Here is a 72,089-nt window from a genome sequence, read left to right as displayed (position 1 = left end):
GTGTAAGAGTAGGAATAGCTTGGTGCAAGCCTAGGAGTTAGGTGACATCATGAGTGTGTGTGTGTCAGGCATACTGTAAGTGGACTGGAGCCCTGTGACTCGGGTTTGCTTCTAGCTTAGCACAGTTAAGCTAGGAGGTGTGTCTAAACCTGCCTGCACTCTTTACATTGCCTAAGCGGGTGTGCTTTCCACGCACCGGGTATTAAAGGAAGAAAAAAAAGTTAAACCAGGAAATAGCAGCACTGTGCACACTTGAGCACTCTGTTTGCATGGTGCACCCCTGGGCTTAACCAGGAAGGCAATGGGAAGGGAAAACAGCAGTAGGAAAACACACACCTGACTATTTCTACATTTCTACACAGGATTGGGGGCACACCTGACTGTTATTACATTACTACATAGGATGGGGGGGGGCACACCTGACACTTGTACACTTTTGCTATGACTGTACACCCGGCATACCTCCGGGCTTAAACAGGAAGGCAATGGGAAGGGAAAACAGCAGTAGAAAGGTAATCAGGGAGAACTAGCATAGCTGGCAGGTGAAATGTATCAGAATCAGCCCGTTACACAGGCAGCAGACCAGCCCAGAACACTACTATAAACTATGCAAACACCTTCCCCTCTGGTTTTTCCTCACACTCTACACCACTGGTGTAATACAAGCAGGGAACTTTTAACAAACAAACTTACAAAATGAGAGGGGTTGCAGCAGGCAACATACAACAACATGTGCAAGAGGCTGAGGGTGGTGAGGATGTGAATGCAGCTGATCAACCCACAGTGAGGAGACGGAGAAGAGTGTACAGAGCCAGGGTAACCTACCAGAGGCTACATGAGCTGGAGCACTATAGGGTGGACAGGGACCTCCTACAGCAAATTGTTGAGCTGTACCGGTCACGCCTGACACACCAAACTGACCGAGGGGAACCCATCCCAGTGGATACCAAGGTATGTGTAGGCCTAGGAATACTAGCCACAGGTACCTCCCAAAGCTAAACTGGGGATATCATGGGGATCTCACAGGCATCAGCATCCAGAGTATTCCACCAGTTCCTAGATGCCATGTCAGCACATGCCAGTGAGCACGTATATTTCCTCAACACCCGTGAGGTGTTAGCCAGCAATATGCATCTTTTCCACCAAATAGCAGAATACCCTGAGGTAGTGGGTGCTATAGACTGCATGCACATGCACATCAAAGCACCACTCTGTGATCAGGGTAGGGCATACATCAACCACAGGGGCATCCCCTCCATCAACTGCCAGGTTGTATGTGATGCCCAGGGCATTATAATGAATGTGCATGCTGGCTGCTCTGGAAGGTATCACTATTCCCACATATGGCATCTGACGCAGCTGTACCAGAGATTTGCCAATGGGGACATCCCCTATGGTCACCAAGTGGGGGATGCTGATTACACACTGGAGCCGTGGCTGATAACACCCATTAGAAATGCACACACACCTGAACAAGAATACTATAATGAGGCACATGCACAAACCAGACTTATAATAGAGCATGTGTTTGGGTTGCTCAAGTCATGGTTCCGGTGTCTGGAAACATCCACTGGAGCCTTGCAGTACTCACCAGCTACATGTACCCAAATTTTTATGGTATGTGCCATGCTACACAATATGATCCTGCAGAAATAGCTACAGCAGGAACAGCACGGGGCAGGGCCACACAGCCTCTCACCAATGCCAAGGCCTGCTCAGGCACAGAGTGACTCAGAGGAGGAACAACCTGAGCCTGCCCCAGTAGGCAGATGGAGGCATGCCCACTATTCCAAGGCCATGGCAAAGAGACAATGCATAGCAAATACACTGACATAGTAGGGACCCAGGGAATGACACCTCTCTGTGACTCACACATACAGTAAAAGGGATGCCAAACATGAAACTACCTGTGTTCAACCATGTATTGGGAGTGTACTATCTGCATCTGACACAGGCAGTCCTCCTGCACCATCCACAATCCTGGCACAACCTACCAATTGCCAAATGGAGTAGAATGTGTTGTTACCTGTATCTATGGTATGGATGTGAGCATGCAAGGGAATTGGGTGGCTGAATGTTATGGCAGCAGAAAATAGACACCCATAGTGGCATCATGACATCTGTAATGCATACTGGAGTCACCATAGTAGCCAGTACTACATAGGGTGACAAAACCCACTGCAGGAAATGTGCTGGGTGACATGTGTGTCCATATGACTCACACATGCCAGTCAGGGAGGTTCACATACCCAACAACAGTCTCAGCAAGCAGGGCAGGTGTAGACAAACAAAAAAAAAGGCTGTGCTATGGCATCTGAATGATGGCTATGGGTAACCTACCCCAAGGCCTATATAAACAGGTCAGGCAGTGGAATGTTAGTTCTGAAGGGTAGGAAGTCAGATACTAATATGTAGGGCAACCAAAGCTAAGATCTGTAGTACACTGGTATGCTTCTAGTCAGCATGAGAGGTAAGAATACAAAATGAAATGGAGTACCTGACATACCAGTGCAGTCATAGCAAATAAGTGCAAGTGTCAGGTGTGCCCCATCATCCTATATAGTATTGTAATAACAGTCAGGTGTGCCCCCCCCAGTCCTGTGTAGAAATGTAGAAATAGTCAGGTGTGCCCCCCCATCCTACGTAGTAATGTAATAACAGTCAGGTGTGCCCCCCCAATCCTGCGTAGAAATGTAGAAATAGTCAGGTGTGGCCCTCCCATCCTACATAGTACTGTAATAACAGTCAGGTGTGCCCCCCAATCCTGTGTAGAAATGTAGAAATAGTCAGGTGTGCCTCTCCCATCCTATGCAGAAATGTAGTAACAGTCAATGCCAAATGATTGACAGATACCTTGCAAAAACATCATGCTACCTGTAGGTGTACAACACAAAGATCAGCACTGCAGTACAAACTACCTGAACTCGATCCACACATTCAATACAGATGGGCATACTGGACATGCTCCCACACTTAAACACATGGCAACTGTGTGTGTTTGTGTGTCTGTGCAGATAGCAATGCTTTTTAGGGTAGTCACACTCCCTACAATTCAAATGCTCTACTTTGGTAAGGCTGCTAATGTCATCCACCTAGAAATACATCTCTGGGAATGTTGTAGCCCAGTAATCTCTGTAGCATGTGCCATAACTGTATACTGCTTTAGTGTGATAAAATAGTTAGGTAGGAGTTATAATCCCAGACTTGGCAAGGGTCTGTTTGTGTGTCTGTCTGTGTAGAGAGCAATGCTTTTTTGGGTAGTCACACTCCCTACAATTCAAATGCTCTACTTTGGCAAGGCTGCTGATGTCATCTACCTAGAAATACACCTCTGGGAAGGCTGTAGCCCAGTAATCTCCATAGCATGTCCTATAACTGCGTACTGCTGTAGTGTGATAAATTTGTTAGGTAGGAGTTCTAATCCCAGATGTGGCATGTGTGTTTCTGAGTGACTCTGTTTGTGTAGAGAGCAATGCGTTTTAGGGTAGTCACACTCCATACAATTCAAATGCTCTACTTTGGTAAGGTTGCTGATGTTATCCACCTAGAAATACTCCTCTGGGAAGGATGTAGTCCAGTAATCTCCATAGCATGTGCCATTACTGCATACTGCTGTAGTGTGATATAGAACTCTAGTAGGGTTCTATTCCCACTCATGGCAGTTCTGGATATTTTGTGTGTATTTTAATGTCTGCGTAGGGAGCAATGCATTTTAACCTAGCCACACTCACTACAATTCGAATGTCCTACTTTGTCAATCCTACTGATGTCATTCATTGCGAAATACACCTTTAGGGAAGGAGTTCTCCAGTAATCCCCCTGGTTCGTTCTATAACATGTTCATGCTGAAGTGTGATATAGACCTCTGTTAGGGGTTCTATACCCACACATGTCGGTTGTGAATGTTTTGTGTATCAATGTCTGTGTAGGGAGCAATGCATTTTAGCCTAGCCACACTCACTACAATTCAAATGCCCGACTTTGGCAATCCTGCTGATGTCATCCAATGTGATATACAAATTTGGGGAAGGAATACTCCAGTAATGGCTGTGGTGCGTACTATAACTGCGTAGTGCTGTAGTGTAATAAACTAGTTAGGTAGGAGTTCTAATCCCAGACATGACAGGTGTGTGTGTGTGTGTGTGTGTGTGTGTGTGTGTGTGTGTGTGTGTGTGTGTGTGTGTGTGTGTGTGTGTGTGTTTGTAACTCATATCCTGTGTGGAGCTGGTTGTGTGTGTGTAACAACTGGGCCAAATATGGAGCAGGTTTTGCAAATTTCTTATATGGTGGCCCTAGTATATATCACAATTTCCATCATACAAGGATAACAGATGTGAAATAGCCAAGAGACTGGGGTGCAAATCCATACCCATACATGTGACATCGAGGCCAGGCAAACAAAGTTAGAAACCATAGTATTTCCCAGAGAAAACTCTCAACCCATGTCTCATACACACACACACACACACACACACACACACACACACACACACACACACACACACACACACACACACACACACACACATACACACACACACACACACATGGTTGCCTAGGCAACAGCAATTATGTTGGTAGTACACTGCATATTGCCCACTGATAGTAATTATGGAGTGATTGCACAGTATAGGCTTCACTTACCTGTGTGCAAATCAACTTAGCTATTATATTGCAGCAATGTTGATACCTGCTAAGCATGGCCTAGCCCTGGTAACTAGTTCACACCACCGAGTCTGATAATATAGCAGGGTAATGGCATCTGTAATAAGTGTATGTAATGCCATGTACAATTCATGCACCTATGTGCTGTCATTACAGTAGCAAGGGGTGTGAGTGTCATGCGTGGGACACAGACAAATATGAGACGTGTGCAGCACTGTTATCCATGTAAATGTGTTACATACAGGTGTAGTAGCCCAGGGTGCATGCTGTCACACTGGCATGTAGTGTATCATGGCAGTACTACTGTTGACAGTGCTAACCCAGGCAAGTGCAGAGTGCTTAATATAGTACTGACAACAGGCACACCTGCGAGCATGGCTGGACACTGAGGTCTCCCGTTGTATCCCTGGTGTGTGAGCTGTGTCACAGTATATACCCCTTACTGCTCTGTCAACACACTCATGCTACTGCATAGCTACCTCCCAAGCTGATGACTGTCAGTCCCTGTTCAGATGTGCAGATTGCAGGTATCCAGCTTGGATATGTACAGGCAACCTAAGCTTGATTGATGTCCTACAACGCGTGTGGCATGTGTATGAGATGCATATCCCTGTAGTACCAATCTTCGGGTATACTATGGGTTGTGTCGCAGTCACGGCCAATGTGTGATGGTGGGTATGGCAGAGTGTTATCATGGGTTGCAAGGAGTACAGTATACAGTGGGGGATGAGGGTGCTGTGTACACTGTTATTACACCAAGGTACACCAGGTATATGTCCCATGTACCATGTTATGGTTACCACTGTCACCATCAATCATACAGGTAATTGTTATCACAATCCAAGCCAATTATACATGTGATGTGTGCAGCCTACTTGTAGCACATTGGAGACATGGTCATGTTAGTTAGCAGCGATAGACCCTGGTATCTCAGATGTGTGTCTGGCTATGTGTATGTAAATGTGTATATGATGGTATGTCACACTATGTATCATCCAAATATACCCATTACATCCCCCATTAGCATACTATACTTGTCGGGGATGTTCTGCATGTACCATGTAACCTTGGACACACCTCACCCTTAACGCTATGTGGTGTGTACAATATAAGCCACACACATCAGTATCATGACATAGCTAGGTAGGGGTCTAGTCCCAGTGTTGCCAAGTAACAGTGTGTGTGTATGTGGATGGGTCTACATCAGGTTGCAGGGTATACATGCCTCAGAGGGCCACCTGTCCATGTGGCACAGGCGATAACTGGTTTAGTAACCTGTATAATGTGTTCGACTATACCCCAGATATTTCACAACCATGGTGACAGCACAGTGACATACCCAATTGTGGAATATGACTGCAGACCATCCTTGTGCTGACACATATACACCTACAACACAAATGGATAACATTATATGGACTGCAATCAACCAGTGTTACTAACAGCTATAATGCATCATTGCTGGATGGCTATACTACCCGCCAAATAAGCCTTACACTCTACTCCCTACAACATGGTATACTACAGTACTGTGGTACACTGTGGTACAGTCACCATGTGCATCAGAACCATATCAACCTGTCCCTGCATTGATGGTATGGATGACAGGGATGTGGCGCAGGTATCATCATATGCACAGGGCTTCCTAGTGCTGACACAAGTACACCTACATTAAAAATGAATAACATTATAGAGACCACAACCAACCAGTGTTTCTAACAGCTATAAGGCATCATTGCTGGATGGCTACACTACCTGCCAAATATGCCTCATACTCTACTCCCTACAACATGTTACACTGCAGTACTGTGGTACACTGTTGTATAGTCAATGTGTGCATCAGAACCATATCAGCCTGTCCCTGCATTGATGGTATAGATGAAAGGGATAGGGCACAGGTATCAGCCTATGCACAGGGCATCCTAGTGCTGACACATATACACCTACAACAGAAATGGATAACATTATAGAGACCACAACCAACCAGTGTTACTAACAGCTATAAGGCATCATTGCTGGATGGCTACACTACCTGAAAAATATGCCTCACACTCTACTCCCTGCAACATGCTATACTGCAGTACTATGGTGCACTGTTGTACAATCACCATGTGCATCAGAACCATATCAGCCTGTCCTGCATTGATGATATGGACAACAGGGATAGGGCACAGGTATCATCACATGCACATGGTGTGATGTTGGTTTGCCAGAGGCTGAGGGTGGGCCATATATTTGACACCATGTGTGTGGGTGAGGGGTGTACTGCGGAGAGCTGGGTGAGGTGATGTGGTGAGTGTAGGTATGGGGTTGCACTAGGTGTATTTGCATAGTGTGTGGGTATGCATGCACACAGTTCTGCCATGTGGCTGCCCTACACAGGTGTTTATGGACAACTGCAGACCATACCTGGCAGGGTGTGCAGTTCACTGGTTCCAGCCATGGACACATGGAATGTGCCTGCCAGGGGTTCTGCGGGCATGTCCAGGCACAGGCCTCATTTGCTACTCTCACCTGTTGATGACATTTGTCCGCTGGTACTAGGTCCCTCCTGGGACTGGCCAGGATCATGTGAATGTTGCCTGCTGTGCTGTGGTGTGGGCAGCACACCCCCCACACTGCCAGGGCTGCAACTGCCACTACGGGAGCCCCTTGGTGTCCTAGCATGTCCATGTTGACTGCCAGCTGTTGGTGTTGGTTGCCCACGTCCACTTGGGTGTCGCAGCATCCCCACCGCACGTTGAAGCATGGACACACCACGGCTGAAGAGGGTAATCATCTCATCATGCTGTCTATCCGTGTGCTTGGTATAAGCACGGATGGCACCCAACAGTTCACGGAGGTTGTTGCTTACAGATGCAAGAGCAGCCCACTGCAGCCTTAGGCCCTATCTGGTGTAATGTTCAATACATGCCTGCACCACCATTACAGCCTGAAACATGCACCTACTGATACCAGCTATGTCACCTATGCAAGGGGCATGATGTCCAACGGCCCTACCACAAGCACCTTGGGACATCCGCCTATGTGGTGCCCTGCTGGCTATCCAGCTATGCCTGCTGTGACCAGACACAGTAGAAATGGTTACCACAATTCCCTGTGCACTGCCACTAAATGCCAGCTGTTCATCCGCTATGGCCACTGGTGATGCGGTATGTGTAGGCACTGAAACTGTGTGCAGGGTTGGGGTGGCTAAAAGGGGGATGTCAAATGTTGGTGCAGTGTCGGTCCCTGACAACTCCACCTGTGCCTCAACAGTGCTATCATCATCTTCGGTGTCTGTATGGACACCAACATCAGATTGCATGCAGGAGGGACCCTGACCCACCTCGCCACCTGTGGGGGAAAACAATAAATGCACTTTAAAACCTGTACAGCATTGCCTATCAGTACACACACACACAAACACACACACACACACACACACACACACACACACACACACACACACACACACACACACACACACACACACACCTCCATGATACCTACCTGTCCATGGCTTTACAGACAGTCCCACATGTATGTCCATGTGTTACCCCATCCTGCATCACACTTATTAGCATACATACATTGATACCACTCATTAACATCACAGTCCTCTAGATACCCACACAAGCAGCCACAAAACAAGGCCTGTTGCTACTTTACCTGCCTGACCTGCGTGTAGTGGATTTAAACGGCCTCACTGCTGTCATTCGGTATGCACCCCCTGTATGCCCGGAAATTATGTGCATGGCCCCTATATGTGTGTGTGGTCTACTATGTTGTATCCATAATATCTTGCACTGGTGTGTCATGTGTATGTAATGCTCAGTACATGCCAGATATGCTGCTCCTTCAGCCTATCATGTGACAACAGTAATATTTGGATATACTCCCTGGTGTTGACTAGTACTTACCCAATGCATCTGTAGAGCTGCATACATGGGCTGTAGGTGACCTCTCTGCTGACTGCGATATTAAGGGTGTATCTGATGTCTACCTTCCCTTTGCATGCCTGTACCATGCTACAGACCATATTATACTATTTGCTATCCTGTGATTACACACATGACAGGTATTCCTGGTGTGTAATGTGGCAGTCCATGTCCATGTACTGCATGATCCCAAAGGGAGTTACAGCTGTATGAACACCACACCATCACACATGTCATACATGGCCACACATACATGCATACACACATCCTACATGCATCAACCGCCCTCCACTTCACCAGAGTGACCCTGCAGGCAAACTAACTAACCACCAGGATGCACACATACAGGTGAGGTTGCCCAATGATAGTACACACAGTCCTCCTATTAGCCTGGGAGCACTGGTGCAAAACCAAAACCCCCTCAACTAGACAGAAATTCCTAGAACTACACAATAGAGTCAAAAATCTAATAAAACAGGACAAATTCCAATACTACCAGTCTGCTCTAGACTCCTTCCAACACAGCCCCAAACAATTCTGGTCCTCCATAAACTCCATCCTCCACCCAGGTAAAGTCAGTACCCCTCCTCCTAACATCCCTCACTCCTCCGAAAATATTGCTACCTCATTCAACACACTTCACACAAACCATACTATCACTAGCTAAACAACACAACCCCCCTCCCCTCCAAACCACACCTTCAACTAGTAATCTCCCCACTGCCTTCTCTTTTTCTACTGTACCCACCTCCAACATAAAAAAACTCTTAGGCCCACCAAATTAGCAGCAGACAACCTCCCAAGTGAATACCTACAAATCACAGCTGATGCTCTGGCCTACCCAGTATCCATCTTGATTAACCGATATCTGTCAGAAAGTTAGGTTCCCACACTATGGAAAGTATCACATATAATTCCCCTCCACAAAGGTGGCCCCTCCACAGAACTAACCAATTACCACCCCATAGCTATTCTCTCTCCACTCTCAAAAATACTAGAGAGATGCATTCACTCTCAGGTCTCAGACTACCTCCTTACTAGCAACCTCCTTTCAAATACTCAGCATGGTTTCTGACCAAATCATAGCACAACCACTGCCTTACTCTCCTTTACTAACACTATCCTTCAGCATAAAAACAATGGCTATCTCTCCTCTGCTACTTTCCTAGACCTATCTAAAGCATTTGACATGGTCCCACACAAATAACTAATCTCTGTCCTCAATAACCTATCCTTCTCTCAATCATTCGCCAACTGGTTTCAGAGCTACCTGTCTGACCGCCAACAATCTGTTGTAAGGCAGAATTACATATCTCCCCAACTACCTGTCTCTATAGGGGTTCCCCAAGAATCCATCCTTGGACCCCTACTCTTCCCTATTTTCACTAATAATCTAGCCTCTGCCACCAAACTTGGCACACTCATACAATACTCAGATGACTCAACCATCATCTGCTCAGTCCAGTCCCTTCCCAAACTGAAAAAAAGTCACACAGGAAACCTTTTCCTTTGTTTAAACTCGGTTATTCGATGCCCAATTAATACTCAACCCAAACAAAACTAAACTACTCATCTTCCAACCCACCAAACATACTCAAAACAACTCTCACTTTAACATCATTGCAAAAGACAACACTACTATATACCCAACAGAACACACCAAATTGCTAGGAGTGGAAATAGACAATAAACTAAAATTTGACATTCACATATCCATGACCATAAAAAAGTCCACAAAAACTAGGAGCATTATACAGAGATAAGCAACTTTTCACCAAAGCAGCAAAGATTTCAGTAGCACATTCCCACCTTATCTCCACCCTACTTTATGCCTCTCCAATATATACCAACCTAAGGCAATGTGATCTAAACAAGCTAGAGACCTGCTGCAACAAAATTACCAAATTTGCCACAGGGGCATCCTACCGTAGTCACCACTGTCTCTCACTTGCTGAACTGGGCTGGCTTGAACTCCCTCACCTCCTTCAATGGTATCAACTCACACTCGCCCACAAGCTAGTAAACCATCCACTAAATGTCCCATCCCTCCAGCATCTACTCCAACCCTATCGCACCACCAGACCACTAAGATCCAGCAACAAAAATCACTTGTAGATCACTAAAGCCAATAACTCTGGTGGTGAAGCACTATTCTCTTGCGCCATAGCCAAATTATGGAACTCCCTCCCACCCACAATTACCTCCATACCATCATGCACCCACTTCAAATAAAAACATGCTGGCTATGCCCTTGCAACTACCACTCTAATATCACCCACCCCATCCAACCACTACCTTTTTTTCCACCCCACTAACTACCTTGATTATAGCAAGCTCGGATGCTCATAAGTCTACTATTTATTATACAGCACAAACTTCTTATTGTCACAGTTGTTAATGTCTGTTATGTACTTCACAGATAAAGATTCTAGTTGTCTAATGATGTACTATGTTCTTCATTTGTAACTATGTTTGTAATTAATTGCTATGTTAATCAAATTGTTAATCGCTATGAAAATCATCCAGTCGGACACTCCCATTCAACAAATGTAAATAAATAAATAAATAAAATAATTACCCATCTGCCAACATGCAGAACATATAGTACAGAACAGCATGCAGTTCAGCTATAGTCAATCCATGCTAGCAACAGTATACATGTGTGATGCATGTGCTGTGTCACTAGGTGATGTCCCTTCCCCTAGATACCACTGCACCCGTGTACACAGTATTTTTGTGCACCTGTTCAGCACCCTGACATGTACTGTGCACCACAACTCACAGGTGTACAACCCATTGTGGAATGTGTAGTACTGTGTCAGTTATGTCAGCTTTACTTCTCACAGCCCCTATGTTTTTCAGCAACACATACCTGGGATGATATGTGGGCAGTTGTCATTGTTGAATGCCTGATGCCTGATTTACAGCTGTCAACATCAACAGACCATGTATGGCCACTGCAATACTCTTACACTGACAACCATCAGAGCATACTGTGGCTATGGGGGGGTACACACCTTTATTGATTTTATACACACATCCTTGATCTGCCATGGGACCACATCACCGCATATCTTAGCAGTACATCAGCCCAATATGCGACATATGCCCTGTACTTTCACATGCAGTATCTACAGATTGTATTAGATGTGCGGCTGCTGATTGCAATGCATACAAACCATGTAGGCATATGTGTGCACACCCTTATCATAATGGTTTATCACACCTCTTGTTGTGTGTACTACAGCAGTCACTGCTCCTGGCAGGGGTATACCAGCATGGGCCATCTGCATTTGCCAGTGTATGTTCAGTCTGCCCTACACATGTCCCCCTATTCTGCATGATTGCAAGGTCTACTCATGTGCACATCCAATGGTGTTCACACACTGCCATCACTATTGCTGTGTGGGTAGGTTATGGCTGCCACAGGTCCTGAACCTGACTATGTACAGATAGAGCCATTCTTGCCATCCTTAGGATCCCTGCTGCAGTGCACTGGTGTGTCATGCTGAGATCCCCCCTCCTTCAGCTTTTATGCAGATGCATGACATGTAAGCCCTACACATGTGTGTCACTTTGCAGTGTCCAATACACTGAACACCACATGTTGCAGCCTAGACCCAGCTGATAATGTGAACTACTGTAATGTCTTGTGCCATAATGTATCTTTGCAGCAGTTGCCATTGTCCTACAGGTATATACATTGGTGTTGTTCTGTATATGGGTGTTGTTCCAAGCATGTCACTACTGTAGGCTATGTCTCCCACCATTATTTTACTCTCTGTGGACACATTCCGCAATGACAGGATGCTAGTTATCATGCAGGTGTCTGACATACCCTTCCAATACCCCATCATGACCATCCCTGTGAGACCATGCATTTCACAGTAACAATACATGCACATGTACAGCATGCATTCGGGGTAGGTGTGTTAGATGTGTGCATGGAATATACCATCACCATTACATGCCCGGTGTGTTGGCAAGCATCTACATGAAACATACTCACCAGCTACAGGCTGCTGCCTTGGTGATATTGCAGAGGGACCTACATATGTGGGTGAGAGATGCAATGTCAGTAGCCACACCTGTGGCAGTGTTACAGGGTGGGTGCATTATTACCATACATCAATGGTACATTCCCATGTACTACCACATCTGGACATCTGTTTATCACTACAATGCAGCAACACAATATATCAATGACATATCAGATATGCATAATCTATATGTACCAATGCAGATGTATACACAACAGTGTTCTACTGATGTGCCCTGTGTCCTTAACTGCACGCTCCTCAGTCAGTGTGGATGATGCCCACCTCCACGAATGAGTCCAGTGGTTGTTGGCTGTCGGACGGGCAGGTGCCACGAGGCTGGCCAGGAGCTCCTCCACACGTGTTAGGGGGATGGATGGCATGGAACCCTCCTGTGGTGAGGTGATTCCCCCAGACAGCAACAGCATGCCGACGGGCATTGTGAAGCAGGTCAGTACAATGATGCTGGACCTGCTCATAATTGCAGTTGTGCAGTCTGATGTCATTGACCCTGTGGACTAGGTCATTCCACAGGGCGGTCCGCTCCTGCTGCTCATGTGTGACCCTGCCAAACAGCACTGGATAGTGCTGGATCATGTGTGGTAACAACACTTCATTCTCCACATGGGAATAGTTGGGAAACTGTGCATGTGCCATCTTGGCTGAAAGACATAAAGATGGAAACAGGGCTGAGTAACTCATATGGCAAGGTTACTACAGTCCGTAATACACATCTCTGTCACCTCCCCACCATATCAGCTTCAATAAACTGTACACACAACTTATTAGGTATGGCTACAGCTTACCTACCAGTTGGAGAGATATTGCACTGTACCACACTTTCTGCTATGTGATTGTAGCCATGTCCCCTGTGTGGACACTATCATTGCCGGCCTGTTAGAGACTATTCACCTGCATGCCATTGTCAGGGCCACTATGGTTCCATATATGCCAGTGGTATGGCTGCTCTGAGATTGCTGCACATCTGACATTCTGTGTTATTGGGGATATGTATGCATGCTGTTGGACATGTACCAGGATTGTGTAGACTATTACTACCAACATATGTTCTATAACAGTAACACAGTAACATGTATATGTTCTATTGGCCAGCAGATCCACCTCTCCAAACCCATCTGCCCATGATACCTGGCCACATCACGTGTCTCCCAACCTGGGGCCTCCTCATGTACTGTTCCAGCAATACCATCAGGTGGAACCACCTAGGAGATGTTGCCCCCCCCCAGGGCACACACAGACATGTTCCTGTCCCTTGAGCTCATATCTAGGGTCTGTTCCATAACGGGCCACGCAGACTCATGAGGGATGGGCTACACCAGTCTGAGGCACCCAGTACACATTCACAGGGCCAACATGCTCCTCCTGCTCAGCCTCCAGACCATGCACCTTCAGGACGTGGACTACTGTTGTGAGTAGCAGTGGGTGGGAGGCTTGTTCCCATTGTGCCCATATTGGGGCCCATGGGGCATCCACATCACAGACCACACACACACCATCCGTGGTGTTTATCCACCACATGTGTCACATACCACCCCTGTAGACTGTCCTCTATATCTGCCAATCCTGACCACCTCCACATGTGTACCTGCCATACCTCCCCATATTCCTATTGCATACTTCACAGATGGGGTCCCAACAAGGGACTAACATGTGACATACCCATCCATGGTGCACACACTGCCAGCTGTAGATATTTGTGTGTATTGCTATGTGTGCTGGTGCCTCACACATAGCACGCATCACTGTGGTAGTAATATAGGGGACATGTCTTTACATACATATATGTTTGTGTGTGTGTTTGTATATATGTAGATATGTGCATATGGGTATAAATCTATATATGTATGTAGATATATGTGATGTTGTATATATGTGCACATATATATGTCTACATATGGGTATATGTATATTTCTGGACATACATACTGATATACATATATATCTTTATATATTATATATGTGACATATGTACACATATGCATACCTATATGTGGGGTACATTCAGACATCAGCTCCACAATCTCACAACACCTTCCTGCACAGCTGCACTGTTCTGCCTTGCTACAACACAGACAGGTGCCACATATAAACATGGCCTGATATTAGGGAGGTACATGTAGAACCCAATTGCAGGTAACCCTATTGCACACCTATGGCATTTTGGCATGCTACATTATGGATTGACCTGAGTATCCTGCCAGTGGTGGTCCATAGTTCCCACATGCCCATCCATCATAATGGCATTACTTCCACCACCAGTTATTGGCCACGTAATATACATACTTACCATTACACAACACACACTATGATGGCTTACATCTTGTCTGTCAGTGCTGACCTGCACAATTGATGGCTATAGCCAACTACACACAGGGACAGACACAATTTTCCATAGCAGTTGTTTAGTTCAACATTATCACAACAACACCTGCTGGCACATATAAATCATTCCACATCATCTATCCCATTATGATGGACCAGGTACTACTTCACATACCTGTTGTGAGAATGGTGTCTTGTTGACTGTGACGTCATTTACTTTGGAGATCTCTCTCTCTCTCTCTTCTCTCTATCTCTCTCTGTCTCTTCTCTTCTCTCTCTCTCTCTGTCTCTTCTCTTCTCTCTCTCTCTCTCACTCTCTCGTAAAAGATTGAGCTCCTTTAAATAGATTGCAGCCTGGCTTTAGTAGGTGATGCACATGATCAGGTGATGGACTCTGCACCAATCAAGTACTTCCAGTTACCACTGTCATGGCAACCACCTACTATAAATCCCTACATCATGTGGGCGTGGTCCCCTTACCTTTACTGTGTGATGGTCATCCTTCCTGTGTGTGGGCATCAGTGTTACAGACAGCAGGTAGCAATACCTCTTACAGGAGAACCGGCACACTCAGGCCAGCTACATATTTGTAGGAGGTTCCAGAACTACAGAGTGTGAGTACAGTTGTATTATGCTTTGTATAGTACTGGTGTTACAGGGTGTCTGTGTACAGATTAGTTTACCTTGGAATGCAGTCTGTCTGTATTGCTCTCAACTGTGGGCCTATCCTCTTGGTGACCAGAGGTGTGCCTATCATGTTTTCTGTCCACCACACAGGTCCTGTGTCAGATAGTTCACTGGCAGTGTGTGTGTTGAGTGCAGTTCACCGGCAGTGTGTGTGTTGAGTGTTATCTGTACATGGCTACATCCATTTATGTTTCTAACCACAATTCCCTGACTAAGGGTATGTTGCAGACTATCCTGTAACACCAGCAACTTGCTTAGCGTATGGCAACAGTTTTCACATATGGGCCTGTGTTCCAGCCTCTGTCTTCCACCTACATACCAAGCTTTGCACATATGACATGCTGTCAGGGGTTGTTCTGTAGTGGGCTGTGAGTATATCACACTGCCATTGCTGCCATCAGTCCACTGCTGTTGTATCCCCCACACATACAGTAGGGCTGGGGCCATATATGTGTGGGCTTCACCTACACAATACGTGTGTGCTCTTATGCATTCCAGAGGCCAGTGTATGTAACAGTGGTATATGACTCTGGATTATTGAGTCTCGGGGGGGGGGGGTGGATGCACCATAAATAACTTAGGCTGTTACAAAATGTGGGGGTATCAGGGGTGAGCTGCCTTCAGGTATCTGGATGTACAGTACCGTGCAATTCACCTATATTTACATTACTTACACAAATTGGATTAATGCAAGCCTACTGCCTCCTGACATACAGACTGTTCTGTTTGTCAGTGTGTTTGTGATGGTGTCAGTTCTGCCTTGTTATGTAACAGTTACATCCCATTTGGTCAACTGAAGTCTTTACCACCTAGTGATTTTGTGCAGAGTGTAGATAGAGTCTGCTGAACTATACACCTGCATTACTTAGTGTTGATTGTTCGGTATCCTGTGGCCCAGTTTGTCTTTACTATTGTACAATTTGAAGGACTTGGCCTGGACAGCAACAGTTGTGAACCTTGCCGGACTACTGTATTAGTATAACTGTTTCACAGTTGCATTACTCTGTTTATATGGATGTCATTCTCTGAACAGCTATATGGCATGGCATATAAAACTGTAATAGTACACAAATAAAGATTTTCCATTTCTGCAAGCCTGTGTGTGGTGTTTTATCCTATGACCTCTCTGTGAGTATATGTTGCAGGCAAACATTGTCATTTGTATGGGTGGCCCATACAGTGTCCAGTTATTAAGGTGGTAACTGTAGGCATAGTGGCTGTTCCATATTGTGTGCACCTTCTACATATGTATCTTACTGTACATATCTCTGCATGTGTATGTGTAGTCATATGTATATCTATATATATATGTGTGTGTGTATATACATATACATATATATATATATATATATATATATATATATATATATATATATATATATATTGCTGTATTTGCATATATGTGTCTGAGTATAAGTATATGTATCCTGGGGATTTTCATAGCCTCCACATTTTACATTTCCTATGGGAGCCAGACTGTACTACATGATATGTTACCAATACCAGCCTGACATCATACAGGTGGGATGTAGTACTGTTAACATCTTGTGCTCATGTTGTGCCAGGTCTTGGTTATGGGATCTGCAACACTTGGTAGTGTATTGCAGGATGGACGTGTTTGGCTGTGGTGGGGTATACCTATTCGTACAAGACATATATTGTTTGGGGCTTCTCAACCCCATTAACGGTGCATGTGGACATACATGTTCTAGTTAATCTACCATTGTTATCTACAAATGTATGGCCATATATACCTATATATATATATATATATATATATATATATATATATATGTATATCTGCTTACATATATATAACTAGGTCCATATATACATACATAGATATATATCTGCTTACATATATGTAACTTGCTGTGTATATGTAGACATATAGATGTAGACATATATATGTGTCGATGTAGGCATTTACATGTATATATGTTCATATATATTTCTACATATGTATATATTTATATATATATATATATATATATATATATACATATATATATATATATATATATATATATATATATATATATATATATATATATATATATATATATATATATATATATATATATATATATATATATATATATATATATATATAATCCCAAAAACGAAAAGGTGCACAGAGCCAAAATATGGTGCACGGACTTCTGTATATACTCCACAACCAATCCAGCACTCAAGAAATAATGAAATCCTTAACAGCAGAGATTTTCGACTGTTTATTGGCAAACCTGCCCACAAAATACACAGACCGGTGGCCGGTTTCGCTCGCAGCGTCTTCAGTGTGCACACTTATTCTTTTTCATATACATATATTGTTATACTATTTTATATATTTGATAATAAAATAATAATATATGGAATTTATTAGTTTAACAATAGTAACTATGAAGGCAATGATTGTTGATGTCTTGTTTTAATGTTCAAGATGTGTATAACAAAATGATGGCAGAGCACTTTAAATTTACTTAGATAATGTTGTGATTGATTAATTGGTGCTGATTAACTAAGAAAAGATTTGTATAAATAAGAGTTAACAGCACCATGTATTTGTGATCCATTTGAAGGCGAAAAGCCGAGGTACCAGATCGCAATAAACGCTTTACTGGCATGGTGCTGGCTTCTTTTGTGTTGTAATTCGTGGTTGCTGATTTTCATTAGTGTTTGTGGATTTGATTCGGTTTCTTTGCCAGCACCTGTTTGCCAGCTATTATGCTGCCGAGTGGAGCTACTAACCCAGCGGGTGCTTCTTGCTTTGCTGAGATAGTAAGTGAAAGAGAAAAAAAGTTCTGCAATTCCAATTTTGATGTCTGGAACATGGGTACAAATAAGCAGACTGATGATCGGTTTTGTTCCCTGGAGAGGCTAATGAACAAGGAAATTGCCTTGTTCTTAGACACTTGCCTTTTGGAAAAATATGTAGACCTAAATTTAACTCCTAGAGGTCTGCGTATTGAGAAGTTACCCGCTGCTGAATTTACTGAAGAGGAACAGGATCTGCTCAATGAATGGAAAGCGGCATCTCTTGAATGTACTAACAAGTGGCTTCACATATTAATCAAGCGGAACCAGAGAGTGCACGAGAAGCTAAAAAAGGAAATTCTGCATTTACAGGATGAGGTGGTGGGGGAGTCCTGTTTCAAAATGCAGTTCACTAAAATCACTGATAAAATCAGTAAATTGGAAACAGAGATTTTATCACGTAAAAGAAATAAACTTATACGCGACATGAAGGACTACGAGAGTGGAGCCTTATTTTCATGGCAACGCGATACTTCACGCAGCAGATCCAAGGTTCGAAAAAACCCGCGAAACCAACGGACACAGCGCAGTGTTTCAGCGTCTTCAGGGGAATGGGAAAAGAATCATGTTAGAAATGTGACTTTTTCTAATTCTACCAATGGACAAAGTGACTTTGATTGTATGAATGGCTCTTCCTCTAATATTCCTGCCGCTGATGCTTCCTTTCAGACCAATAAATCTGGTCGAGGGAGAAATGGAAGAAAGGGCAGAAATCGTCTCAAGGAATGAGCGAGTAAGTAATTTACATGATGACAATTTATGCTTGGTTAACTTGTCTAATTTAATTGTTAACCAAGCTATGAGTTCAGTGCTATTGAAGGGAAGTAAGTTTGTACCAACTTTTTTTCCCTCATTAAGTGACATTTATTTTGATCTCAAGAAAATTATAAGAAAACTATATTTGAAAGTCTTTTTCTATAATGACAATAGTATAAATGTAAATGATGAAATCTGTGATACTGGTGTTTATGATACCGCTACTGAATGCGTTGATAATGAATTACTAAACTTATCAGTTTATGACTATGAAAATGCTGACTTTGATTTAGTTTATGAAGACACACCTAATAATATTGAGGATGATGAAATGTTTTTTACGGGCTATGGCAAATTGACTGTTCCACCTATAGCATCTGAGAGTACTTTTACATCTAATATTAAAGTGCCAGCAATTTCAACTTTTTTCAAAATAGTATTTAAGGAAATAACAGTGTTAATGGAGAGTCTGAAAAATGTGTCTAAATATTATAATTTAAATAAAGAAGAATGGATGGCATTAAAATACTTGAAAAAAATTAGAACAGAGTTTATTTTCAAATGTGCAGACAAAGGTGGCAATTGGGTAATTTTAAATAAATCTGACTATTGTGAAATGGTTTTTGATTTGTTAAAGAATCAAGATGAATACTTGTGTTTAAATAATGACCCAATTGTTGAATTTAACAGCGAATTGTTGAATCTTTTGGAAAGAGGGGAGCATCTTGGTTTCCTTAATCAAAGTGATGTAGGAAAGTTATATGTTAAAAAACCAATGACGCCAACCTTCTATGCATTACCAAAAGTGCACAAAAATTTAATAAAGCCACCAGGGAGACCTATAGTCTCAGGCAAAGAATCCTTTTTGAGTAAAGTTAATATTTTTTTGGACTTCCATTTAAAAAGTCACCTGTCTAGAATTTCAGCTCACATCTCTAATACTCAGGATTTATTAGACAAAATTAGTGAAATCAAATGGAAAAATAGCTACTATTGGGTAACTATAGATGTGAAGGCATTATATACCAACATTAACAGAAGGTGGGGACTCGAAGCTGTTCAAAAGATGTTGGGAGATGGTCCTAGAACCTCATTTCTGATACTATTGTTAGAATTTTGTCTTTCCCATAATTATTTTTGTTTCAATAAAGATTTTTTTCTTCAGATTAAAGGGACGGCTATGGGGGCTGCCTTTGCGCCCTCATATGCCATACTCTATATGGACTATTTTGAAAAGTTATACATTTATTTAACTTCCTTTTATCAAAATAATGTAATATTTTACAAACGGTTTATTGATGATCTCATATTAATATGTAGTGGTGAGATTTTTGAATTTCTAGAATTTTTTGAGGAATTAAATAATAATGATCATGGTCTAAAATTTTCTTATGAAATTGATAGAGATAGGATCAAATTTCTTGATATAACTTTGTTTCATGAAGAAGAAAAAATAGGATACAGACCTTATAGGAAAGCAACTTCTGTAAATATGTTTTTACATGCAGAAAGTATGCATCCGGAACATTTGATTTGGTCTCTTCCCTTTGGTGAATTTCAAAGGATTTATAATCACACTAGTGATGTTAATGATAGATATTTTGAATTAAGTAAGGTTGAATCAAGACTATCTAAGAGAGGCTATAGAAATGATCATTTGTTATTTTCAAAAAATAAAGTATTAGGAATCATAGACCACTTAGAATATGAACATCAAAGACAGGTTAGACAGGAGAGATGAAGTTCATCAACTACAGAAATAAGAAATAACATTAAATCTAGGGGAAGAAGTAAAGATGACATAAAGACTAGTGAGTCTAATTTATTTTTTGTTACAAAATATTCTCCTTTATCTAAAGAAGTGTGTAATATTATAAGAAAATATTGGTATCTGATTTGTGAGGATGAAAATATAGGTTTAATATTTCCCAAACATATAATTTTTTCTTATAAAAGAGGTAAAAATTTAAAGGAATTATTAAACTACAACTTTTTTAGTAAAGGTGAAGTGGTAACTAATGATAGTATTGTAGGCACTTTTTCATGTGGACAGTGTAGTGTTTGTAGCAGGATCAACAACGTAACTAACATTAATGGAATGTCTTTCAAAGCCAGACATTTTTTCAACTGTAAATCTACGGGAGTGGTATATTTATTGGGTTGTTCATGTCTGAATATGTGGTATATAGGTCAGACTAAAAGGATGGTTCGTGTTCGAGTTTTGGAACATATAAAAGACATTAGGAACAAAAATGATTATAGCCCGGTGGCTAAACACTTTTTGGAGAAACATAAAAGTGACCCAAGTAGTTTAAAATTTTGTGTGTTGGGCAAACCCTTTAATTGTGAAAATGGGGGACTATTAGTTCAAAAATTACTCGAATTAGAGACCAGGATGATTCTTAAATTTAACACATTGAAACCACATGGACTGAACTTAGAATTAAGTATTTAATATTAATTAGTTATGTATTTTTTTACACAGTCATTATAGATTAATTAAATAGTTGATAAAATAATAGTTGACAAAAATCAATTTACAGAGGTTAAATTTCCTCAATTTGTACATACATATATTTGCACATATGTGTACACACATATATATTTTCTTGAGTAATCTTGTATGTTTAGGAAATATAGGACATTTTTAGTGTCACATTGGTTCTTTTCAATTTAACTACTTGAAACTATTTAAACTTATTCTTTTTCATATACATATATTGTTATACTATTTTATATATTTGATAATAAAATAATAATATATGGAATTTATTAGTTTAACAATAGTAACTATGAAGGCAATGATTGTTGATGTCTTGTTTTAATGTTCAAGATGTGTATAACAAAATGATGGCAGAGCACTTTAAATTTATTTAGATAATGTTGTGATTGATTAATTGGTGCTGATTAACTAAGAAAAGATTTGTATAAATAAGAGTTAACAGCACCATGTATTTGTGATCCATTTGAAGGCAAAAAGCCGAGGTACCAGATCGCAATAAACGCTTTACTGGCATGGTGCTGGCTCCTTTTGTGTTGTAATATCTAGAATATTGCCCTCTTCCACCTTTATTGACCTGACACACACATATGTATGCTTTCATACACAGTTATATTAAGTAGGACAGTGTGGGTGACAGTGACCAGTGATACTTTATTATTCAGTGAAACTGCAACACTCACAATTCCCTACAATACCCAGAGTGAACAGTACCAGTACAGGTTATAATGGTCTGTATTTATCAGCACAGTGTTCGTATCCAACGTACCAGTGGGAGCAATGTTTGTTAAGCCTACCTGACTGTTGCCACACAAAGTTCCGGATTACACATTAGTATTATGCACATACATCTCACTCTGTTACTGTACACACTCTGGTCACAGCTTGACAACATCAGACTGTAGATAGGACATACTTGAAATATTACTTTCCTAACAGTTTTGGGGGTTGCTACAGTGACAGGTGCGTTCTCATGATGTTTAGCAATCACTTGTATTCCCTGTTTGCTGGCTAAACATCTGGAATCATCCCACAGACGTACCAGGGGAACTGGGGGACTGGCAGCAGATATGGGCACATATACTGGACATTCTGGCCTCATCTGTACAGTTGTGGGGTAGGAATCTATATGCAGCCTAATTTCACTCCCAGGATTCAGACCATGGCTGTGTCTGCTACAACTTAAACACTGTCCATCACAGTTGTGTCTGCTATATAGATATTGCTGTATATCTCCTATCTGCTTTCTCTTATTAATCCCCTGTGCTTTTGCATTCTGACCTTGTATTACAACACTCATATACAGATTTCCTAGACAGTTATATGTTGTTGAGCAGTGTGGGCAACAGTGATGTGTAATACCTCATTATTCAGAGCAACTGCATATCATTCTTGTATTTCTGGGCAGAGTGTTGGTATCTGACAGATCTGTGGGAAGAATGTTTATTAGCACTACCTGAATGTTCCCACACACTGTACCAGATTCCACATTACTATTATGCACATGCATATTACTCTGCTACTGTACACACTCTGACCACAGCTTGACAAGTTGGGGTGTAAATGGGACATATGTGGCTTCTTAGTCACATAAGGTATTGGGGAGATGCTAGTCTGCAAGCTTTGTTCTCATAGCTGTGTCTCAATCAGTTGTATTTCCTGTTTGTGCCTATACATCTGGGATCATCCCACTGATTTCCCAGGGGTACAGGTTGATAGGCAACAGATATGAGCCACTTTAATAGACACTCTAGACATATCTGTACAGTTGTGGGGTGTGTGCTTAAAAAACAACAGTTCACGTCTGAATTGCATGTGCTATTCGTTTTTTGTTGTCTGCTTTCCCTGTTTACTTTCTATGTGTCTCTCAGTTGTAGTAAATGGCCTCTGTGGATTACACCTGTCATATACAGGCATTCTTACATATTCAATTTATTGTGCATGGTGTGGGTAACAGTGCTTAATACTACAGTACTATTACATGATTGTATAGCTACATTACCATATGATACCAGGATATACACATGCAGTCCAGCAGTTACACCTGTTTTGTCAGGCTATTACACTTTTATTGACTTACAAACAGTATGAGACTCTTCCTGTCATGTTTTCAAGTGTATGCAGTACTTGCCTTGAACAATACAGGTTTTATACAAGCAATTAATTTTCTACTACTTTTATTTTTATTTCCTATGACAGTAAATGCATGAGTATTACTGACCTACCTTGCACTGCAACCTTGCCAGGCGACTGATGTGGACCTCCTGGTTCGTGGCCCACTCCATTGCAGCTGTGGGGGATATAAGAGGAATATTTAGCCATACCTATCCATGATATGCCTGAGCTGGCAATTATTACACACATACTGGGGTGATACTTACACATGGCTGGAACATCCCCTGATGCTCTAGCCTCTTGGAGCCACTCCTACAAGAGGTCCCCCTTACGCCGCTTCAGGTCAACATAGTGGTGCCTGACTTGCTCAACAGTTCGGGGTATGCAAGTGGCACTGGTGAGGTCACGAGCAAGATGGTCCCAGGCCTCTGCCTTATATTGGGAGCCCTGGTACTGGCCCTGCAGCAGTCTCTGATCTTGGTCTTTGACAAGGAGTCCTGCCATGACCTTGGACTCCTGGATGCACCAGTGCTGCAACTGAAAGCGCACACCTTCTCCCCTTACTGCCATAGTGCCTGCAAGGGGAAGCTACAGCCACTTATGAGATGTAGTCCCACTTCTTGCATTTAAGTAGGGCTGGTTTCCCGCACTTTTCCATGATTGGCCAGTTTTGGAAAGGCTAAGCTATGGGCAAACCTGCTTAACTAAAGTTGGCATTGTTTAAAGGGGTATAACACTGGGCACATTGAGTCAGCTGGCCTACACATTGCTTACACCTCCTAAGCTGGCCTGTGCAATGTTTAGCATTGCTTACATTGGACTTTGCATTATTTTTTTCTTTTTGGCATTGATTTCTTATTCATTACATCTTATATATCTGCCTCGTATCCATGATTAATGTGTACATACACTCTATGGGGTTCTTGAATTTTATTGTGGACTTCAACACTCTATTACAAATACACCTCACTTCTGGGCTTACTGCTGTACTCCAGTTCACATATTTATGTTATCTAGTGGGTTATGGAACATATAACTGTATTCTGATTCCTTTTACAGGTTCAGTTTGGTTTTACTATGATGAGGACTTGTTTGCTGATACCTCATTCTTCTGTACTTCTGTGGTGGCTTGGTGGTTAACTACTGTGACTATGGAGTATAGGATCCTTGGTTCAAGATCTGCATGGTTGCTTGTTTTGTTGATGGGCAGAACAAGGACCAATGGATACAGCATGACTAAGGCACTTTTGAGCTGTTGTAAGTGGGTTTGCATGACATTGAACACAGCTAACCCGCTGTTACACCTGCTTACAGAGAGTTAGCTTAGAATGCTTAACCAGTGCAGGCATTGCTTACCACCACTCAAAAGGGCTTAAGCCTGCTTACTAGTGCTTAACTATGTTTACTACTGCATATTTGTGCTTAAACCTGTTTACTAGTGCCTTATTCATTATGACACTGACACCTCTCATGTGCATTTACTGCACTGCTCTAGTTCATGAAAATATGTTATTTAGGGGGTTATGCAACATAAATATTAGCCATAACATATTTTGCCATGGAAAATGGAATGTATTGCAGTGGGACTCAAACCAGGAATGTCTGCTCATACAGCAAATGCTCTGCTCACTACACTATTGCAATGCTGCTTCATTTGCATATATCTTCCTTGTTATCCTCTTCAGCCATTTAAGATGCATTAACCGTAGCTAAGCGATAGGCCCACCCGAGCACCTATGGTTAGCTTTAATCAGATTAAAAAAAAAAAAGGGTTTCTTCATTTTATGTATGTATAATGTTGCTGTTGTACACAAGGGGGACTGTTGGTGGAGATATGCAGTCACCTATGAGCGGTCTCGCTCATTTCATACCCCTTTCTGCTGTTCTTCACTGCGGGGGCATGTATATTCTGAGAGCTCTGCTCTCAGACACGTCCCCTGCACTCTGACATGCTTCATGTAAGCCTAGGAGCTCAGGCAGTTTGTGTCATTATTATGCATGGCGTGCTGCCGTCCTGCTCCTAAATGGCTGCCTTTGTGCAGGACTAAGCTAGTCCTGCACAGAGAAATAATAAATCCAGGGGAATGTTCCCATTTATTCTAACCCCTATTTTGAGATTAAAGATGACATATCATAGAGAGGAAATAAAGAATAAATTAATAGAGAGAATAAATTCTGCATCTGTTACTAGTGGCTAAACCTCATAGGACACTAGTAATGAAACAGTTTAGGAGGTCATCTGGGGTTTGAAAAAACTAAGGCAAGAATATTACATAGGATTTATTGGCCAGACATAAAGAATGAGCTGAAACAATTCTGAGCTTCTTGTCCATAATAATAGAAAACTGTACCTTATCTTGACTATAAAACCCATTTGTTCCATTGTCTGTGTCAGAGGAGCCATTTGAATGTATGATAAAAGCATTACATCAGTTTGCAGGCTAGACTGATGTTGGTTATATCCATGCTAGGTAAGTGTATGAAGAGAACACAGAAAATGCAATAAATGAGTAAGATATAAGAATATATAGCTTATAGAAAATAACCCAGGAAATCAGGAATTATTGTTAGTGTCCTCCACAGAAAACAAATTTATGTGCAAGTCTCAGGATCTGCTTAAGATGACTGAAATAATATAAGGGACAAGAAATATAGAACAAAGCTGTTACATTAATGTACTAAACCCATGAAAAGAAGTAGAAAAATCTGTAGTAATATTGCAAGCTAAAGTTTATATAAGACAGAGCAGGGAATCTTTAAATGAACTACAACTAGAATAATCTTTGGACAAAATAAAAAAATCTGGAAGTAAGAGAATATATCTTAAAGAATAAAGGACTGTTTTCAAAAATGTCTAGGAGACCTAAACTAAAAGAGTACAATACAGACACAACATGTGGAATGAAAGTTAGACTGAAGCTTTAGAGACTACCAGAGTAATAAAAACAATAAAATAATTAGGTCATAAGATTCTGAAGCAGCCTTATAGTGTTAATTATTAACCTGATTAAAGTATTGGATTGAGTAACTACATTTAAAATAAACAGCATTTCTAGGTTTGATAAGTATACTAAACCCAGAAATGATGTGTTGATAGTGAACCTAGAAGAGTTCAGACACTTGACAACAGCTGACCTGATGGGAGGATGATGGCAGTACTAATTACCAACTCTGACAAAGAGAAAACAAACCTCCTTAATCTGTGAAGGCCTATTTCAGTACACAGTGCTGGTGTATTAAATACTGAAACCTCATTCCGGATGTGTTTCTTCATACCTGGATGACAGTTCCATTCATTCAGAGGACTAGAAGTCTCACTTTCTTAAAGCGTAGGCCATGTTAGAATCTGTAAACCAGGCAGATTGACTATGTATGCTAAGGAATGTAAATTATAAATGGTGACAGTCAAGTACTTATAGTATCTAACAGTTACAGGGGTGATAAGACCACAAGTAGAAGAAAATCATTCCAGACACTTGTCTGTACCTCCCACTAAAACATAAGCAAAGGCTTCTTATGGACTAGGTTGCAGTACTACAGAAATTCAGTGCTTTAGTTTATGCCTATTGCTTGCCCTACATTAGAGTTTAAAAGAAAAGCTCCTGTCAATATACAATGGTCTAGAAGCAGACAGAACATTAAATGAACTAGTACAGAAAAGAAAATATGAAGGGGACAAAATAAGAACATTAAATTAATTAAAATAACCCTATGTTCTGAACCTGTGTTACTGACTTCTTATTTCTACAATGAGTTTATGCTATATAGCAGTACTGCAGAAGCAGGTCTTGGGGCAGTGCTATATCAATGCATTCATTGTAAAGCGAGTCATGTGTATTCCTTCAGCAGAAAATTTTATAATGTAGAAGCGAAATATTCAGCCACTGAAGAAAGTGTCTAGCAAAAAAGTAAGCCTTTGAGCTCAATTTGTGAGGTATGCACATTAATTAAAATGGCTAAGTAGGAAATCTATTGGCAATACAATGTTGTGCTAGTGTGAACTATCCCACCAGTCCATTTAAAGTGCAGTAACAAACAGCTACCCATTGCATGTTGAGTCCCAGTGGCCATACAAGCCATTATCATGAATGTCAAACTCAAGTTTTTGTGATGGAAGAAGGGTAGTGATCACATATTTGACCTTGAAGACTGATGCTTCTTGAAAATGTGTACTGCATTGTATTGTGGTAATATTCTCATGAAAAGGTAGGCAACAATTTCCACTTATTTGTCAATTAAGGGTCTAGAAGTAGAATAGAAAGGTGGAATCAGTAAGTTAGTTCTTCATCTGAGGATCCGCAAAGAGGAACTCATTAGAGGTGAGAAAATGACAAATTACTGTGAGTAAAATAGGAATTATGTCTAGTAGAGTAACTTGTAGCACTAGAATTGAGGCTTGTTTCAGTTTCATAGTTTAGTACTAGGCTATCTGCTTGTCTGAAACATATAGCCATGGACATTCAGGTACAGCCTTCTGGTTGGAATCTGTGAGGGGTTCAAAACTGCTGAGAAAATTTGCTTTGTATTATACTGAGAAGTCAAGTTGTGATATTTTTCAAAGTGTTAAACAACTAAAATGTTTTGAAATAGGTGAGATCATGGAACACTGGTGTTAAGGAAGTTTCCCCTTTTCCTAAGCATTGTGCAATCTTGAATATAGTAGCTATATTTCTATCTATCTATCTATCTATCTATCTATCTATCTATCTATCTATCTATCTATCTATCTATCTATCTCTCCATCTGACTTTAGAAATAAACACCAAAACCAAGTAAACAATATATGAAGAGGATCACCAAAGCAACACTGCAGCACAAAAATTTTCTGGATTTAGTGCTGCAGTGTTCCTTTGGTGATCCTCTTCATAAATTTTTTTATCTCTCTATCTGGCTATCTATATATCTATCTTATCTACCTATCCATCTGGCTATCCACATTTAGATACATTTATTTATACATACACACACACATATATATATATATATATATATATATATATATATATATATATATATATATATTATATATATATAAATATATTACATATATATACATACATATATATATATATATATATATATATATATATATATATATAGTTTCCCCTTTTACAATCTCAAAATACTGAAATCACGAATTTCAGTATCTCAAAAAAAATTAAGTCAAAACCACAAAACACTGATAACCCAAAATGGTGAAATTCAAAATCCCAAACACACAGCATACACCACAACACACATACACTGCAATATCCACAGTACAATACAAAAAAAAACACACAAAAACATAACACCACATATCTATCCACAAAGCTACATGCCCCTTACACCCCCACTACTAATATATACTAACTGTGAGATCGCACAAACAGGAAAAGAAAGTAAACTGACACCCAGACATTCTACAGTCCCACACACACACACACACACACACACACACACACACACACACACACACACACACACACACTCACGCGCACACACACGCATGCACGCACACAGACATTTTTACAGCTTTACTAGAAAGGCTCACCCAGACTCTGCTATACTTTGCTGTGAGGGAAAGGTTAGTTTGCTTTTTATTTGTAGTATTACTTTATTGACTTTTTTCTATTTTGAATACTGTGATTTGTTGTATTTACCTTGTGTTTTACTTGTATTCTGCTTTTAACTGCATATTAAAATGTGAAAAGAGACCACAGCTCTGTCTCTTGTGAGTCAGGCAGAAATTAGTACAGGTCAATAGAACAGGTCAGTTAAGGTTAATTATCGGTGAACTGAGGGGGCGGAGCTTGGTACTAAACCTTCTATTTAAGGGGTAAAATAAAACATTTCAGAGCTTTACTAGAAAGGCTAACCCAGACTCTGATAAACTTTATTGTGAGGGAAAGGTTAGTTTGTTTTTTATTTGTTGATTACTTTATTGCCTTTTTTATTTTGAATACTGTGATTTGTTTTATTTACCTTGTGTTTTACTTGTATTCTGCTTTTAACTCCATATTAAAACTTGAAAAGAGACCACAACTCTGTCTCTTGTGAGTCAGGCAGAAATTATTTTCCCCACCGTCCCACCCGGTTACTGTACTGTTCTTAAACACCACTGTCTTTCTAGTTGCCTTCTCCTTATGTTAATTTGACCATATATCAAAATTTTTCTCTGTTTTACTGGCTTGTGTAAGCACAAATTTATCATTTTGTGAAATCGCTCACCTTCAACAATTTAATTGTATTGGCCATTCTACTGTATTCCATAGTACCAAAATACAAAAGTGACCCTCCCCCCTTTTCAGTCTATCTTGCTGTTTTAAAAATAGTGTCTCTCCACTAAAACTTAATGTTTTAGACAGGTAAAACTTAAGTTACCTACTTTCACATCTAACTCCTCTAGTGCACACTGCATTGTTTAGGATAAACCATTTTTTCATCTTACCATTAAGCATCCCTGTGATGAGCACTTGCTTTAAAACCTGCTGGAAAGCACTAGGAAGTCTTAAACTGATACAAGCACTCAACTCTCCTTGTTGATAAGGAGAAATTAATCGTAGGCACTAAACAGCCTATAATTGCAAAGTACCTTGCTAAGATAAGGGAAAACAGCTCTTGTACTTTACAAAAAAAAGCACCAAACCAGGCATGTCCAAGGGTCAGCTTCTGGTGATTTCTTCTGTCCACCTGGTGAATCTGGGAATACTGAGGCAATGCAGCAATTGCCTCATGTACACAGACAACCCTCTCCTCCTACCAGCCAAAACTACAACCTGCGAGAGATGCACTTACATAGCCAAACTGGAAGCAAAGCTCTCTCCACCCAAGACTTTGCTAAACAGTCAAGAGGAGAAGGTTAACACCCGCACTACACCTCAAGCAACACATAGCCCTTCTAAACCTACACCACCAACACCCACACATAGCAACACTAAATCCACATGTGTGGAGGCCCTTAACAGTAACCTGCCCAAGCAACAAGGACCTCCGAAGCTGAAACACAAACAAACACCAATCACAACCAAAGTGTCACATAGCTCACAATACCAATGTGCCACCCAACAACAGCCCTTAAGGTAAGACAACATACCCAACACTTTAGTCATAAGTGACTCTATAGTCAGGCACACTGATGTCCCACTCACCAGGCTGAACAAGAAGTAAATTAAAGTCAGCTGCCTGTTGGGTACCAGGATCTGCCACATAACACATGCACTCAAGTCACTCCACAACAAGTACAAATATGACTCTGTCATTGTCCATGTTGGAGTGAATGACTTGAGACGTACCTCCATGGACTACATGCAAAGAGACATGGAAGCACTCTTGGATCATGTGGCTCAGGCAGGCATGACCCTAGCCCTGAGTAGCATCCTGCCTTTACCCCAAATGATATCACAGTATAAGGACAAAATGATTGACTTCAACAACTGGCTAAGCTTCTGGTATCATTCATAGGGGATCCAGTATCTGTCTGCCTGGGAAGACATGATCGACAGACCATGATGCTTTGCCAGAGACAGTCTGCACCTGTCACCCCTGGGATTCAGCTTACTGGCTAAGGCTCTTGCCACCCCTATAGTGCCTTTTTTTAGGCAAAGTTCAAAGGTCAAAACCACCACTGTAGCAGGTACAAACATGCAAAATCTGAAGATAATGCCACTCAATGCTAGAAGTCTAAACCTCAAAATGCACTCTCTCAAGGCACTCCTAAAAATTGAGAACATTGATATCTGTGCAGTAACTGAGACCTCGTTCAAGGCTCCAGAGAGCACCCCTGCAATACCAGGCTCAACTCTTACCACACTTTTTGGCCACCAAACCAGGACCAAAACACTAAAGGTGGAGGAGTGCCCATATTCACCAAGGATATTCACAACACCAGGCTAGTTGCCCAACACAATGCATTTGAAATTCTCCAGGTGCAACTAACACTAGGTAAGACTGCAATCCAAATTGTAGCTTGCTACGTATCCCCCACCATGCCCCAAGATTCTCACTACACCTTTCTAAACATACTGGAAAATATTAAGATACAACCAAACACCCTAAAAATGGGTGATTTCAACTACCCTGCCATTAACTGGGAAAACTACTCATGTACCAACACCTTTGCCCACCGTTTCTTGGCATTCATAAATTCCAACTCCCTTATGTCTTAATTTTTTCATCTGTTCCACACTGTGCATCCTACCACCTTTCTCAGGCACTTAATTTCCATCACCTCTAGCTTCTTTAACTGTTTTGTCTTTACTGCCCAGGTTTCTGTACCATTCAGTAGTACTGGTCATACCACTGTCTTGTACACTTTACTTTTCAGCTTCTTTGGCATTCTTCTGCCATAGACTACACCTGATACTCTATGCCAGTTGGCTGCAACCCCTCTAATTCTAGCTTTGACCTCTTCATTCAGACTACATTTCTCCTCAGCTACCCCTCCCAGATACTTGAAGCTGTTTACCTGTTCCACTATCTTCCCTTCTATCTCTATTCTCAGCTTCTTCTGATTTCCCCAATTTGCTGCATTCTTATTTGTGCTTAGTTTCATCCCGTGTGCCTTCAGATTTGCATTCCATTCTCCTATACTTTGCTGAAGGTCTAGCTCAGAGTCTGCCTGTACTGACGCATCGTCTGCCTACAGCAACTTTGTTGATCTGTCCCCTCCAACCTGTTTGCTAATGTAGTCCATCACCAGTATGAACACTAGTGGGCTCAGAGCTGAACCCTGATGCACACCCACTCCCACTGGGAACACCTCTGTGAGGCCGAACACTATTTCTACTTGAGTCACTGAGTCCTTGTACATAGCCTGCACTAATTCTACCAATCTTTTTGGGACTTCAAACCACCGCAGTACTGCCCAGATCAGCTTTCTTGGGACCTTGTCATACGCTTTCTCCACATCTAGGAATGCCCAGTTGGAGTCTCTCCTCATCTCTAGCTTCTTCTCAAGTATCTGACTCAATGCAAACATCGGGTCAATTGTGCTGCATCCTGATCTGAATCCAAACTGCTCATCTCCCATCTTATATTCTACTACTCTGCGTATATATGATATGATATATACATATCTATATGGATCTGCTTTAAATGAACGAAAGTACGATCCACCAAATCTGAGTTACCTGACCTTACTCCACTGAAATTGTAGTTAAATGGAACAGTGGACTGCCAAATTCCTTTCACAGGGAAAGGAACCACTTGACCACCATGCAAACAAAATGGAAAACAACTTAGCCCACCAAACTGTGGGACTTCACCCGCACACCCGCCACACCTACTTAAATATGCCAACTCCAAGATTAAATTACACGGGTAGAGGGCAAAATTCACTATGGTGGTCAAGTAGTTCCTTTCCCTGTGAATGGTGTTCAGCAGTCCATTGTTTTGTTTAACTAGAGTTTCAGTGGATTATGGTCAGGATATATATATATATATATATATATATATATATATATATATATATATATATATATATATATATATATATTTATATATAAAATTATGTGGGGGGGTATTTGATTTGTTGTTTTATTAACTGGCTGAGTGACTGATTAACTGTGATGCATTCTGTATCACTTTATATATTGATATCTTCTGCAGTCTACAAAATCACCTACTTGCCAGAAACTGTTTGTCTCAGCAACTGCATCTTTAGAATAATGGCAAATGAAAACAAGGGCATTATATTTAACACATATATTTCTCCTGAAATAATAACAGTAACAGCCAGAGATTCGAACAAAGCCCATTTATATGATATGAACATACAGAAAAAAGAAATACTAAAAAGACCTTCATTATATGATATATAACACTGAATGCATTGTGAAAGAGGTGACAGAACATCTGTCTAACTTTGGACATTGCATTATCATTTTATCCACCTTGTATTTATTCAGTAACCTTACTTTCCATTACAAAACATTTTCATATCTACTCCCTTATCTGTGCACCTTTGACTTCACCTTTCCTTCATCCCCCATGTCTCTCACACATTTCACTGTCTGGCCTAAATATATCTCAAGAATTATATAAGAACTCTAAATATGGTAACTAACCAACAAGAACTAGTCTGGTGTGGTTACTGCAACACCTCAGAGACATAAATGTTAGCGGTCACAATCGATACATTCTCATCAGTCTTAAGTGCATTACTGGCATTCAGACATGAAGGCAGGTATTACATTTATGGTCAAAACCTTATGCCTAGATGGGAGTTGCTGAAATGAAAGGGATCCTTATAGCATTAAGATGGGTTGCAAAGAATTTTTTTTTTGTCGGTTCATATGAAGCCAGACTCATGTGTAGCTGTTTTTGTTTTTTCTTTCTGTTGGTGAACTTTACTTGAGAATTATTTTTCTGTACACCCACAGCATGGGAAATTTATATAAAGCTTATGGTGGACTCATAGTGAGTTCTACTGATCATCACTTGTGTAGCAGCCAACAACAAATATACAACACTAACCAACACCAGCTCAGCCTTCTGCAGTAGCTGTTTTCAATCATAATCCAACAATCTACCTGATGAGGAAAACCTTGTACACTCCTGAAGTAATATGGGATAGTAGATGACAATGAGGCTTATCTGTTGGCACTGGTAACTGAGAGTTATGCAGTGAGAGATTGGCTTAAAACAGACTGGACTAGAATTCTGTATTCACATTTAACTAGGGACTTACTGGAAGTAAACATGGACCTTGAAATTACTTATGCTTATGACTACCAGAAACAGAAACTGGACATTTTGTGCTAGGTGTAGAGATTTACGTAGGCCACATTTCTTTAAATTTCACAACTGGACAGTCAGTATAGATAGACCACTATGGTCAGAAATGTTTGTTTTAATATGTATTTCAAACTGTGGTTAGAATATCATGTAAATAACCTAAGGAAAAAATATAGGGATTGATTATAAATAAATGTAAATGAGCAGTCCTTCGCAACTTATAAAATCAGCATTCCAGAGTAACTCTATGTCCTCTGCACAGTTAGTTGTTGCAGAAAAGCATTTAATCTTAACTGCAGTTGCAAGTCCTAAGTAAGTCTTGCATGCACCAGCAACTAATAGTAAGTCTTCACCTTGGTATATGTCTTTGCTTGCAAACAAGAGAAGAACATTACTGTCAGAGGCAGTTTGTTTTAAATGTTTTAGGAAAGGGTACCTAGCAAAGTACTGCATAACTACTGTCAATGATACTTTACTCAAAAAGTATATTAATGCTAGCCAAAAAGTTGTACCTGAAGGCACACCTGTAGAGTGTGCTAATATTCAACACCGAAATGTTAGATGTGTAAACATCTGTTTTTGTCACTGTGCTGTTGCTAAACTTGTTAAATATAATATTTTGCTACAATGAAAAGAAATTCAAAGGTTGTTAGACTCAGGGAGCATGATTATACTAATCACATTTCCATATGGGTGCAAGCATAAAACAGCTAATAAACAGAAAATTTGAGATTGCATCTGTGCAGAGAGATAAAAGGGAGTACTATATAACCCAAATAAAAATATAAGCCCTTCTAGGAAAAGTGGTATACAGGGGAGTTAATGCCCTTAATTTTACATGTGATATAATAACTGATCAAGAGTTTGCCCCAGTTAAATGATTTAGGAAAGATATGGGGAGAACATTTTCAGTCAGATACGTTGCCACAAATAGATAACTCAAGTAAAGAAAAAGTGTAGAACCAGAAAACACAAAAATACTTAAGATTTATTTCTGGGTACAGTGACTGGACAAGTGTGGTACAAAATCTAGCCAAAAGACATAATTAAGAAATAAATGAAGTCAGTAGAAAGATTAACAAATCTTATATTAAGTCATGATAAAATGCTCTAGTTGTTTAATAATCAAATAAATCAGCATGGAGACTGACGGAAAATCCAACAGCTGAGATTCCACTAATTGAAATGCTTAGTTTATTGTCACACAGGATAAAGCTTTCAGGAATCACCCCTGATTCCAGAAAGCTTTATCCTGTGTGACAATAAACTAAGCATTTCTACTTGTTGGAATTCATATTTTTTGTACTAATTCCACTAACAGAAGTAAGAATAAAAATTGGAGAAGAGAGAGATACTGAAGACATTTTTAAAGGGAAATTTAAGCAGGGATTTAAGCTTTTCTGTTTTACACCTAGACAGAGAGCCTGTCAGAAAGAAAGTAGGAGTCTAAGGGTATAGAAAGTAAGAAAACTACTGAAGTGGATAATGAGGAATTACCAGTATACACAATGGAAGAAAAACACTTTTATGTTAACTGTTAATAGAGGCTGAACTAGGTAAAGGCAAAAAATAATCTACCTGCATTTATAGGAGAAGATGACACGATCTGGACATCACACCAAATTACTTGTGAAAACAATGATGACATGACTGACTCCGAGATAAGCCACATCAATTTCAAGAGGCATTGGTGGGAAAAATATATGATAAATATAGTTAGAGTAAATATAACAAGAGTGGATAGCAAAGTGAGATAAGATATAGCCCCCCTTAACAGATTTCCTTTAAATGATGACATGTTCTGCTCAGCAGGGCAACTAAAGGCAAACAAGATCAAAGCTTTTCAGAGGGCTTGTGATGAAGTTAGGACATACCCACATTTTTGCTAGTCATTTAGGAATGGATAAGAGAAAATTAGGATTTTAGGTAGAGTTACTGGTCTGGTGATATGAAGGACATAAAAAAAAAAAACATTTGCTTAGCTTACACAGAGTTTCAAAAAAAAGAAACTGCAGAAAACAACTTCCCTACATAATCTCATGGAAAAATTCCTTGAACTTCAGCAGCTTGCAGAAAAAACAGTGACCAGCATCAGTCCAAATACTTTTCCCCATAGGCAATCATTGCCTGAATGGTTTTAATTGTGCACTGGCAATGATTCACTTTCTACTTTCTTTGAGTCGGTGAAACCTCTGAGCTAGTATAATCAAGTTCATGGAATGTGGGAGCTTGGTTCTCACATCAGGGGTGCAAGGAAGTAGCCTCCTTGAAAAAAAACAAAACAAAGGAGTTTTTTGCCCTGTTGTTTTTTGGGGATTTTTTTTTCATTCTGTTGAAGAACTTTCTTTCAGAATGTATGGGTTGTATACTGGGTCTGCAGAAAACATTAGGTTTAAGAGTCCTTTGCAACCTTTTCATATAATGGAAATCCAGTTTTAGGAAATAGCAATAAATATTATAAGTCCACTTTAGCCCCCATCACTGATTATGCAATATTTCCTGAGGCAATACCCCCACAAAGAATTAATACAAAGTACCTACCAAAATAACTACAACTATCAAAGACATTCTTACAAATCTAGGCCCACCTTCAGTTTTCAGAGTAATGCATGAAATGTATCCCTGTTTATGTGTATATAATACAGGCATATTTTGAAGACCTGTAGGACAGGTTAAAATCTAAAATGCCTAAACTAAAAGAACAGATGGAGAGTTCACAGGAGACACGGAAGTGAGCATATATGAAAATTGCTCACCTCAGACACATCATCAGGCTGATATTTTACTTGTGAAAGTACTGATTGATTAAAACAATTTCCTTGCAAAGAGGGTAGAATGTTTTAAAATTGCTGAAATAGTAAGTAAAGTAAATTAGAAGGTAAAACAACCAGAAAGAAAGAAAATGATAGGAGTTATAAAACTTAACTGCTTTGAAATAAATTGAAGCTTCTGAGTAGGCATGTTTGCTAAGGAGGTCAAGATGCTCACAGCATATCTTGGATTCAATGTAGAGGAAATATTATCAATACTTCAGGAACAAGAAATAAGTGAATTTGTACTTCGGAATATAGACGCCTTTTCTGAGTTGCCCTGCAGGACGAGTTTAATCCAACACAACACAGAAGCCATGCTTTTTGAGAGTAAATCTGAAACTATGTGAAATTATAGAAACCAACATCAAACATTTAAGAGTGAGGAGCAGGAAATGGTCAAAAATTGCATCATAGAAGAGTCCTAGGGTGAGTGGGATAGCCCCATTTTACTGGATTCCAATTCTCAATGTCTATAAGGTTTTGTCACGACTTCACAAAATGAAATTGCATAATAATTTTTGTGGCATTTTCTCCCCTGCAGCTATTAGCTACCACCTCTGACTTTCCTCATCAGTTGGTCTACAGGACTCTCCTATTTTCCCTCACATTCAATCCATCCACATGCTTAGAGCCAGACAGAACATTGGGACATCCTGGAGCAACTTCATATTCAAAAAAAAAAAAAAAAAAATTGATGTTTTTGTTATTTTTGTTATTTTGCACTGTTCTTACTATGTATACTTACTGTTTAGACATTTATATTGTATTTTATCTTGTGCATTTGTAACCTTGATTGTACTGCCTTTGGAGCTTTTCTCCCCAGGCCTCCACTGAAAATGGGTACTTCGTGGCCCAGTGGACTTCCCCAGTAATCAAACTGAAATAAATAAATAAATAAATATTGCTACAGAGGGTATTAGTATTTTAACCCTTACATAATTTTCCCCCTGTATATGCCTGCTCCATTCTGATGTGTGTTTGTGTAGTATATAATTCTTCATCTTTGGTGTCGCAGCCAATGTCCCCCTCCTATTCCCATTTAAGATAACACCCACTTTTCTTATATGTTCCCAGCCTTCATCAGGGATCTAAAGCAAGGTACATACAAGCATGCAAGGGCACCCGCAGGCAGGTGCAGGGGGGTGCACTTGCACCCCCCTGGAATCGGCTAGTTGGGATTAGTTTTATTTTCATAAAAATTTTTTTTTTTTTTAAAGGGCAGGCATTCCTCTTTAAGAGCGTCCATTGCATCCTGTCCCATCGCACAGACGCAACAGATGTTTGCACCCTGTTTCTGCATCAGGAATTTGAATTCCAGACTCCAGAGTGGACTATGGGTGAAAAGTATGCTGACATCATTGTATGGCGCGACTGGGAAGAACTGAAATGGATGGTTTGAGAAACAGTTTCTGCTGATGGGTTTTCTTTCGCGAGGACTGACTGAAGATTGAGTGGAGTGGAAACAGTTGTGATGCAGAATATGGACACTTTTCAGAGTGAGTAAGCTGGCGTATGTGTGTGTGTGTGTATGTGTGTACATACATACTAGAAAGCGGTTTATATTTGTATTTGCTTACTACCTTAGTGTAAAGTGTTCTATAGTGGAATGAGTAACAAACACACAAATTCTTTTCTGTGATGCTCTTTTTTGAGGCAACAACAACAACGGAGATGCTGAAAGAATGTGAGGTTGTGTAAAAATACAATAACTTAAATGCAGTCTCATGAAAAGACTTGAGGTTAATCATGTCTTTTCAACCTCCTACAAAACTCACACTATTCATTCTGTGTTTGGTACATGAAAGAAAAATGCTGCCAAGTGGAATGAATGGTATCATTTCTACTATTATTCTGCATAGACTAAAGCAGCAAAAGACTGAGAAATGTTTGTTGATTTTGACCACCTTTTTCTGATTCATTCCAGTTATTAGTCTGACATGTAGGAACAAAACAACAGTACAGAATGATGTGCAGTAAATAATGTGAAGGATGTAACAGAAAAAAAGTGTAATGAATATTAAATGTTGATTTATGCTGGTGAGGTTCCTGCTCTTCCTCGTATCACATTTTCCCAGAGAAAGATTCCTGTATAAAGAACTTTTGTTAACTTGCATTACAAACATAGTTACAACTGTCTGTGAAAGTTGAAAAAATGATGCACTGCTGTTCAAATTGTGCAATGTTTGGTGTTCTCCTACTGGTTTCAATTCTATTTGCACACATGGCAAGCAGAATTTTTGTACTTAGGTTTCCAAGTGTTTTAGCTTTGTATTTTAAATCTGTTTGCATGTCTGTTTTGTGCTGTTGGGATACATAGGCTGCCCAGGTTAAGGCAATGTACGTTGTGCTTATTGCTTATTTGTACTTTTGAAAGAGTAGCTATTGTACCTGGGAAAGTATACATCTACCTACGAAAAGTCAAATTTAGAGTACAAGGAAAGATACTGGATAGAGCAATCATGCTGAAAGATGCACCTGCTTAGAATTCAGGCAAATTCATTATAAGCATTCTTTTTTTGTGAATGTAGTGAGTCCCCATACTTCATCTATGTGACTGACTTTACCCCAGTGCATTCTTACTTATATACTTTTATGGTTACACAGCACTTAGCAAAAGAGAAAGAAACCTGGGACACATAGCTGCAGTCTCACAGTAGAGCCAATTTGTATGTAAAAAACATTCTGAGAAGTAAATATCTGATGTGTTTGGCTGATTCAGCATACTTGTTGGTTGTGTGCATCACTTCAGCTACTGGCTGCTGGCAATGTTGATGGGTGTTTTTAGTATGCAAACTGTACTCCTGTTGTAAAGCTCATAGTCGTAGCAGCTGACATCTGATTTTTTGTCTTTATGGATTTGATAGATGTTAAAGAGTAGCTGTACATTAATAATTAAATGCTGCCTTCACTCAAGCTTTTATATACTTAGGGCATGCACTATCTGGAGCAGTGTTCTTTCACCTGTGCTTCTGATTTAATGAGCAACTGTTGTGAAGCAAAGAGCAGAAGATATTACCCTCCCCACACCAAAAAAAAAAAAGATGCATTACCCAGATGTAAAAGGAAGTGTAGCAAGCAGCAATTATTTCCAAAAAATATATTTTTTAACAATTTAAATTAATTATAGGAAAAACTGGTACTGCTTCAACATACAGTGATCAGGTTCATGCATTACAGCACTTCAAATGCATTTCTATAAAAACACACACACACAAGGTGTTTTCTTTAGCATACTGAAGACCAGCTTGCTGAAGTGAAGTCACTGAGCTCTGTTTTCATTCAGAAGAGCTTAACAAAAACAGAAACCGAGGGAGTGGTTGATTATAATAGAAATTATGTGGATGGCTGCCAGTGGCTACTGACTTCTCAGGTAAATGTGTAGCTGGATACCTACTGCTGTTTGCTCCACAAACTGTTTTTCTTTTAACTTTTTCCCCTTTAAACAAGTGCTTTTTCTTTTAACATGCACACCACTTATGAAAACACAGCACACCAAGGCAAGGTGCATTGGGACAGTTGCAGCTACTCGTTTCATTTTTTTGGGGGCAGGTATTTTTTCCTTACCTTTCTCAGTAGGCTTACCTGGTTTACAAATAAAAAAGAATGTTTAAAATGTGTTCCTTTTTGGGACTCTGTCCATTATTTTTGGCTTTGCCCAAATTTCTTGAATAAAAAAGGTGAACATTTTTTGACTGCTCCTTTTAAAACAGGCTATAATTACTTATAGTACCCCCAAGATTCAAAGTTGTAGACCCCACCTTTTTCCAGACTGGCAAAAATTTTCATTGCATGCATAATGCAGGTAGGAGCTGAGAATTTACTGAAATATTTTTGATTAAAAAGAGCTTATTTTGTATGTCAGGGTGCAGGGGATTGACTGCTGCTTTGCTGTATATGATACAGAGCTCTTGTCATTTTAAGTACTGACTTTTTTCACAGTAAGCTGTAAGCTATTAGACAGACATACCCACACCTGCAGAGTATCACACAAAGGTTACTGTAGCCAACATGCCTATGGCTTACACTACTGTGATTCTGTATTTATATATTGTGTGTGGACGTAGACTGTTATCATGGAAATGTTCTGAATAGGGCAGTTTTGTCATTACTGGTGCATGCATTTTGCTTCATTGCCTACTGGAAAAATGTTCAAACAATAAATTTAAAATGCAGTTGTGTGTGGAAGTAGACCTTTATGATGAAAATGTTCTGACTAGGGCCATTTTGTCATTATTGGTTAATGCATTTTTGTTTCATTGCCTACTGGAAAAATGTTTAAACAATAAATTTAAAATGGGCTCTAACTTAGTCTAATGTGTGCTGTATTATACAAGGAATATAATTTAATACAATCAAGAAGGTGAATCAAGGAATGCATACATGTATGCACGGCCCTAAAATATGTTTGAAAACAGCCCAGAGGAAAGTGTGAAAGACTCAAAATCATGGGAAAATGTTAAGCTTTACTCTTGTTACCAAAGCAATGGATGAATGTAAAACAGTTCACACCACATTAACTTGACCTGGCCAAGCCTTTTGACACAATCCCCTAATCAGGCAAACACTTAGATCATCAGCTGCATTGATGAATAATGTAGGAGCAAACACTTAGATCACCAGCTGCATTGATGAATAATGTAGGAGCAAACACTTAGATCACCAGCTGCATTGATGAATAATGTAGGAGCAAACACTTAGATCACCAGCTGCATTGATGAATAATGTAGGAGCAAACACTTAGATCACCAGCTGCATTGATGAATAATGTAGGAGCAAACACTTAGAATACCATCTGCATTGCCAACTTGGCTCACAGGATGCAGGAAATCAAAACAGGGGAAGAGACCAGTCACCAGTGGAGTTCCCCAGGGTTCGGTGCTGAGACTTTCTGTTTGGCATATACATCACAAAAGTAAAAGGAAATACCAAAGAGCTTTGGCCAGCTAAGTTTGAGATGACTGCAAGATAGGAGAAGTTATTGAATCCCCAAATGACTTAACCATCATGCAGGAAGGTTTGTCCCAAATAATAACTGGTGTCAAAATCATGACAATGCCCTCTGAGAACTGACCAATTGTTTGGCATTTGGGAACTTGTGTGTACAGTGACCTAACTTTTGACCAACATGTGCCCAGCATCATAAAACCTTTCTATATTGCACAGCTTATAAACAAATTGATTGTGACTAGATCTAGAGATGTTGTTGTCCCCCTTTACAAAGCTCTCATTATGTCAATCATTTTGTATAATGCCCACTTTGGCATGTATCAGTCCAGCCAAATGCAACAAGTGGAATACCTTCAGAGATACCTTACTAAAAGGATATAAGTCTTAAACAATAGGTCTTGCATGGACCACCTCAAAGATTTATTATTATACTCAGTATCCTACAGAGTGCTTAGAGGTGACATGTCTGACATACAAAGCATCCTCCAACCTAATACTGATGGACCTACTGAACATCAGCAAGTCAAATGGCATCAGAAATACTCAGTCCAGGTATCTAAACTGAATGTTGTGGAGAGATGGATATATATCACAGAGGCTACCACTGCTGGAACAGACAATCCATAAAAATAAAACAAAGCTCATCCATCCATATTCAAATGCAACTTGGATCTAAGGATGGGCAATAGAAAATGTACTCCAGGATTTCCCCTCATGCCACTAATGGATAGAGGCAGTTCCTAAATAATGCATCCCTTACATGGCCCCCTCAAATTATCTATGGTATGATCACAGTTGTTCTCACTAGGGCTAATATACAATTATCAGCCATGGGGATAGCTAAGACCAATCAGAAAATGTTAATTCAAGCACCAAAAGGGAATTGGCAAAGCTTAAAATGTCCTCTAAGTGAACCTATGTTGTGGTAGCAAATAGTTATAAAAAATTACCCTTTTTAGTTCACTAAGTGCCCCTGTCTCCCTCCGCCCCCCAGCCTTTAACAGCTTCTGGTGCCTATGGTATGTGTGTGTGTTTGTGTTTAAAAGGTGTGTGTGTGTGTGTGTGTGTGTGTGTGTGTGTGTGTGTGTGTGTGTGTGTGTGTGTGTGTGTGTGTGTGTGTGTGTGTGTGTGTGTGTAAGAGGGAGGGGAGGGGTGTATGGGGGGTTCATACCTCACAATTATCCAGATTTTTGCCTCATATTTTCAGATTGTTTCTCATAAAATTGTCTTTTTTCTGGCAAATCATTGAAGACTGAAGTTGAGTTTTAGAATTCATATCCTCAGAAAATGCATACTAATGCAAAATGTTTGTTCTATCCACTATCTAAGGAGGTCGGAGTATGTATGTGTGTGTCATATCTCTCAACTGTACAGATTTCCACAGAGGTTGAGTATGTTTGTGTGTTTAGAGAGTGAAATGCCATATTTAAAGTCAGCAGGTGGAATTTATTTTCAAGGAATTGTGAGCTTCAAGGGAAGAGAAGTTTACTACTGCTCATGCTAAGTCTGCTTAAAATGTGCAGCTGTTTTGTTTATCAAATGGTATCACTGCTGTGGTGTAGAATTTCAAAATAGTCTTAGTAGCACAGCAGGTAGCATACTTGCCTCTTAATGTAGAGGGCTGTAGGTTCTACTCCCACCACATGTATATTTGTATTTTAAGGGGGTGGAGTGCTGCAGTCCTGAGTATGTCCTCCTTTGGATGAGATGCCTAGTAACTATGAACCTGAGTTTCCGCTTACCACTTATTCCTATTGCAATATACAAGCTTAGCATTTTTTTTAAATGTAACATGGGCAATTTATTGTTTAAGGGCAGTAGGCACTGAATTTGTAGATGAAACATTGAAATATAAAGCTGTTTTCTAGCAACAACCTCTTTATTAGTTTCAGATCTCTTTAATGTGAAATTATTCAGATGACTTTTACTTCTGCAGAGATTGTGCATATTGACTGATATTGGTAGAATGTAATGATAGATGTTTAAGTGGCCTTTTATGGTTGAAATGTTCTGAATTGGGCAATTTGTCATTATTGGTTCATATGTTTTGTTTGGGCAGCCACTGTGGTGCAGCAGTTAGCATTGTTGCCTCACAGGAAGAGGTTCTCTGGTTCAATCCTTGGCTGGGGTGACTTCTGTGCGGAGTCTGCATGTCCTCCCTGTGGTTGTGTGAGTTTCCTCCGGGTGCTCTGGTTTCCTCCCACATCCCAAAGACATGCTGTAGGTGGATTGGACACTCTAAATTGGCCCTAGGTGTGAGTGTGTGCCTTCCGTGGAAGGTTGGGCGCCGAGCTAGCAACTCGACACTGTAAAACTCCACTGCCAATCATGAGCGGATAGGTGATCCGCTGTGGCAACCCCTAACCGAGAAAAGAAGAAGGTTCATATGTTTTGTTTCATTGCTTAATGGAAAAAATGTTCAAAACTATAAAACACACTCTTAAGTGGTGCTGTATTAACAAGGGATATAATTCAGTTATTATATATTATAATTAATACAATCAGGAAGGTGAATCAAAGCAGTTATGCATGGTTCTAAATTATGTGCAAGGGACCTATGATTTGAAAACAGTCCAAAGGTAATCTTAACCTGCCACTGTCCAGATGCATTTTCTTTGAATGTGGGTTTCAATGCTGTTTCAGTGCATGCGAGTTTCAAAGGTAGAGAAGTTTTAATGCTAAGTCTGTTTTCATTGTAAGACTATTGCTTTGTTTAAGTTTAGCAAATGTCTATCAGTATTTGTGCTATAAAATAGGAGGTTACTAGGCTATTGGCCCTGAGGCCCTAAAATTTGAAATAAAAGTTGAAAATTAAATCCAAGTATCTGTAATCATTGTGGAAGTAATGCATAAAACAGTATGCACACAGAGAGTTTTGAACAGTGTTTATGGCAACTGGGGAGAAATAGCCAAGTAATGGAATACTGGAATGGCTGTGTGTGTGTGTTGGGGGCAGTGCTTTGAAAGGGAGGGGTTGGGGCAGTGCTCCGGGTTTGCACCCCCCTGAAAAATTCCTGTGGGCTTCCTTGCAAACATGCTGCCACCCCCATCAGGACAGATATACCCACTGGTTTCTAATAAAACATGGGTCACCTTGGCCATAGTTATGGTTTTATATCTCTACCCCATGATATGGCAAATAACATATTAAAGTCTGATTTATATACCATGCCCCCATAGCTCTCAACCTTCCATCTCCAAAATGAGGAGCACTCGCCTTCTTAATGAGGAACAAATGGGCAAAATGTGGAGCACATACTAATGGCTTACTGACAGCTTCAACTAGGAAGGTCATAGGATGGTTAAAATATGCTGGCTTTACTCATAAAGAAGATTCTTTAATGAATTAATATGCTTCATTTCTATGTACCATGGATTTCACTTAAAAAAATCCTAACACTGAATGTCTGACAGACTCTTTCAATGTGGAACTTTGAGGAACTTCGAGGAACATGAACGTTTTAAGACCCCAGATGAGGTGCATTCCTCGTAATGAGGTACACTTGAGAGGTATGCATGCCCCAAATGTATGAACTGATTGAACCATAGAGCAAGTTGAGGTTTCTGTGAACTGCAGGCTTAGTTAAAGGTTATTGGCAAATTACTTTACCACAAAACCTAACAAACAGCAACAACTTGCACACCAGATGATTCTTTTACTACAGAATCCTGTCATTTGGTCTCCATGGAGCATCTACAGCATTCCAACAGCTGATGGTCAAAATTCATAGACCACATACCAGATACTCAGCAGCCTACTTGGGTGATGTGGCCATATTTTCTTAGGATTAAGGAAAGCAATTTCCCTAATTTTCAAACATATTCCCTGCATCAAGCCAGGATAACTGTAAGTTAGACATGGGTTATATAATAGGCCGAGGTATAGTGAAACACATGCTGAGAATATTAAACCAGTACAAAATTGGCCCATGTCAACCACTAAAAAACAGGTTAAAGTTTTCCTATGCCTGCCAAGCTATTATCATATATTTAGTCTGACTTTTGCTATTAATGCTTCACTTTGACTGACCTGGTGAATGTTAAGGTTCCACTGAATGTTAAGTGGTAAACTCAAATAGAATGGGCTTGTAAACATGTAAAAAATAAGCTATATTCAAAATCAATGCCAGCAGTTCCAGAATTTTCCAAGTAGAACCTGCACATATCTTCCTCTGTAGTAGTTTTTAGACACATTCTTGTCTCAGATTATAGATGGGGATAGACATAATATGCAATATATATCTGCAGAAAACTCAGTAATGCTGTAATATATTATTTGGTTATTGTGAGAGAATGCTTTGCCATAAACCGGGACCTTGCCACCCTAAAATAATATTTGCCAAGATAAATCTTTGTATTAATTTTAATTACCAACTATGACCCCCACTAATGGGTGTACTGGCAGACAAACTGCACATTTAGGTTATCCTGGAGGGTTTTGACTCTCCAGACTTACAATTTCAAAATCCAGCAGCATTCAGGCCTCATTCAATTAACAAAGGATGGGATGACTCAGGCTAATATCTCAACCATGTCCACTTTTTTATATATTTTTGTTTTATCTATATAGTAACTGGACTTGCCCATTGGAGAAGGCCTCCATTTTCAAGAATAATCTAGTATGCTATCGGTTAGGTCATTTGCTTAAGGTCAGAAAATAGGCAAATGGAGGTGGATGGAATCAAACATGCTACACTTCACTCCAGGACACAGCTGATTAACAGCTCTGAGTCTTAATCTTCACTGTCACCTACTGGATCTATGTTGGGGGTCAGAGGAAGAGTCATGTAGCATAGTAACTGCAAGGCCTGGATAAGGTGCAGGTCACTGTGGAACTTTATCTGTTAGAGCTGCTTAGCATAGAGTGTATTATAAAAAAATGAGTGTGTGATTGTGTGTGTGTGTGTGTGTGTGTGTGTGTGTGTGTGTGTGTGTGTGTGTGTGTGTGTGTATTTTACAAACATATATATATATATATATATATATATATATATATATATATACACATACATATAAATATCTATCTATATCTATATTTATCTATATATATATATATATATATATATATGTATATATATATATATATATATATATATATATAAATATACATACAGTGTGTGTGTGTGTGTGTATGTTACGTTCAACCACTTGAGCTCTCAAAAGTTCGAGTTCTTGAGTTATCTAATGCAGAGTTACAAAATGTACTTTTAAAACCTTACCACTGTTTAGGTGTACAAAATTGCAGTACAGTGGGGACCAGGAATTTGCCCTTTTCCCACTGTAGTACAATCCTAGAATTTATATATATATATATATATATATATATATATATATATATATATATGGATCTACCTGACATGGTCGACAATTCATATAGTCGACAGTTTATTTGGTCGACAGTTCATTTGATCGACAAGCATTTGCCCCCTTCCCCAATGTTGTGCAACCCTGGAGTTGATATATATAGTTAGGGGGTGTGGGGGCACAGCCCCCCACATTGGGAGGTGTGGGGGGTGAAGCCCCCCACCTAAAATGCTTGTCGATCAAATGAACTGTCGACCAAATAAACTGTCGACTATATGAATTGTCGACCATGTCAGGTAGATCCATATATATATATATATATATATATATATATATATATATATATATATATATATATTTTATATATATATATATATATATATATATATATATATATATATAAATATATAAATATATATATATATATATATATATATATATATATATATATATATATATATGGGTTCACTTTATAACATCGAAATACAGAAATGTCGAATTTCAGTATCTCGAAGCTATAAAGTCGAATGTTTGAAGTAGCGAACGTTCATAATCACAAATTTCACATATGTCGAATATATGTCGAATTCGCAGTTATGAAGTTGCGCTACGTAATGTCCGGGTTTGTGTTTTGGTGGTGCGCGGTGCCATGTGTGGATGTAGGTGTTATGTCAGGTAAGTGAGTGTTTTGTAAGGGTTTGGAGTGGGAGTTAGAGTGTGTGTGAAGGATTGGAGAATGTGCGTGTGTGAGTGAGCTTTTGTGTTGTGTTTGTGCAATCTCGGAGTTAGTATATATAAGTATGGGGGGTGTGGGGGGGGTGCAGCCCCCCTGCTTATGTGTGTGTGAGTTGTGTATGTGCGTTTTTTTTTGTTTATGTTGTGATGCGGGTGTTGTGTTGTATGTTTAGTGTAGTATGTGCTGTGTTTTCGGTTATGTGGTTTCACGGTTTTTGTTTGTCAGTGTTTTGTGGATTCGGTTTTATAGTCTAGAGATACTGAAATTCGATATGTCAGCATTTTGAGGTTATAAAGTGAATCCATATATATATATATATATATATATATATATATATATATATATATATATATACACACACACACACACACACACACACACACACACAGATATATATATTAGCACGGGGTATGGGGGTGCAGTGGTCTTGGCCCTTGCAAAAAATAGGTTTTGTTTTGCTTCGGCTCTCTGATTTGAAAGTTACATATTATACACTTACAATGAATGCATTTCACTTGATATATTTCTGTTTTAGATTCGGTTGCTTTACTTATCAGTTACTGTCTGATGTGCTATGGTTGAAAAACTTTTATTTTCTCTTCAGCAGTACTGTCACATTTTCAGCATGGCTGAAATAGTGAGTTATGTGAGCAGTTTTGCCTGCAATCTGACTTAATTATTAAATATAACTATGATAAAAAATAGATATTAAAAATTATTTTCTTTCTTAGTGTGAATTTCCTCAGTCCATGGGGAAATGGTGTATGCAGTGTTTAAAAAATTGAGATCCTGCATCAATATATTATAAGGAACATTTCAATAAAAATTCAGATCATTCATTAAAAGCAGAAGTTATTCAAAGATAAGAAGACAACATCTTGGGCTCTAGAAAGACTTAAAGAAACCCTACTGAACTAATAAATTATACAGCATTTCTAAATTTAACAAATATGAATAAAATAGCACTGTTTCATTCTGTTTTAATTATTTTAATGTCACAATGTAAACTGTTTCTGCTTTAAAAAGTATGTTTAAGTGATCTGATATTAAAAAACAAGTTATTCCAGCATGATGATTCCCTTCAGGAAAAGCATATTGCTGCAATAACAAATTAAAGATGAGTTTGTTTTTATATTAATTAAAATGCTAACATAATCCTGAATTACATACAGAAAATACTAATTCACTACTATTCAGTTACAGAAAAATTAACAAGCTTTTAATCAGCTCCATGGAATATAGGGCTGGATGCTTTACTGTGGCCCAGATGACCTGAGTATGATTAGTGGATCCCTTGGAACAGTAGCAGCTATAGAGAGAGACAGGAATGATAAAGTATTCACCTGATCACTACTCTTTGTGAGAGAGGGTATGGAAGAGTATGTGTGTATCAGGGACCACTGACACCATAGAGGTGGTGTTAACCTTGGCCACTAATAAGTAACTGTAAGTCTTACAATGTAGGAACGATAAATGAATGAGCATAACTGTGGAGGCAGTATGCTCCCCCTTACAATGCTAACTTCACACCCATCTAAATAATATACTTGGTATGTTGTGAAGTTTGGGGTGCAACATTTATTATGGCAAAGAAGGTTCTTCTCAACCTGCTCTAAATCTAGTATAGAAACTAACCCATTCCACCAGGAGAGAGTGATTGGTGGATCTTCAATTAGGGGAGGTTGCACTGGGCAGAAAGAATCAAAGCAGATGATACCCATAGGCCTTCAGCATATTGATTGGTTGTCATATGAATAAAGAAAGATAAAGGAGAGAGAGAGAGAGAGAGAGAGAGAGAGAGAGAGAGAAGGAAATTACCACATTTTCACAAGTTTCTGAAGTGTGAAAGCTACATTTCTGGACAGATTTATATGTAAAATGAAAATATAATCTACCAATCGTCAACTGTGCCTTATGCAGCTGTGATGAAATCTTTTTTTTTAACTTTTACTGAAAACATTGTAATTAAATTGTTTTAGCCATCACTTTCCTTTCAGGTTTTGATAAGCACAATAAATCAAAATGCCTAGAGATCTAACAGAAATTTCTGAAGTAGAACATATGAGTTTAATATTTAATAGAATATATTAAACAGTGCAACAATTAAACTGATAGCCTGCGAAAGTCAAGGCTTTATTTACTTGAAAGAAAATAACTGAAACAGCATTTCTAAGCATTTTTGTTTTACAAAGTATTGATCGTTTGCAGGCATTACCAAAAAGACATCTAGCACTTTTTCTGCAGCGATGGGATTGTGCCTAACAATTCCAAACCTGTATCATATATGACTCTGCACGTTTACTAAAGCAAAGCTGCTTTTACTCATATAAGCACTTAATTGTCTAATGCATGCAAATTAATTAAAGAGATTAACACAAATAGCACAAGGTAGAATTTTAATGTAGTACTTGGTTACTACTTTCTCAATGTGGTAATTCATGTTGTGATTTCAGTGATACTCAGTATAAATGTCTCAAAAATGTCCTTTAAAATGTGTTCTTTGGGATATCACTGTTTCAGATACAAGGAAGACAGCATATGATATCAATGGGCCAGTTTCTGAAACAAGGTTCACAGTGTCAGATGCACTAAGCAGTAGATAATATGTTGTCAGTCCAATTCTAAACTGTCTATCATCAACAAGTGAAGAGAAAAACACTTTATTCTGCATGTTGTTATATCTATCTGAGTCAAGAAGTATTATATTTGCATCTTTTATAACTTCCTGCTTTATGTACTTTCTAGCCTCAACTCTCTTTAATGCCTTAATATTTTAATGTCCTTTCTTTATGTTCTTACTCTAACCGTTATCTATCCCAGAATTTGACTGAAATTTACTGTCTAGTTCTCCTGCCAGAAAAAGTATATGGCTTTTTTGACCAATTACTTATTCTGTTATATATTTGTCATGCATCATTAGGTAACATGCACATTAGGAACTCTCCTACCTTGTACATGATGTATATTGTATTTCACATATTGTACAACTTTGTTATTGTCTTAATATGTGTAACCATTTATCAATTTTTTAATTCTGTTTAATGTGTAATGCGGAGCTTTTCTCCCCGGGCCTCCACTGAATATGGGCTCATACCCAGTCGTACATTCCAGGTAAACAAATATCAAATAAATAAATAAATGAGCATAAGGAAGGCAGGCTGATTGATAGTACTATTTTTATTTGTATAGTAAAGAAAACAGCAAAGCTGGAAGTGAAAACAGACCATTGAAGTCTGCCTTTGACTGACCCACAGAGACACTCTCCAAATTAAAGAGATATCCTTTACGTCTGCAACTAACACGTTGAAAACTAGTCGTGGCTGCCCTGTGAGAAGATACTCCAGAAGGCAACACAGGTTGAGGTAATTAGGCAGTTAGTATATCTCAGAGGAATTTATCAGTAGACATATGAAAATGAATTAAATAATGTGGCTGCACTCAGGATACCAGTTGACGATGTTTGTTTAGTTTTTTTGTTTTTGTTTTTTTTTTTTGATCAATCTGTGTATGGAGTATTTCAGTGCAACAGCAGAAGAAATGTTCCTGACAGTATAGCATACAAATACCAAATAAGACATCTAGCTTCCCTTAAGCAGCTGTCCAATATACAAGCAAATTGTAAACCGTGTTAAGTAATGCATGGCAATCTTTTCTGCTCTTACCTTAAAGATAGCTCCATTGTCTCTCTCTTCTAAAACAAATTAGATGCTATTATTCTTTGAAGTTTGGTGCTGCACTGTGACAACTGCCTAAATGCAATCACAGGCTGGTGCTTAATTCTGTTATGTACTTTTCTAGACAGTAATTCAACTAGCATTTTATCTTATTAAGTAGCACCAGTACTAAAAGATTAGGAGTTATTCTGATATAAACCTAGATGAGACACAAAATTTTAATTTTATTTAAAAAGCTGGCTAAACAAAGCTGAGTAAGAGAAACCTTAATGAACTGAAGTCAATTTGAATAACAAAGAAGAACAATATTGCAGTACTGAAAATGTGCTGGCTTCCACTGTACAGATTAAAAATATTTCAAATGATGACAACAATGGCCAGGAAAAAGGGGGGTGGCAACAGGCATAGAATGGAAACACAAGCTATTTATTTGCAAGGTAACTTACTTGGAAAACTGAAAGCGAAACTATTTATTTTTTTATCCATTATTTGTTTACCAGGGGAAAGTCCTACTGGGACAGAGCATATTTTCACCAGAGGCCTGGGGATAAATGCTCCAGAAACATGTCTTTGGAATATGGGAGGAAAACAGAGCTCCCAGAGGAAACCAGGACATGCAGACTGTACACAGAAGGCACCCCAGCCAAGAAGCAAACCGGAGAACCTTTTGCTGTGAGGCGACAATGGTAACTGCTACACCACTGTACCACCCAATATATGAACATAAGAAATCTTCAATTTGGCCCTAAACAGAGGAAGTCTGTATTAACTACCATAGACCCTTACCTCTGCAAACATCGGTCACCTAACCATTGACAAATGGGGCAACTCAGGAAAAATATGGCTATGCTTGTAAGGGCTCTAGAACTGTTAGCCTAGTAACCTTCTGTGAATCTATGAACCTATAATGTCTAGAATCTCCAGATACTATAACATTTGTATATAGCTTGTCTTCACCTTGGCTGCAACTAAAATTCTGTATAAAAACTGAGAGAGCTCACAGGAAAAAAAAGTCAGACTATTAAAAATAAAATGATTTTATTTCTCTTTCTTTGTGCAAATAAAGTGCTGTTCTGTATGTGCAATCCAATCCTTTCAATCTTCTTAAAAGGAATATTCATTCGCTGTTTTGCCAAAGATAGTGGCTGAGGTGTTATTCTTCCAATGAAATGTATCCTCTGGTATTGCTGTCACTGTTTTTATTCAGTCTTTTGAAGACAGAGACTGGCCATCAGCTATTATAACGTTATGCTGGTTGGCTCATTAAAAGAATGAGTAGTAAGTGAGGTTTTTGCATCAGATTAGAAATCTGACTTGTGGTAGCCATGTGTCCTTCAATGGTTTTAAAATTCAAAATGAACTTAAGAAACTCTGGCTTGAGATGTAGATGTGATGCTTGGATGCTGCTGAGAGAGATAGAGAGAGAGAGAGAAGGAAAGGCAGTGTGATACAGTGATGAATCAAAAGCACCTTCAACGAGAAACCACAGAGGAGTACAGGAAATATTAGTATGAATTAACCATGCCACAAGAAATAAAGAAGGAACATAAAAAAGAGGCAAGAGACATCTGCATGAAGCCCCTTAGATGGAGAAGGAGTGACAGCATGAGAAGGGATGAGTAATACAGGGGAAAAGTCAACCATAGAGGTCAACGTCCATCTTAAGTTATTTCCTAAGTAAAAAGAAGGGGGGTGTCGTTTAGTCATCTAAAACAAAATGTAATCAAAGTCAAACTGACCAAGAGCAATGAGTGTCATTTTTAACTTCAGTAGCCAAGGTATAGCTATGTATGATGTTAATAACATATCAGATGCTGATCATTTGTGCTGAGTATAATAAAATAGGGTTTACTATCATAATCTCGAAATTTTAAAAAAAAAGTGTATTTATTAGCAAAGTGTTTCGCCGAAAGTACACATTACCGAATGTCCCTAATGTCGCAAAATAGCTGTTAATGCCGAAAATGTCGATCACAACATTTTCAGCACTTAACAGCAATCCCACCCTTCCCTTAACTCCCTAACTAGCTAACCTAACATCCTGTTTATGCAGGGGAGCAAGCTCCCTTGCACCCCCCCAACTTAATATACCAACTCTGAGATCATTCTACAGTGAGGAAAGGGATGTATTTCCCTAACTGCACTGTACCGCGATCCCTTTACATGAGCAAACGTTATATTTGCGAATACATAGTCCATTCACAAAGATGACGTTCGCTCATGTAACCTGCACACATATGAAGTATTCAAACATCTGTTGTTTGAATACTTCATAACTGTGCAATTGCACAACGACATTTCAATTGTAAACTGTAAAATAGCATGAGTCCTTTTAGAATGTTTTAAATTCAAACCTGAAACTTGTAGAAGAACACTAAGAAAATGTAGAAGAAATCCAGAAGATAGTAATTTCATTTAAGAAAGATGCACTTATGGTCTTAGTTAGGTGAGTGGATGTCAAGTGAATATGTTTGAAATCCAATGAGATCTTCTGATTAAGGACCAAACATTCAGTACTTTGAGGGTACCATGATCTGGTTGCCAGACAGAGAATGTCTCTCAGCTGAAGAGATGAGTAAAAACAGTGACCGCTATTTAACATGCAGGGCACAATTGCACAAAAGGGTTTTATCAAGGACTACACATGGGTATAAGGTAGCTCATGTAGGACAGACTAAACTACTGGAGAATGTTTCAAAAGAAAAAGAGTAAATCACTGATCCTAGTGAATCCCATGGTCCTATTGTTAGATCTTTCCAAAGTTATCAAAAGTGCACAGTCTAAATACCAACAGACACAATTGAAATGCCGACAGAGATGGGGTAGAAAATTATAGTCACTTGAGGAGGCTGGCAGAGATAGTAGATTGGTAGTTGTAGGTTGTCTTGAAACTGTAATTACTCCAAATTATCATACGGGCTTTGTTTTGGAAGAAGATAAAGAAGCTACTGCTAAGAAAGCTATTGCATTAGCAGGAACTATTGTCAAGTTTGTGGCTGTAAGACAGAAGCATTACTTACATCATCAGTACAATCCTGTTAGGTCATGGGAGGGAGAACTTTCTAGGTGTTACTGATTAGGCTTCATTTAGACTGGGAGAAGAACAAGTGGACCTGCTAGTGGATGATTTTGATGATATTCTGGAAGGTGTCCTGAAAGAAAAATGACTTTGATTATACAGTAGTTTGTATACATGAGATATATTCAATCAGGTATCCTGTCAAGCATGTGGAGAAAGAATAATAGTGGACATTTGGCCAGTAACCATAATTTCAATAGAGGCTGATACTGTGATAGTTCAGGTGAGGAGCTATGTCATTGCAACAAGCCTGAATCAGAAATGTGCATGTGAAAAGGTACCAAGATTTTACTGAATGGGGCTATTTCAGGTGAGGAGCTAGATTACTGCAGTAAACCTAAACCTGAGCCACAATTGTCAAGAGATACTACACTTCCTATGGAAGGGGAACTGGCAAGGATCATGAAGTGAGAGCTGTGACATGCCCTGCATTCAGCTCCAGATAAACAAAACTTGAGTAAAGAGGTCAAAGACGCTTCTGACTCTCAAGGGCAGAGGCAGTCTGCATAGTGAGGCAAAGGAATATGGTGCAGATAATGGACTCCTGGATGGGGGCCAGAAGAACAAGTAATATAGCAAATGGTATTCCCAAGGTTCTGCCCATGATATTCCTTTTACAAGCTAGCTAGGCATACAAAGAGGAGGCTTATGGAAAATTATTTTTGGCCAAGTAATTCAAAAGACGGGACAGGGTAACAGTGCATATATGAGCAGTGCCAAAAACTGGCAAGGTAGGAGACAAAGCTAAGGCTGCTTTTGTGCCTTTTTTAATGAAGAACATTTCAAAATGAGAGCCATGGACATTGTGGGGCATTTTAGCACCCCAAGAATCACAGGTAAGAGGTATTTCTTGTCAGCTGTGAATCATGCTACTTGGGTGGCTTTGTCCTCTGCTGAGGTAGAAAAATGTGACAAATATTCTATTAGTGGCAAATACTGACAGAAAGAGGGGCTAACTTTATGTCAGGACTGCTGACCTATGATTTTAAGTATTATTGGTAATACATTTAATACTACCCATATCATCACAAACAAAAGGTTTAATGGACAGGCATTTGCCAACTAGTTAAAGTTGGAGTGGGATGATTGCTGGGATGATTGCTTGCTCTGTCTCATCTTTCCTTACATAGAATTCTAAGAATCCACATTTTTGCCATTTCATTTACTTTCTGGCCATGGGGTAAGAGGAAATCTACACTTAAGCCACAATGTTTGGGAGGGTAGAGAAGATTCCTAGAAAGACTCTGTTGTGGAGTATACAGTGAATTTCTAAAATAAGCTTAGAGAGATTAGAAAGTTGGCAGAGGAGTTCCTACCACAGGTACAACAGCAACAAAAAGAGGTAGTATGACAGAACACTGAGAGCATACTGTAGGGCAAAAGGAAGGGGCACTTAGTGTTATTCAGCAAAATAAGCATCATGACATATGGGGATGATCTTTCACTGTTTTCAGGAAGGTAAGCAATGCTAATTATTAGTGATACTTGTTTGGCATGAAGCAGAAACAGAAACTGTAACTTGTTAATGAAGCACAGCTACAGTAGAAAGTCATCTGCAATTAGTAACTGCAGTGAATTACAGGAGGAAATTCAGGGGGATCTTATAACAGACCTTCTCACTGAAGCTCAGTCTGACATTTCAGTGAATGAGGTAGTGCTGTAATTGCAACTGTGCCCTACCAAGATTCAAGAAATCTGAGCTGTATTCCTAGAATTTTATGACACATTCAGTACTAAGCTAAGGTGAAATGCCATGTAAATACAGGATCCCAACAGCCAATGAAAACAGCAGAATATTTTCTAAGGTCAAAAGATAGCCAGAAATGGCAAAATAGGTTTACTATGACACTCAGGGCCATTGTTAGAATTTGGGGACTCCCATCAGATGTCAAGTTGGGGGTCCCCTAGGCACTTCTAGACTACATTATCACCTTGTCACTGATAACCCTTCTAAGCAGCCTTTTAGTTCATGCAGCAAACTTTTAAGAGTAGTAATTACAGACTGACCTGTAGCTGCATTGCTCTTAATTACAACAGGCATGTGTACCACACTATGATGGCCCATCTCACAAATGGACATTTAAAGTTAATGACATTTAGTTGCACCAACAATACATTGCAGCAACTCTATATACAGGTCTGGACTTTGTGAAATGGTGCCTTAGGCCTACTGTTTCAACCAAACCCCCAACATACATACATAAATACACACACACACACACACACACACACACACACACACACACACACACACACACACACACACACACACACACACACACACACACACACACACACACGCGCACACACACACACACACACACACACACACACACACACACACACACACACACACACACACACACACACACACACACATGTGTCGGTCTTCCTCTGTTCACCCCCCATTTTGGGCTTCCTATACAATGCACATTACTTTTTCCTTCCTTTTCTCACATTTTGCTTTACTGTTCAGCTTTTTCGAGAAGCCATAACTTCCTATATGCTCTGAAGTGCATTTTAAAGGTTTTTTTTTTCTTTTTACACAGCCTTTTCATCCAGTGATGGCTTGAATAGAATTTTTGATTAAGGAAAGAAACTGTGCTGCTGTTCGGCTTTAGTTTTCCTTGCATCCTTTCAGCACACCTTTCCTGACCAAGTAAGCACAGTAATAACCATTTAGGAAATAACTCAGTTAACCCAGAGCCCCCAGAAGCATGTTCTTCTTCTTTTTCTTTCAGCTGCTCCCATTAGGGGTCGCCACAGCAGATCAACTGATTGCATTTCTTCCTGTCCTCTGCATCTTGCTCTGTCAAACCAACCACCTGAATGTCCTCTCTCACCACATCCATAAACCTTATCTTAGGCCTTCCTCTTTTCCTCTTACCTAGCAGCTTCATCCTTAGCATCCTTTTCCCAATATAGCCAGCATCCCTCCTCAGCACATGTCCAAATCAACGTAATCTTGCCTCTCTGGCTCTGTCTCCAAACCTTCCAACTGGGGCTGACCCTCTAATATACTTATTCCTAACCCTGTCCATCCTCACCACGCCCGGTGCAAATCTTAACATCTTCAGCTCTGCCACGTCAAGCTCTGACTCCTGCCTTTTAGTCAGTGCTACTGTCTCCAACCCAAATAACATAGCTGGACTCACTACCCTCTTGCAGACCTTCCCTTTCACTCTTACTGGTACTCATCTGTCACAAATCACTCCTGACACTCTTCTCCACCCACTCCATCCTGCCTGTACTCTCTTCAAATGGGTTATGCATGTTCTGAAATACATTTATAGCATTTAACGCATTTTCCCAACCAATGGTTGCATAAACAAAATCACTAGTAAGAAAATAATTTCAATCTTATTTTTTTTTTCTTTCAATGGAGACATAAGTTGAAACAAAGGCTTAATGTTCAAAGATGACAAAACAGTAACACAATAAACTAACAAACCAGTTTTTGTCTGGATACAAAGGCCTTTTCTTAGAACTTTCTACCTCTGTAGTCTCCCAAAAAAAGACTGCCTATGCATCCCTCTGGTGTTAGACTGGGATGAAAGTAGAGGTTCAAATTTCTACAGTCATGTATTTCAAATGACTTCTGACATACATATACATAGGTGCCTCCGCATTCTTCAACCAGAACTGTCAAAGGCAGGTACCTGCATACATTTCTGAAGTGTGATTGTGAGGAAAGTGAAAAAATAACAAATAAAGTAAAGTATTGTACTTTGTTGCTCCTAGACAGTACACTTGCCCCTGCACAAACTATATAATTTGTCTTTGTATACCTCTGAAATCTGTAAGAGAAATAAAAGAAACAATGACCACAGTATCCACAGTCCAAACACAAATTATAATGACCTCATGTTCACACATTTAAGGTTTGACTATGATGACAATTAAAGAAGTAATAAACACCCCACCACACACACACACACACACACACACACACACACACACACACACACACACACACACACACACACACACATACATAAACACATATCTGAGCAGGGCTGGTTTTAGAATGGATGCAGCTGAAAGCATAGGAATTATCAGCCTCATCCTAACAGAGTCATATCACACTCCTGTTCAGGTTAAAGAGCAAAATCAGAAAATTAATACATTTTGTCTCCTAATTTTCCTCAACAAGCAACAACTTTTGTGGAGCCCTCACAGTCAAACAGATTAAGGGAGCCCCATGTATCCAGATATACAGTGTGGGGAGTGGGGCCCACAGATTCTTAGAAGATCTAAATGTCTGAATGTTATGTGATATATTTTATTGATTACTTTTGAAAGATAATTACTTGTTAGCAACATTTTTTACTGATACGAAGAAGAATAATGTCTGTGTTCTGGCATTATTGGGTGTGTGAACAGATAAAAATCACTGATGTTTTTTACTTACACACACACACACACACACACACACACACACACACACACACACACACACACAAACACGCACATAAGCATAAGCCATAGCAATACCAGTTTTGTACTTATTTCAGCAAATATCAACATGTTGTGCAACACTGGTACTTGTAAAACATGATCAGTGACTGTCATAACACTGGTAAAGACACAGTATGATCAGTGACTGCAATAACATTGGTACTGGTACAACATAATCAGTGACTGCCATAACACTGGTACTCATATCACATGATCAGTGACTGCCATAACACTGGTACTGGAACAGCATGATCAGTGAATGCACAAACACTGGTCCTGGCACAGCATGATCAGTGACTGCCATAACACTATTACTGGTACAATGTGATCAGTGACTGCCATAACAATGGTACTGGCACAGCATGATCAGTGACAGCCAGAATACTCATACCGGAACATCATGATCAGGGACTGCCATAACAATGGTATTGGCACAGCATGATAAGTGACTACCGTAACACTGGTACAGGTACAGCATGAGCAGTGACTGCCATAACACCGGTACTGGTACAACATGATAAGTGACTGTGATAACATTGGTACTGGCACAGCATGATCAGTGACTGCCATAACACTGGTACTGGCACAGCATGAACAGTGACTGCCTTAACACTGGTACTGGCACAGCATGAACAGTGACTGCCATAACACTGGTACTGGCACAGCATGATCAGTGACTGCCATAGCAGCAGTACTGGTACAAAATGATCAGTGACTGCCATAACACTGGTAATGGCACAGCATGATCAGTGGCTGCCAAAACACTGGTACTGGCACAGCATAATCAGTGACTGCCATAACACTGGTACTGGTACAACATGATCAGTGACTGACATAATGTACTGGCACAGCATGACCAGTGACTGGCATAACACTGGTACTGGCACAGCATGATCAGTGGCTGCCAAAACACTGGTACTGGCACAGCATAATCAGTGACTGCCATAACACTGGTACTGGTACAACATGATCAGTGACTGCATAACACTGGTACAGGTAAAAATTATCAGTGACTGCAATAACACTGGTACTGGTACAACATGATCACTGACTGCCATAAAACTGGTACTGACAGAGCAAGATCAGTGACTTCCATAACACTGGTATTGGTATAACATGATTAGTGACTGCCATAACACTGGTACTGGCACAGCATAATCAGTGACAGCCATAACACTGGTACTGGCACAGCATGACCAGTGACTGGCATAACACTGGTACTGGCACAGCATGATCAGTGACTGCCATAACACTGGAATTGGCACAGCATGATCGGTGAATGCATAACACTGGTACAGGTAAAAATTATCAGTGACTGCAATAACACTGGTACTGGTACAACATGATCACTGACTGCCATAAAACTGGTACTGACAGAGCAAGATCAGTGACTTCCATAACACTGGTATTGGTATAACATGATCAGTGACTGCCATAAAACTGGTACTGGTACAGCATAATCAGTGACAGCCATAACACTGGTACTGGCACAGCATGATTAGTGACTGCCATAACACTGGTACAGGCACAGCATGATCACTGGCTGCCAAAACAATGGTACTGGCACAGTATGATGAGTGACTGCCATACCACTGGTACTGGTAATACATGAGCAGTGACTGCCATAACACTGGTATTGGCATAGTATGATCAGTGACTGCCATAACACTGGTATTGGTACAATATGATCAATGACTGCCATAACACTGGCACTGGCACAGAATGATTAGTGCCTGCCATAACACTGGTACTGGCACGGCATGATCAGTGACTGCCATAACATTGGTACTGGTACAACAAGATCACTGACGTCCATAACACTGGTACTGGTACAGCATAATCAGTGACTGTCATAACACTGGTACTAGAACAGTATGATTAGTGACTGAGGTAAAACTAGTACTGGCACAGCATAATCAGTGACTGCCGTAACACTTGTAGAGCATGATCACTGACTGCCATAACACTGGTACAGGTAAGAACATGGTCAGTGACTGCCATAACACTGGTATAGGTACAACATGAACAGTGACTGCCATAGCACTGGCACTAGCACAGAATGATTAGTGCCTGCCATAACACTGGTACTGGCACAGCATAATCATTTTCTGCCATAACACTGGTACTGGTACAACGTGATTAGTGACTTCCATAACACTGGTACTGGTACAACATGATCAGTGACTGCCATAACATTGGCACTGGAACAACATGATTAATGGCTGCTATAACACTGGTACTGGCACAGCATGATCAGTGACTGCAATAAAACTAATACTGGCACAGCATGATCAGTGACTGCCTTAAAGCTGGTAGGGAATGATCACTGACTGCCATAACACTGGTACTGGTAAAGCATGACCAGTGACTGCCATAACACTGGTACTGGTACAACATGATCAGTGACTGCCATAACACTGGTATTGAATCAGCATGATTAGTGAGTGCCATAACACTGGTATAGGTACAACATGATGAAGGACTGCCATAACACTGGTACAGGTAAAACATGATAAGTGACTGCCACAACACTGGCACTGGTACATCATGATCAGTGACTGCCATAACACTGACACTGCTACAGCATGAACAGTGACTGCCATAACACTGGTACTGGTGCAACATGATCATTGACTGCCATAACACTGGTACTACCACAGCGTGATCAGTGACTGCCAAAACAGTGGTACTGGCGCAGCATGATCTGTGACTGCCATAACACTGCTACTGTAACAGCATGATCAGTGACTTCCACAACACTGGTACTGTTACAACATAATCAGTCACTGCCATAACACTGGTAGTGGCACGGCATGATAAGTGAATGCGATAACACTGGTACTGGCACAGAATGATCAGTGAATGCCATAACACCAGTAATGGCATAGCATGATCACTGACTTCCATAACACTGGTACTGGTAAAGCATGATCACTGACTGCCATAACACTGGTACTGATACAGCATGATCACTGACTACCATAACCCTAGTACTGGTGCAACATGATCAGTGACTGCCATAACACTGATACTGGCAAAGCATGATCAGTGACTGCCATAACACTGGTACTGACACAGCATGATTAGTGACTGCCATAGCACTGGTACTGGCACAACACGATCAGTGACTGCCATAACACTGGCACTGGTACAACATGATCAGTGACTGCAACAACATTGGTACTGGTACAATATGATCAATGCCTGGCATAACACTGGTACTGGCACAGCATTATCAGTGACTGTAATAACACTGGTACTGGCACAGCATGATCAGTGTCTGCCATAACACTTATACTGGCACAGCATGATCAATGACTGCCATAATACTGGTACTGGTACAATATGATCAGTGATGGCCATAACACTGGTACTGACACAGCATGATCAGTGACTGTCATAACACTGGTACTGGCAAAGCATGATCAGTGACTACCATAGCACTGGTATTGGTACAACATGATCAGTAACTGACATAGCATTGGCACTAGCACAGCAAGATCAGTGCCTGCTATGACACTGATACTGGCACAGCATGATCAGTGTCTGCCATAACACTAGTACTGGCACAGCAAGATCAAGACTGCCATAACAGTGGTACTTGTACAGCATGATCAGTGACTGACATAACACTAGTACTGGCACATCATGATCAGTAACTGCCATAACACTGGTAGAGCATAATCAGTAACTGCCATAACACTTGTACTGTACAGCATGATAAGTGACTGGCATAACACTGGTACTGGTACAACATGATCAGTGACTATCATAACACTGGTACTGGTAAAGCATGGTCAATGACTGCCATAACACTGGTACTGGCACAGATTGATCAGTGACTGCCATAACACTGGTACTGGCACAGCATGAAAAGTGACTGCCATTACACTAGTACTGGTACAGTATGATCAGTGACTGTCATTAACCTGGTACTGGTACAACATGGTTAGTGACTGCCATAACACTGGTACTGGCACAGCATGATCAGTGACTGCCATAACACTGGTACCGGTACAACATGATCAGTGACTGATATAACGCTGGTACAGGTAAAAAATGATCAGTGACTGCAATAAATCCAGTACTGGTACAACATTATCACTGACTGCCATGACACTGGTTCTGGTACAGCATGATCAGTGACTGGCATAACACTGGTACTGGTATAACATGATCAGTGAATGCCATAACACTGGTACTGGTAAAGCATGATCACTGACTGCCATATCAATTGTACTGTTTCAGCATGATCACTGACTGCCATAACACTGGTACTAGCACAACATGAGCATTTACTGCCATAACACTGGTACTGGTACAGCTTGATCACAGTCTGCCATAACCCTGGTACTGGCACAGCATGATCTGTGACTGCCATAGCACTGGAATTGCACAGCATGATCAGTGACTGCCATAACACTGGTACTGGTACAACATGATCATTGAGTGCCATAACACTGGTACTGGCACAGCTTGATCATTGACTGCCATAACACTGGTACTGATACAACAAGATCAGTAACTGCCATAACACTGGTACTGGCATAGCATGTTCAGTCACTGCCATAACACTGGTACTGGCACAGCATGATCAGTGACTGCCATCCATAAAACTGGTACTGGTACAGCATGACAACTGACTGTCATAACACTGGTACTGGCAAAGCATGATCAGTGACTGTCATAACAATGGTACTGGCACAGCATGAACAGTGACTGCAATAACACTGGTACTGGCTCAGCATGATCCGTGATTGCCATAGCACTGGTACTGGTACAAAATGATCAGTGATTGCCATAACACTGGTACTGGCACAGCATGAACAGTGGATGCCATAACACTGGTACTGTTAATACATGATCAATGACTGCCATAACACTGGTACTGGCGCAGCATGATCAGTGGATGCCATAACACTGGTACTGGCAGAGCATGATTAGTGACTGCTGTAACACTGGTATTGAATCAGCATGATTAGTGACTACCATAACACTGGTATAGATACAACATGATGAGTGACTGCCATAACACTGGCACAGGTAAAATATGATAAGTGACTGCCATAACACTGGCACTGGTACACCATAATCAGTGACTGCCATAACAGTGACACTGGCACAGCATGAACAGTGACCAGCATAACACTGGTACTGGTGCAACATGATCAGTGACAGCCATAACACTGGTACTGCCGCAGTGTGATCAGTGACTGCCAAAACAGTGGTACTGGCACAGCATGATCAGTGACTGCCATAAGACTGGTACTATCACAGCATGATCAGTGACTTCCACAACACTGGTACTCATACAACATAATCAGTCAATGCCATAACACTGGGACTGGCACAGCATAATCAGTGACTGCCATAACACTGGTACAGGTAAAAAATGATCAGTAACTGCAATAAATCTGGTACTGGTACAACATTATCACTGACTGCCATAACACTGGTTCTGATACAGCATGATCAATGGCTGGCAAAACACTGACACTGGTATAACATGATCAGTGACTGCCATAACACTGGTACTGGCACAGCGTGATCAGTGACTGTCATAACACTGGTACAGGCACAGCATGATCAGTGACTGCCATAAGAATGGTACTGGCACAGCATGACGAGTGACTGCCATACCACTGGTAGTGGTAATGCATGATCTGTGACTGCCATAGCATTGGTATTGGTACAAAATGATCAGTGACTGCCATAACATGTGTACTGGCACAGCATGATCAGTGACTGCGATTACACTGGTACTGGCACAGCATGATCAGTGACTGGTATAACACTGGTACTGGCACACCGTGATGAGTGACTGCCATAACACTGGTACTGGTACAATATGAACAGTGACTGCCATAACGCTGGTACTGGCACAGCATGACCAGTGACTGCCATAACACTGGTAATGGCACAGCATGATCAGTGACTGGTATAACACTGGTACTGGCACACCATGATCAGTGACTGCCAGAACATTGATATTGGTACAACATGATCAGTGACTGCCAGAACACTGGCACTGGCACAGAATGATTAGTGCTAGCCATAACATTGGTACTTTAACAGCATGATTAGTGACTGCAATAAAACTAGTACTGGCCCAGCATGATCAGCGACGGCCATAACACTGATAGAGCATGATCACTGACTGCCATAACACTGGTACATGTAAAGCATGACCAGTGACTGCCATACCACTGGTACTGGTACAACATGATCAGAGGCTGCCATAACACTGGTACAGGTACAGCATGATCAGTGAATGCCATAACACTGGTACTGGAACAACATGATCAGTGACTGCCATATCACTGGTACAGGTACAGCATGGTCAGTGAGTGCCATAACACTGGTATTGGTACAACATGATCAGTGACTTCCATAACACTGATACTACTACAACATGATCAGTGACTGCCATAACATTTGTACTGGAACAACATGATCAGTGATTGCCATAACACTGTTACTGGTACAGCATGGTCAGTGAGTGCCATAACACTGGTACTGGCACAGCATGATCATTGACTGCAATAACACTAGTACTGGCACAGCCTAATCAGTGACGGCAATAAAACTGGTAGAGCATGATCAGTTACTGCCATAACACTGGTACTGGTACAGCATGACCAGTGACTGCCATACCACTGGCATTGAATCAGCATGATTACTGACTGCCATAACACTGGTATATGAACAACATGATCAGTGTCTGCCATTACACTGGTACATGTAAAACATGATAAGTGACTGCCATAATACTGGCACTGGTACAACATGATCAATGACTGCTATAACACTGGTACTGGCACAGCATGATAAGTGGCTGCCATAACACTGGTATTGGCACAGCATGTTCAGTGACTGCCATAACACTGGCACTGGTACAACATAATCAGTGACTGCCATAACACCGTTACTCGTACAACATGATCAGTCACTGCCATAACACTGGTACTGGCACAGCATGAACAGTGACTGCCATAACACTGGTACTGGGAGAACATAATCAGTGACTGCCATAACACTGGTACAGGTACAGCATAGTCAGTGACTGCCATAACACTGGTTTTGGTACAACATGATCAGTGACTGCCATAACACTGGCACTGGCACAGAATGATTAGTGCCTGCCATAACACTGGTACTGGCACAGCATGATTAGTGTCTGCCATTTCACTTGTACTGGTACAACATCATCAGTGACTTCCATAACACTGATACTGGTACAACATGGTCAGTGACTCCCATAACACTGGTACTGGAACAACATGATCAGTGACCGCCATAACACTGGTACTGGCACAGCATGATCAGTGACTGCCATAACACCGGTACTGGGAGAACATTATCAGTGACTGCCATAACACTGGTACAGGTACAGCATAGTCAGTGACTGCCATAACACTGGTTTTGGTACAACATGATCAGTGACTGCCATACCACTGGCACTGGCACAGAATGATTAGTGCCTGCCATAACACTGGTACTGGCACAGCATGATTTGTGTCTGCCATATCACTGGTACTGGTACAACATCATCAGTGACTTCCATAACACTGATACTGGTACAACATGGTCAGTGACTCCCATAACACTAGTACTGGCACAGCATGATCAATGACTGCCATAACACTGGTACTGGAACAGCATGACCAGTGACTGACATTACACTGGTATAGGTACAACATGATCAATGACTGCCATAACATTGGTACAGATAAAACATGATAAGTGACTGCCATAACTCTGGCACTGGTACAACATGATCAGTGACTGCAATAACACTGGCACTGGCAGTGCATGATCAGTGACTGTCATAACACTAGTACTGGGGCAACATGATCAGTTACTGCCATGACACTGGTGCTGGCGCAGAGTGATCACTGACTGCCAAAACAGTGGCACTGGCACAGCATGATCAGTGACTGCAATAACACTGGTACTGTCCCAGAATGATCAGTGACTGCCATAACACTGGTACTGGTACACCATGATCAGAGGCTGCCAAAACACTGGTAGTGGCACGGCATGATAAGTGACTGTGATAACACTGCTACTGGCACAGCATGATCAGTGAATGCCATAGCACTGGTAATGACATAGCATGATCAGTGACTTCCATAACACTGGTACCGGTAAAGCATGATCACTGACTGCCATAACACTGGTACTGATACACCATGATCAGCGACTGCCATAACACTGGTACTGGTGCAACATGATCAGTGACTGCCATAACACTGGTATTGGCACAGCATGATCAGTGACTGCAATACCACTGGTAATGACACGGTATGATTAGTGACTGCCATAACACTGGTACTGGCACAGCATGATCTGTGGCTGGCAAAACACTGGTAGTGGCACAGCATGATAAGTGACTGTGAAAACACTGTTACTGGCACAGCATGATCAGTGAATGCCATAACACTGGTAATGGCATAGCATGATCAGTGACTTCCATAACACTTGTACTTGTAAAGCATGATCACTGACTGCCATAACACTGGTACTGATACAGCATGATCAGCGACTGCCATAACACTGGTACTGGTGCAACATGATCAGTGACTGCCATAACACTGGTACTGGCACAGCATGATCAGTGACTGCCATAACACTGGTACTGGCATAGCATGATCAGTAACTGCCAAAACACTGGTACTGGTACAGCATGAACACTGACTGCCATAACACTGGTACTGATACAGCATGATCAGTTACAGCCATAACACCAGTACTGGTACAACATGATAATTGACTGCGATAACACTGGTACTGGCAGAGAATGATCAGTGACTGCCATAGCACTGGTACTTGTACAACATGATTAGTGACTGCCATAACAATAGTACTTTCACAGCATGAACAGTGACTGCCATAACACTGGTACTGGCACAGCATGAACAGTGACTGCCATAACACTGGTACTGGCACAACATGATCAGTGATTGCCATAGCACTGGTACTTGTACAGCATGATCAATGACTGCCATAACCCTGGTAGTGGTACAACATAATCAGTGACTGTCATAACACTGGTACTCATACGACATGATCAGTCACTGCCATAATACTGGTACTGGCACAGCATGATCAGTGTCTGCCATAACACTGGTCCTGGCACAGCATGATCATTGACAGCCATAACACTGGTAGTGGTCAACATGATCAGTGATGGCCATAACATTGGTACTGGTACAATATGATCAGTGACTGCCATGACACATTCAGTACTAAGCTAAGGTGAAATGCCATGTAAATACAAGATCTCAACAGCCAACGAAAAAAGGAGAATATTTTCTAAGGTCAAAAGATAGCCAGAAATGGCAAAATAGGTTTACTATGACACTCAGGGCCATTGTTAGAATTTGGGGACCCCCATCAGATGTCAAGTTGTGGGTCCCCTAGGCACTTCCAGACTACATATCACCTTGTCACTGATAACCCTTCTAAGCAGCGTTTTAGTTCATGCAGCAAACTTTTAAAAGTAGTAATCACAGACTGACCTGTAGCTGCAGTGCTCTTAATTACAACAGGCATGTGTACCACACTATGATGGCCCATCTCACAAATGGGCATTTAAAGTTAATGACGTTTAGTTGCACCAACAATACATTGCAGCAACTCTATATACAGGTCTGGACTTTGTGAAATGGTGCCTTAGGCCTACTGTTTCAACCAAACCCCCAACATACATACATAAATACACGCAAACACACACGCACACACACACACACACACACACACACACACACACACACGCACACACACACATACACACACACACACACACAATTTTCCTTCCTTTTCTCACATTTTGCTTTACTGTTCAGCTTTTTCGAGAAGCCATAACTTCCTATATGCTCTGATATGCATTTTAAAGTTTTTTTTTTTCTTTTACACAGCCTTTTCATCCAGTGATGGCTTGAATAGAATTTTTGATTAAGGAAAGAAATTGTGCTGCTGTTCGGCTTTAGTTTTCCTTGCATCATTTCAGCACACCTTTCCTGACCAAGTAAGCACAGTAATAACCATTTAGGAAATAACTCAGTTAAGCCTGAGCCCCCAGAAGCACTGGGTTATGCATGTTCTTCTTTTTCTTTCGGCTGCTCCCATTAGGGGTCGCCACAGCAGATCAACTGTTTCCATTTCTTCCTGTCCTCTGCATCTTGCTCTGTCACACCAACCACCTGCATGTCCTCTCTCACCACATCCATAAACCTTATCTTAGGCCTTCCTCTTTTCCTGTTACCTGGCAGCTTCATGCTTAGCATCTTTTTCCCAGTATACTCTGCATCCCTCCTCAGCACATGTCCAAATCAACATAATCTTGCCTCTCTGGCTTTGTCTCCAAACCTTCCAACCTGGGCTGACCCTCTAATATACTTATTCCTAATCCTGTCCATCCTCACCACACCCAGTGCAAATCTTGACATCTTCAGCTCTGCCACGTCAAGCCCTGACTCCTGCCTTTTTGTCACTGCCACTGTCTCCAACCCATATAACATAGCTGGTCTCATTACCCTCTTGTAGACCTTCCTTTTCACTCTTACTGGTACTCGTCTGTCACAAATGCATGTTCTGAAATACATTTATAGCATTTAACGCATTTTCCCAACCAATGGTTGCATAAACAAAATCACTAGTAAGAAAATAATTTCAATCTTATTTTTTTTTCTTTCATTGAAGACATAAGTTGAAACAAAGGCTTAATGTTCAAAGATGACAAAACAGTAACTCACAATAAACTAACAAGCCAGTTTTTGTCTGGATACAAAGGCCTTTTCTTAGAACTTCCTACCTCTGTAGTCTCCCAAAAAAAAGACTGCCTATGCATCCCTCTGGTGTTAGACTGGGATGAAAGTAGAGGTTCAAATTTCTACAGTCATGTATTTCAAATGACTTCTGACATACATATACATAGGTGCCTCTGCATTCTTCAACCAGAACTGTCAAAGGCAGGTACCTGCATACATTTCTGAAGTGTGATTGTGAGGAAAGTGAAAAAATAACAAATAAAGTAAAGTATTGTACTTTGTTGCTCCTAGACAGTACACTTGCCCCTGCCCAAACTATAGAATTTGTCTTTGTATACCTCCGAAGTCTGTAAGAGAAATAAAAGAAACAATGACCACAGTATCCTCAGTCCAAACACAAATTATAATGACCTCATGTTCACACATTTAAGGTTTGACTATGATGACAATTAAAGAACTAATAAACACCCCACCATACACACACACACACACACACACACACACACACACACACACACACACGCGCATGCATACATAAACACATATCTGAGCAGGGCTGGTTTTAGAATGGATGCAGCTGAGAGCATAGGCCATTATCAGCCTCATCCTAACAGAGTCATATCACGCTCCTGTTCAGGTTAAGGAGCAAAATCAGAAAATTAATACATTTTGTCTCCTAATTTTCCTTAACCAGCAACAACTTTTGTGGGGCCCTCACAGTCAAACAGATTAAGGGAGCCCCATGTATCCAGATATACAGTGTGGGGAGTGGGCCCCACAGATTCTTAGAAGACCTAAATGTCTGAATGTTATGTGATATATTTTATTGATTACTTTTGAAATATAATTACTTGTTAGCAACATTTTTTACTGATACGAAGAAGAATAATGTCTGTGTTCTGGCATTATTGGGTGTGTGAACAGATAAAAATTACTGATGTTTTTTTACACACACACACACACACACACACACACACACACACACACACACACACACACACACACACACACATAAGCATAAGCCATAGCAATACCAGTTTTGTACTTATTTCAGCAAATACCAACATGTTGTGCAACACTGGTACTTGTAAAACATGATCAGTGACTGCAATAACACTGGTACTGGTACAACATAATCAGTGACTGCCATAACACTGGTACTCATACATGATCAGTGACTGCCATAACACTGGTACTGGAACAGCATGATCAGTGAATGCCCAAACACTGGTCCTGGCACAGCATGATCAGTCACTGCCATAACACTGGTACTGGTACAATGTGATCAGTGACTGCCACAACAATGGTACTGGCACAGCATGATCAGTGACAGCCAGAACACTCGTACTGGAACATCATGATCAGGGACTGCCATAACAATGGTATTGGCAAAGCATGATCAGTGACTGCCATAACATTGGTACAGGTACAGCATGATCAGTGACTGCCATAACACTGGTACTGGTACAACATGATCAGTGAATGTCATAACACTGGTACTGGTGCAGCATGATAAGTGACTGCCATAATACTGGTACTGGCATAGCATGATCAGTGACTGCCAAAACCCTGGTACTGGTACAGCATGATCACTGACTGCCATAACACTGCTACTGATACAGCATGATCAGTTACTGCCATAACACCGGTACTGGTACAACATGATAAGTGACTGCGATAACACTGGTACTGGCACAGCATGATCAGTAACTGTCATAACACTGGTACTGGCACAGCATGATCAGTGACT

This window comes from Protopterus annectens, chromosome 3.part1 (genome assembly GCF_019279795.1).
Source record: "Protopterus annectens isolate FY-2018-M chromosome 3.part1, PAN1.0, whole genome shotgun sequence".
NCBI lineage: Eukaryota > Metazoa > Chordata > Ceratodontiformes > Protopteridae > Protopterus > Protopterus annectens.
This window is presented reverse-complemented; position numbering follows the sequence as displayed.